This window comes from Eretmochelys imbricata, chromosome 1 (genome assembly GCF_965152235.1).
Source record: "Eretmochelys imbricata isolate rEreImb1 chromosome 1, rEreImb1.hap1, whole genome shotgun sequence".
Classification (NCBI taxonomy): domain Eukaryota; kingdom Metazoa; phylum Chordata; order Testudines; family Cheloniidae; genus Eretmochelys; species Eretmochelys imbricata.
In genome coordinates, this window is record NC_135572.1 from 269,848,859 (window position 1) to 269,904,464 (window position 55,606).

The following is a 55,606-nucleotide window of genomic DNA, read 5'->3' on the forward strand; positions in this document are numbered from 1 at the left end:
CTGCAGGTCAGCAGTGATGTACATGTGCAGAGTGGCAGTAGGAACCAATAATCTAGCTTTAGCTTATGTCTTTAGTCACATGCATTCATATATCAAATTAATATATAATTTCAGCATGGTCTCGTAAGTAAATATTCATTTATAAAAATACTTCTTATACAGCAGAAGTGTCGAACATCTGATATTTAGGTGGCCCGCATGGCATATTCAGATTCCACACAATCTAAGCTTTCATTTAAAAAAATACATTTCCAGCCCTCATGGTTTACAAACACTAACCAAGTGTAACTTATGCAATGCTGTTTGTTAAGTCTGCAAAGCTCCGGAAATAATGGTTGATAAAATGTGACCTCCTTAATTAATCCAACTGAGGTGATGATCTTGAAGTCTAATGATTACATTTAATATCTGCAATATCTATTTTATTGCTTACCAAGATGAGATGGGAATGGGTGAGAGAAAAGTTAGGATAGGGAGCGTCTGGTAGTGGGGGGAACTGGGAGTTACTGGTGGGAAAGAAATGCAGATAGAAGAAAGGCAGACACACACACAGAAAGAAAAATGGAAATGGAGAGAAACATAGGGCAGAAATAGTGGCATAAAGGTGCGAATATTTTCTGTGAGTAATATTGCAGCCACATTCAGTATCTATGAGATAACTAACATTTCAGTTACAAGCTATATTCTACCTTAGATCTTTGTGCAAATATCCCATTGACACCTGCAAGAAATTCACAGTGGATAAAGGATGGTACATACTCCTACATGTAGGCTCCAATCCATAATTTAGAAATAGAATTTGGCCCTCTCCAAAAATGGGTTTGACAACTCTGTTAAAGAAGCAGAGATATGTACATTTGGAGGCTTTCATAAGATCAACTTTTTTTTTTGGTGGGGAGAGAGGCGCGGTTGTTCTTTCATGTCTGCTTTTCAAGACACAAAGGTTCAATAATTGTGACATAGGCTCCTGTGCCTTGGGAGAAGGCTGCAGTTTATATATTGCTTTTAGTACAGCCTTAAATTACTCCCGGGAGAATTCTGCACTACTGCATGTGCACAGAATTTATGTCCCCCGCAGATTTCATTGCTTCCCAGTAGAAAAATGACTTTCTGACAGGGAAGCTGCAAGAGCACTCACAATCTACTCCCTAGAAGCATACGTACATCATTTCAGGCATCTGGAGCAGCCGGTGGAGAGGTAAATCACCATGGGGCTGGGGACAACCCAGCCAGTGGCTCCTACCCTGAGCTGGTCTCAGCTGCTAGTCCCAGCTGGGCTGGAGGCAGGAGAGGATGGGACTTCCTCTTCCCCTGCAAGGAATGGCTGGGGCTTTGTCAGAACCACCCCCAGAAACCTCCACCAGGAAGTTCAGCATCCTCCTGTGCTTCCTGCCCCCATCGCTCCTCAGCTGTGGGGTGAGGGGTCACTGTACAGGGAGCTGCTCCCTCATCCACCCAACTCCCGTGCATCCAGACCTCCCATACCCAGACACCCCCGCCAAGCCTCATCCCGTACACCCAGAAACCGCGTAACCCTCCACACCCAAACCCCACCCCACTGAACTTCAACCCCTGTATCTGGAGCCCCCCTGCACTCAGACCCCTACCCCTGCACCCAGACCACCCCACACTGAGCTCCCTGCACTCAAACCCCCACTCTGATGCCCCACCCCCTATACCCTGAATCCCCACATCCAGACCCCCACACCGCTGACCCCCAATTAGCTGCATCCAGACCCCAACCCCATCAAGTCCCATTCCCCCAGCACCCAACCCCCCCCCACTGACACCCCCATACCCAGACCCCTCAGCTGAGCCCCAACCACCTTCACCTGGAAGCCTCTGCAGAGTCCCATTGCCCTGCACCTGGAACCCCCCCAATGAGCCCCTGTGCATCCAGATCCGCCCACACCTACACCCCACACCGAGCTGCCTGCACTGAGATTCTCCCACACAAAATTCTCTCACCCCCCACACTTGGATCCTGCCTGATTGAGCCTGCCTGCCCCACACCTGGTGCACCTGCCTCTGAGCGGCAGGGCCCCAGGGTGTTTCTGGGGCAGGTCCAGGCCTTGTGCTGTGTCAGGGTCAGGTGCAGCCTCACTCCTGAGTCCGTGTCCGGGGCTGGGGGGGGGGGACTCAGGGTGATCTCCCACCTTCGTGCAGCCAGTGGCCTATGCTCCCCACTCCCATGCTGGAGGCTCTGCATTTATTTATTGACAAATAAAACTTGCAAATTTTAAAATATTGTGTGCAGAATTTTTAGGCACAGAATTTTTAATATTTTGGTGCAGAATGCCCTCAGGAGTATTAAATGAAAGACTTGCATACATAATCAACAATATTTAAGGTCAGTTATGGATGAGCCAGGTTATTTAATCATATCATTAGCATAGTGATGAGCAGCATAAAAATGAATCAGCACCTATTGATCTGGAGAAGACCAAAACCATACTTAAAAATCATTCCTGAAGCCAAATATCCAATTGCTGAAGACAACAAAAACAGAAATGCTTATAAACACAGTTTGGCTTCATCCACAATGGCTAGCCAAATCTTATTAGAACTTAGTTCAACCCAGACCAAGTTTATACTTTAATGTTTGCCCCACAAAACATTTAACACACATGCTTAAGTTTAAACATACGTATAGTCACTTTGACCTCAAAAAGATTGAACATGCTTAAAGCATGCATGCTAAGTGTTTGCAAGATCCAGGCTATAGCCATGATTGTTTTGGTAATGTAGACAGGACTGCGTCTTCTCTTCTGACGGACTGGCATTAGAGGGAAAATGTCAGAAAACTGTAGTTATATTTGATCTCACCTCATCTCAGGAGCTAAACAGGGTTGGACATGGTCAATATGTGATTGGATTTCACTTTAAATTCTCCAGAGTGCTGCAAGGAGTGAAGCTGGCAATGGAATAAATTACGCTGTACCCTTTAAATTGGTAATGAACTAATAATCCCAGAATGGTAGTGGGCTGAATTGGCAACCATAAAAAATTCAAAAATCACAAGTCAAACACCCTCCAAAAATCATGAGACTGGCTTTTAAATCATGAATTTTTATTTATTTAAAATAATGATAAAATGTTGGATTCTTTTCATTTGCCTTCAGGGTGCATCCAGGTCCTGTTTTCAAGCTTTTCTTTGAACCGGGGCTTATTTATTTATTTTTAGATGAAAACTGAGATTCTCAAGTTTGAGTTCTTGGAAGCATTTGATTAAGTAAAAAATAAATATAGTGAAATTCACAATAAAAGTGCAAGGAGGGTGACAACAGAGTAAGGAACCTGGTATTGCTTACAAGTGCCATTTTTCATATAAACAATAGAAACAAGATGTTGGTCATGACACCTTTTTGCAAGAGTAGGGATATCAGCAGCCCTGGTGTTCTAAGCAAATTCTAATTTAAAATTACAATCTGCCTTTATATAGGAAGAATTTCCAGTTTGCAAATTATTCAAGTGCTACAACATTGTGTACTGTTATATTACACTTACAATTCCAGAGGTGAATGCACCTCCGTGCCAACGAAAATGACTCTGCTATTTAAAGTCTGTAAAGTGGGTAAAATATTTTATATTCTTTGGGTGAAAGAAGCCAATTCTCAATATTTTATTTCTGAGTCTTCTGATATTTGATATTTTTCTTACAGTCACAGCTCCTGCATTTGAGTGATTACCTCAGTTTTCTTTTTTCTTAATTAAATTTCTAGCCCTTGTGGTTCTGGAGGAAAGCTCGAAAATGTGACCTGAGCGAGCCCAAAAGACTCAAAAAGCACAAAGCAAAAAAGAAGAACCCAAGATTTACAATTATCTCAGTATTTTTAGAGGTCTGACTCATGATTTTTTGAATGCTTGGTGTTGGCAATGCTGTTATAACAATTGTTCAGGTCCTCTACCAAACCCACACCAAAGAACACATATTAATTGAAGCATTTTCTAATTTTCAAATCTGGTTCCAATCCACAGATTCACACCAATTTTAAATATCTTTAGTTTAGAATAAAATCAACCACTACTTTTCTGAAAAACAAAAATAAACCAAACCAAAATCAGTAGCCCCCTACAGCAGCAGCAACGGTAGCAGCTCCTAGCACCTACCACCTGTGTTCTAGCCATGTGGCAACAAACTCTCTAAGCAAAGTAGCAAAACTGACAGCTAGAATTCGGGACAGAGCAAGTGGTGACATAAGATGATAACACAGCTTTTAAGAGGCTGCCTTTATCTTCCCCTTTCTTCATTTTTTAAAAGAAAATTCAGTGTTGGTTAAAGATTACGTTGATTTTTTGCGTCTCCACCAGAGCTGGTACCTTCAGACCAAGGCTGCAGCATCAGGATGGCTGTTGACTGGCTGTAGCTGGCATTGGCCGTGCCTGTGCTAACTTGCTCTCCAGGACTGTCCATCTAGCAACTAGCGCTAAATTCCGTTTCAGCAGAGAAGCTGGGGGGAAGCCCACTGCGTGGCATCCATCTTTTGCCAGGTTGGCGACCTCAGTGACTCAAGCCTGTTTGAGTCGGGAAGGGTAACAACAGAGAGCACATCTTTCCCTGGAGAGGGGGGGAGGGGGTGGCCGGGGGAACCCTTCCACTTTCCAGGTTGCCACAGTCCAGATGGACTCATAGGAGCGAACCTCTGATGACTAGCCCCGGATGCTGATCCTGCCGCGCAGGCTAGGACCTGCCAGCGATCTATGCCCTTTGTGGCTAGCTGCTTCGGACACCGTCCGCTGCAACGTGGGGCTCTGCTCCCAGATGGATTTGCAGGCTGGAGAAGGAGTTTTCTTTGTGGGGGTATCAGGGCAGGAAGCAGCTGCTAACTCGGTTTAACTTTAGGACAATCGGTGCAACTTTCCAGGCGGAGAAGCAGCACTAGACCCTGGAGTTCAGCCAAGAGTTTGTCTCTCCACCCCAAGTTGCCGGGTTTCATCCACAATCTCCCACTCCCCTCCCACTCCTCCCCCTCTCGAAGAGAAACCCCCTTCGAGCCACTTGAAAGTAACAAAGGAGGCTTTGCGTTACTTACTGGAGGCGGGGGCCAGCCCGTGCACTTGGGCCAGAGATGCACGCCAAATCCTCCTGCTGGCTCGCCCGTGCCGGGGGCTGGGAGGAGGGATGGGAGCTAGGGCACTTCGGGTTTGCAAGCAAGGGAAGAAGATGCTCTCTCCGGGACAAGAGGCGGAGGGGGGGGACGGGTGGGTGCGTCCGGCCCTCTCTCCCGCCCCCGTTTCCTAAGTCGGTCCCAGAGAGTTGCCCAGGTGCAAAAGTGCGGCTGGAAACCCGCCAAGGAGCATTTAGGAGCCGAGTCCCCTGGCAAAGTTGCTCTGAGCGCAGAGGAGAGAGAGCGAGGAACGCGGGGCTGAGTCACGGGAAGGCGGCGGCAGCTGCTTGGCGCGTCCCGCCTGCGGAGGGGTGTGCGCTGGGGGGCAGAGCGAGACGCCAGTCCCAACAGCTGCAGCAGCGTCCCTGGGCTGCCGGCTGGCGCGCGCCAGCCTCCCCCGCACGCGCGCCTGCCTCGGGTACCGACGGCGGGGTCGCGCGCCTGGCTGCGCACCGCTCGCAGCCCTTCGCTTTCGTTGGTTCCAAGGAGGCCGCGCGCACTAAGGGACCGCCGGCAAGTGCCAGCCCGGCTCACAAACGAAAAAGCCCCCCCTGCGCGGGGGAGAGGGAGCCCCTTCCCGCTCTGCTGCCCGCCCGCGCCGAGCAGCTCGGCCGCAGCCGGGGAAAGGCGGGAGCGAGGGGGAGGCTGCGGGGTGACTGACTCCGGCCCCTCCTGCTCAGTGGGGTGACCCAGGGCTTGCTGCACAGGCCAAGCCCTGGACAGACGCTGGCCCCGCTGCTCGGATCGCGGGCAGTAATTCCCCCTCCAGAGACCCCTAAGAGGTGGCCAAAAATAATGCCACCTGCGGTGGCCAGGGGCCCAGCACCATCCAGCCGTCCTCCTTCCCACAGCTATACTACAGCGTTCAGGGGGTCCCTTGTGGCTGCAGGCAGTGGGGGCTTGGGAGCACACAGACAGAGGGGAATGGTGACCCCTGACCATCTCATGCTTGGTAGCCCGGCATCGTGATCCCAGGCCTGCTCTACGACACCCAAAACTTGGGCTGACCTACGACATTGCTCAGGGCTGTGGAAAATGTCACACCCTCTGCACCTTAGTTCAGTCAACCCAACCCCCTTGTAGATGCAGCCAGGTAGATGGAAGAATTATTCCGTCAGCCCTGCTACGGCCTGTCGAGGGGGTGGATTTAATATAGCGATGAAACAAACGCATCTGTCGCTGTAGTAAGCATCTACACTGCAGCGCTACAGCTGTGTCACTATATTGCTTTTAGTGTAGACATACCCCAACTCCACAAAGGACACTCTCTGTCCTCTATCTCAACAGTGTCCATGCAAAGGATCCTGTGGTGTGATACAGATGTATGATTTTGAATATAACACTGTGGGGTAGTGTCAATAAACTTTGCCCTTGATTTTGCATAGTTATTTCAGTTAAATATTGGTGGCCCCCTACACACAGAGCTGCTGTGATATCAGCTCTACATACTTGTCACCTTTCCAGAAAGAAAATGAGGGCAAACTATAGCATGCAAAATGGTGGGTTTAGGGAGAGGCTGTCTCTTCATTTCTCTTTCATCATCACCATCCTGGCAAATCCCAGAGGGATGTGACCTCCTTTTGTGCCCTGTGCCATCCCCCTCCCCCCATTGGTCTCTAGCTATGTCCTTAAGGTGGTCTGGATGGCTATTCATTTTATGTCCATCACCGGCAATCTTGTTGCACCACTGAACATCTGGTGTCCACATGAGTCAGTCTCCTACATGCTGGTGGCAAATGTAGGATTGCAACCTGGAACATCTGAGTGTTGTCCAAAACAGCTAAAGCTGTTCTCATCAACGGATTGAAAAGCCTGACCATTGAGACCTTTGCTTTATCTGAAGTGCACTGACCAGGAAGCAGTGAAAAGACAATTGAGGCCTGTGCATTCCTGTTCTTGGGCTCCCCCAATGGATTGTTCCAGCAAGGGATGGCCATTGTACTTTCACCCAGTGCCCCATGGGCATTCTAAGGTTTGTGGGTGATTAATGAGCAACTTATCAATGCCCAATTCTGTACCAGCCATGGCTATCTTACCATGATCGCAGTGCATGGTACCACCAACACCAAGGGCAATGGTCAGTGATGCAGCTGCAGATAATTTTTACGAGCAACTGCAGTTAGTCCTTAACGAAACTCTGAGAGGATCATCCTGGGTGACTTTAATGCATGGGTAGGAAAGGATAATGATACCTGGGCATGGACACTCAGGAAGTTTGATATTGGGCAGAAGAACAGGAACAGACAGCAACTGCTCAAATTTGTAGCTGCCAGTTTAATGGTGATTGCTGATTTGCTCTTCTGTCACCCAAAGATTCACAAGCAGACCTTGTATAGCTCCTGTAATTTCACTCTTTCTTCTCTGGGTTTCTCCAAATTCAGCTATTCCTTTGGCCAGTCACTATGGTGTCCTATGATTGCACTGCACTAACAATTTGCTCTTGGTCTGAAGTGAGGTCATTGGCAGAGCTGTGTGGAATCTAAGACCATTATAAGAGTGGGTGCTGCAGGTAACAGTTACAGGGCACTGACAGAGCAAGCCCCCAAAAAAGTGTGGGTTTTTTTTCTCTGGGGAGAAACAAACACTAAAAAGAGTGGGGAAAAAACCCACATATTTTATAACATTAAACAAACAGCTCACCATGTGATTCATTTCATAAACGTTTCTTCCTCAAAAATAAAAAGGCACATGTTATTTCTGTCTCCGCAAGGTTGAAATAGTGTGCTGAACACCAGCTATCAGAAGTTTAAGATGACTGCACCTTAAGAAGTTTTCATCTTTTTCATGTGAATTTTATTTGTCTGGGCATTCGTGGATAGCATCTTCAGAAAGCTGGGCACAGTATTCCTGCTTTTCAAATGCAAAATTGAAGAGTGGTCAAGAGGAGAGATTTTCCTCTGTGGATAGTTTTAGCCATTACTGGGTGATTTCTCAGATTAAATTTTCCTCTATATCTTCCCTGGCAACCTCTAGCAGTGGATCTCACTTTCTTACCACTACTGCAGCTCACTTATTCTAGCGCTGAGCTCACCACCACATAAAAGCTGAATCTGGGACACCCTGCAGCAGCCTACCTCTTAAGCAATAAAGGCCCATCAGACATATTACATCTGTGTTCTGACTCCATTTGCTCCACACATTTAAAACACCTGGTCATAATGTACAAGGACCGTAATATGTTGGGGCCTAGGTACCTCAGAGATGACCTCATTATATGCTCTCCAGTGGGATGCTACAGCTGGAGGGACCCAAAATAAGACTCTCAGATGTAGGAGACAGAGTATTCTTAGCACTGGACCCACGGTTATGGAATCCCTTTCTTGTCACAGGAGAGTTGACTGAGACAAAGCCTGAACTTTCAGACTGAAATGTAAGATTAACTTTTAAAGTATTCCCCAAGTAATAATTTACTTAAAAAAAAAAAAAGAAAGAAAGAGGGACACTAACCAAACAACACTCCCTGAAACCAGAAGACTCGTGTGGGAGACTTGTGCTTTTTACAGAACTTCTTTTCAGTGCTTAGGTACCGAGGTGAAAGGCACCTTCGAAATAAAATAGATAAGCAGACAGGCCCTTGTCACCGCCATGTGTGACCCCTTTTAACTCCAGCCCAACACTGCACCTCTGGAGAAAGTGCATGCATCCTGAGAATAAGGTATTCTGGGATATTCAGGGTAGCGATGAAAAGCTGCTAATGCAAAAGGGTTAGTTCAACAAAAACTGGGCCTGCATCATCATTTATTTTCATAATAAAATAGCTTCTCCAAGACACCAGACCAAGAACATACCATTCCACTGCAGGCTGCAGGTTTGGGGGATTAATTCCCACTATCCCTGAAACATTCTAAAATACAATACAAGGAAAATATATCCTCCCCAGGAGAATCCTTAGGTCTTAGGTCCAAAGGGTTTTATCTTAAATCAGATTGCTGATTGCAATAGCTCTAAATACACTGTGTTTTTGGCTGAGCAAAGTGAGGCCCTACATTCAAGTTGCACAGAGACCTGGGAATGTGGGGGAAGGGTGGAATGGGGGTCACACAGAGCCCCTGACATGTGGAAAAGGGAGAAATGGGATGGAAGTGGGGAATGGGGAGGCACACAGAGGTGAATAAAGGGAACCTGGGGGTCATGGGAGAAGGAATGGGGAAACAATTGGGGAAATGGGAGGCACACAGAGCCCCAGCCATGGAGAAGGGGAAATGTGGGACAATAGAATGGGTGCAGGGCGGTGTGGGGAATACACTGAGCCTCTGACATGTGGCAGAAGGGGTATGGAGGAATAGGGGGGCACAGAGAACTGCTGCCATGGGGGAGGGGAATGAGGAGTTGCAGGGAGTCAGTGAAATAGACAGGGATGGGAGAGTGACACAGGCAGCTTGCAGGAGGTGAAATGGAGGGATACAAGGAGCCCCTGGTGAATGCAGTGAGCTCGTCCTATCCAAACTAGGAAATGTGTGACTGCCCCCCACAAGCCCCAGTGTGAAGACGACAGCTTAGGTCCTTTTTCCAGTAAGATACCCTCCCCTACAGGGTCCCCTCTCTGATGCTGCCTTGCAAAACCTCCTTTGAGGGATGCTCACAGTTCAAGGAATGAAGCCTTGGGAAAACAAAAGGACAAAACTTTGTGGCTGGAATCAAACTGAGGCTGAATTAGTTCTACTCTTGCAGGAAACGCTGGCACATTTCATTGGCCCCTTTCAGTGAAGCTGCAGCCCGGCCCCACCCCTCCCACTCCACGAGTAGGTCACTTCTCAGTAACAAAAAGAGACATGCTTTCCAGGAAAGTGAAGGCTGCTTGCACACCACCCACAGTGCAGTGACCCAGGAAAGGATGCCAGCACATGCTGTGCACTTCCATTCTCACGCTGCAAGCACTGGGCAAGAGGTAATTCTGTCTATGAATGTAAGGCAGTGCTGAACAGCATCATAGAGCATCCAGGATCACTTACAAGCTGGGTTAGGAAGAAGGAGAAACATTAAGGGGCTGTACAACAGGTAATGGGGGAGGCTGCTCTTCTAAAGTCTCCTACATGGCAAGCACTACCAATTCATCTCGTTTCTATCCTGCAATAACCCCTGCTAGCCCACTCTTCCCCCTAGTCCCAGCATACAGCTCTGCCAAGGCATCTCAACCCTTTCCTAGAGCACCCCCTGCTTTTCCAGTCTGGACCCCATGCATGCATATGGGGCTCCTTTAATGGACCTCAATCCTGATCTGCAGCACCCGCTTTCATATGGAATGGCAGAGAGTGAAGAATTGTCTTCAGTGAAGGGTGAGCTTGAAGTAGAACTCATATGTTGCCCCAACCTGACTCCTATCCACACACACATTCTCTAGGTCAAGTTAAATGGTGCTTTAAACTCAAACTAGCTGGCTTGCCAGGGGATATATTTTGAAGCTCAAGTGTTCCTTACATCCAAACTAGTGATGCAGTAGGACTCAGCCAATCTGTGCTCCTAATCCAATTGCTCTATGCTGCTGGATGTTATTTTTCACCATGGCCATTCTCAAGATAGGCTAACTTGAGTGTGGGTAACTCAAGATGACTCTGCAGTGAAGACATAGCCTGAGAGAGTTACCAAAGTGGGTACTGACTGGAACTGTGTACATCTTGTGGATTGCAGTTCACATGAATTTCAATTAATAGATTTTCTTGCGCGAACTGGATAATCTAAGCCTCACACCCCTTATCAGGCAGTCACCCAGGATGCCCCTTTTAGAGATATAGTTTTAAACAAGAAGGGATTAAAATCTGTGGGGAGGTTCTCAGTCCTGTGTTATACAGATCAGACTAAATGATCTGGTCCCTTCTGGCCTGGGAATCTATGTGGTCTTCCATTTAGGAACTTTTACATGACATACAGACACAGTCATTCAGAGGAGTGCTAAGCAAATCTAATTAGGGCCTTTTATAAAATGTGACATTTCCTCATTTTTAAAATGTAGCCACATGATATTTTTTTAAAATGAAAGTTTAGATTCTGGAACACAATTAAGTCTCTTGTCCTGTCAGTTGCAAAAAACTGAAGGTAAAATGATCTAGTGATATATGTCTGAGTGTGCAGACAGCCTGAAACACTAGCTCAGAAATGTTAACTGCTCCAATCCATGTAAACAAGCTGTTGATTCTAAAACCTAGTGATGACTATTTAAATGTCAATATTGTTAACTATTTCACTGCTGATCATTTCAGCAGAAATGTCAGGCTAATATGCTTAGTTGTTATTCCTGGATATAGCGACAGATATTTGGGGAGGGCACAGTGTGACACCCTGAGGTCTTTTTTTAAAATTATTATTATTTATCTTGGGGCCAGGCAGGCTCCCAGACAACCACAAAACAAAGGAGGCACAAAGCTGGCATAAAGCCACCTTTGCCTCCACCTCCATTCTTGTGCTGAGTGGAGCTTGGTTAGAATGGAAAATTGGGGCCTTTTTTTGCGTTATATTTCAGACTAATATAGACCCAAAGTGCTTTACACAAAGAGAAACATACAGCCCTAAGAATTCTCCCAGAAGAACCACAGAAGAAAACCCACCAAAAAACTCACAAGGTGCATTTTATATTTACTAATATGTCTAAACCCAAATTAATTAACAAAATATACTAAAGGAAAATGGTGTCACCAGAACGTTCTTACATGTTAAAAACAATATAAAACCAGGTAATTCCACTCTTCCCTAACTGCTTCTGTTCTAAAGCAACATTTCTGAAAACTGTCTCTGCACTTTGGTTTACACTAAAATAGCTGGTTGATAGAGGGAAACAAAATACGGGGACAGGCACTAGAGTTTCTTAAGTGGCAGACAAAGGAATTGTATGCAGGCTTCAAAAAAATATTCACAAGTTTTAAGTGGAATACAGAACAGATGAGTTTTCCATGTGAGTTGCATAGGCACTGTACTTTTATATTAATATTAAATAATCCCCCCTGCACTTGTGGGATTTTATTGACACTCACATTTGTACAGGTTATCATCAATTCTGTTACACTACCATGAGTATGTAGCAATAAAACTACCATCACAGTCAATCTTCGGCATGAAGCAAATAGATTGACTTCAGCACAAGCCAAATTTGCTCTTTTTAGACTCAAACATACTGGGAATCGGGGGAGGGAGCAGGGAAAATTCTTGCACACACATTAAAAGTGAGAGGTCAAAGGTCCCAAATAGTATCAATCAAATCAGAACAAGGGCAGGTTATTGCTAATCACAAAGAGATCAATGATAAATTTTTGAAATTCTACTGGGCTCTTTACAATAATGATTTACCACCTGACGCAGAAGAACTGAATAATTTTGTTAAAACTCTTAACCTCCCACAAATCTCAGAAGAGCAGCAGCCAGGCTGGCCTCTCCATTGCAATCAGAGGGAATAAACAAGGCCATGGAGAAAATTAGTCCAGGCAAGACCCTGAGCCCTGATGACTACTGATAGAAGTTGATCAAAGTCTCAAAGGAATTCTGGTCCCTAAGCTGTTCTACATTTACAAAGATGCCTTAAAGAAACGTATCTTACCTCCAGTTACGAGGGAAGCCCTAAATTACTATGCTACTTAAACTGGGTAAGGATGCACAAAAGTCTACTAGCTACAGACTCACCTCTTTTGTCAATACGGATATAAAAACATTTTAAAAAATACTGGCACAGAGGCTTGAAAAAGTAACAAGTGATACGGTTCACCCCAGTCAAGTGACATTTATTAAAAGAAAGGCATGGTTCAGATAACACGTCAGTTTATTAATGTTATGGCATTCCACCAACATTCTAGAAATTCCCATGCAATCATTTCACTCATGCAAAGAAAGCCTTATCTAGCAATATTTGTTCCTTACCCTGGATAAATTTGGGTTGGGGAAATCATGGACTCAGCTGTTAACATCCAACCGCACCTCCACTATCCTAAAGGATAGCACAATATCTCCCACCTTTGATCTGTTTTGCAGAACTAGACAGGAATGCCCTCTGCCCACTTCTGTTCAATCTAGCATTAGAACTACTTGCACTACTAAGCCCTGGTCTACACTAGGAGTTGAGGTTGAATCGATTTAACCCTGCACCCGTCCACACGACGAAGCCCTTTTTTTCGACTTAAAGGACTCTTAAAATCGATTTCCTTACTCCACCCCCGACAAGGGGATTAGCGCTGAAATCGGCCTTGCTGGGTCAAATTTGGGGTACTATGGACGCAATTAGACGGTATTGGCCTTCGGGAGCTATCCCAGAGTGCTCCATTCCTGCAGCTTTTGAAACAGACCAGAGTTTCTGAAGATGCAAGCTTCATATACCTTTCCCGGCCATCCCACGTTGATGTTGGTGAAACGTCCCTTGTGATCCACCAGTGCTGGCAGCACTATTGAAAACTATTGCGGTTTATGTACTCGCTGGCTTGGTGCTCCAGTGCCAAGATAGGGATATGGGTTCCATCTATGGCCCCACCAGAGTTAGGGAATCCCATTGCAGCAAAGCCATCCACTATGACCTGCACATTTCCCAGGGTCACTACCCTTGATATCAGTAGATCTTTGATTGCATTGGCTACTTGCATCACAGCAGCCCCCACAGTAGATTTGCCCACTCCAAATTGATTTCCCAACTGACCGGTAGCTGTCTGGCGTTGCAAGCTTCCACTGGGCTATTGCCACTCGCTTCTCAACTGTGAGGGCTGCTCTCATCTTGGCATTCATGCGCTTCAGGGCAGGGGAAAGCAAGTCAAAAAGTTCCATGAAAGTGCCCTTACGCATGCAAAAGTTTCACAGCCACTGGGAATCGTCCCAGACCTGCAACACTATGCGGTCCCACCAGTCTGTGCTTGTTTCCTGGGTCCAGAATCAGCGTTCCATGGCATGAACCTGCCCCATTAGCACCATGATGCCTGCATTGCCAGGGCCCATACTTTGAGAGAAGTCTGTGTCCATGTCCTCATCACTTTTGTCACTGCGCTGATGTCGCCTCCTTGCCCGGTTTCGCTTTGCCAGGTTCTGGTGCTGCATATACTGCTGGATAATGCGCGTGGTGTTTAATGTGTTCCTAATTGCCAAAGCGATCTGAGCGGGCTCCATGCTTGCCGTGGTATGGCGTCTGCACAGAAAAAAGGCGCGGAACGATTGTCTGCCGTTGCTCTGACGGAGGGAGGGGCGACTGACGACATGGCTTACAGGGTTGGCTTACAGGGAATTAAGATCAACAAAGGGGGAGGCTTTACAGCAAGGAGAAACAAAAACAATTGTCACACAGAATGGCCCCCTCAAGGATTAAACTCAAACCCCTGTGTTTAGCAGGCCAATGCTCAACCCACTAAGCTATCCCTCCCTCTGGTATTTCAGGCAGGACTTCATGGAGGGAGGGAGGGAGGGAGGGGGGAGCAAATGAATACAAAACAAATCTGGTCTATTTCTTGTTTTGATCCACTCCATCTATCTTTTACATCTTTGGCTGGCAGCAGACGGTGCAGAAGGACTGCAAGCCATCCACATCTCCTGGCTGCTCGGCAGAAGATGGTACAATAGGACTGCCTGCAGGACTAAAGAGAATGACCTGGTCGAGTCACTCCTAATTTAGTCCCTGCACCCATATCTGCTCAGGCGCTCCTGACCGACCTCACCGAGGCAGCCAGGAGCATCTCGGACATGATAAGGATGGTTTTCAGGCCCATTGTACTGTCTGCTGCCACAAGGCAATGGGTTGCTGCTGCTGTGTAGCAATGCCGTACCGCATCTGCCAGCACCTAGGAGACATACGGTGACGGTGAGCTGAGCAGGCTCCATGCTTGCCGTGGTATGGCGTCTGCACAGGTAACTCAGGAAAAAAGGCGCGAAACGATTGTCTGCCCTTGCTTTCACGGAGGGAGGAAGGGAACGGGGGCCTGACGATATGTACCCAGAACCACCCGCGACAATGTTTTAGCCCCATCAGGCACTGGGATTTCTACCCAGAATTCAAATGGGCAGCGGAGACTGCAGGAACTGTGGGATAGCTATCCACAGTGCAACGCTCCGGAAGTCGACAGTTGCCTTGGTACTGTGGACACACTCCGCCGACTACATGCACTTAGAGCATTTGTGTGGGGACACACACAATCGACTGTATAAAAACGCTTTCTACAAAACCGACTTCTATAAATTCAACCTAATTTTGTAGTGTAGACATTCCCTAATTAGGGAACACCAAGGTATTCAAGGGATCAAATCAGGCACTCAGGAAACAAAAATCCTTCTATATGCAGATGACATCCTCCTATATATTAAAAATCTAGATCAATCTATTCTGAATATCCTACCAACAGTAGATAACTTTGGTAAATTCTCTGGCTACAAGATAAATTGTGATATGTCAGAAGCAATGAAGATCTCAATGGATGTAGTTGGAAGTGGCTCTCCTATAGGGATATTTAGATGGCAACAGACAAACCTCAGATATCTTGGCATCTTGTTCCTTAAGGAAATTAAGAACATAGTCAAGGTCAGGGGTGGCCAACCTGTGGCTCCAGAGCCACATGCAGCTCTTCAGAAGTTAATATGCAGCTCCTTGTACACGCACTGACTCTGGAGCTGGAGCTACAGACGCCAACTTTCCAGTGTGCCGGGGGGTGCTCACTGCTCAACTGCCACAGGCCCTGCCCCCACTCCACCCCTTCCTGCCCCCTCCCCTGAGCCTGCTATGCCCTTGCTCTTCCCCCTCCTCCCCAGAGCCTCCTGCACACCATGAAACATGATTGGGAGGTGTGGGGAGGGAGGGGGAGGTGCTGATTGGCAGGGCTGCCGGTGGGTGGGAGGCACTGGGAGTGGGGGGGAGCTGATGGGGGGCTGCTGACATATTACTGTGGCTCTTTGGCAATGTACATTGGTAAATTCTGGCTACTTCTCTGGCTCAGGTTGGCCACCCCTGGTCAAGGTTAACTTAGCCCCATTAATCATGCACTCAGAAAATGATTTAAACAAATGGAAGGCACTACCCCTCTCCCTTTGGGGAAAAACAAAATGAATGCCCTTCCCAGGATCCTTTGTATTCTAAATTCACTTCCCATCCATGTTCCTTCCTTTTATTTTACTGAAATCGACATGTTCAGGTCTTTCTTGGGGGCTGCTGGTAACAAGCCCAGAACATCCTTACAAAGATTACAGCCCCGTCAATATAGGTGGGTTAAAATTTCCCAACTTCAAACTTTACCATTAGGCAATAATTTTTAACCAAACAGCACAATGGCTTGTTACCTCATGCTGGAGCCTTGGATTGAATCCAGCGGGAAGCAGAATTGGTTGCTCCTTAACCCCTCTCCATTGCGATGCACTCAGATTAATACAGATTCCCTAAAGAACAATTTCCAGTTATTGTGGCAGCCAAAAATATTTGGAGTACAGTGATTACTAAATTTAACAACCATCCCCTTCTACATATCAAGGCCTCTATCTAGCGGTAATTTGAAACTCTGTATAACAGGAAACCCCATAATTTGGCCAGATAGGATTAGGAAAGGGATTTTGACCATCAGTCAATTTATTGCTTACATTGTCCAACTCCTGATGGCACTTCCTAGGCTGGTCAGGGAAAATCATGTTCTCCCTCTCAGTCCCTCTTTGTCATCCTTACTCTGGCTCCCAGCCCCATTACTCCATTCCCAGTCTGCCCCAGACCCCTCACCCCCTGGTCTTGGGCTGGTGTCCTAGCCCCTCTTGCAGGAGGTCTGAGAAACCCACTCAGTCTCTCCCCAGAACTATGGGCCAAGGCAGGCCCTTGGCTACCCTGACATGCAGTTGAGCTCTCCAACCACATGCCTCCACATCAACTTCTGCAGTGGGATGGATGCGGTTCTCGACATAAATACAGGAGACAAGAACTGGGAGGTAGGTGTCAATCCAGACTATTCAACCTCCCCAGGTCTTCCTGAACCAGAGTACACTCGCAACCTGAGTCTATGAGTCCCTTAACTACAGTTCCTCTCACCCTAACTGCTACTACCCCCAGCAGAGCCCTCTGATTTTTGGAGCTGACCCCCACCGCTTGGGCCCATTGTAGTAACAATTGAGGTATCACATTCCATAATCAGGCAATTTTTTTTTTTAATATGCCCAGATTGACCGCACCCGAAGCAAACCACAGGGCCCCGTGGTCCACTTCCACCAGTATTTCCAGTAGACCGCAGGGCCCCCCGGGTCCTTTGTAGGTGCTGTGCGCCGCGCCCCCCCCCACACACAATGTTTAGGACGCTTGGGTCTTTCCCCTTGAGGACTTCCATGGGTCACTCCTGGTGAACTCCACTCGGTTTACCATACTGCCCTGGCCGCTTGTCTCCTTCAGCCTCAAAGAAGGCTTCAGCTCGCTTCATGGCTTCCCCCCATGAGGCCAGCTGGAAGTGCCCCACCCAGCTCTGCACCCCCAGGTAGAACCTTCAGGAACTGTTCCAGGACAACCTGATCCAGAACTTTCTCCACTGAACTGGTCTCTGGGTCACGAGGTCCCATGGTTTCTGGGCCACTACCCACAGTTGTGCCCCTTGCAGGAACGGTTCTACCTGGACCCTGTGCCCATAAGCCCCCGGAGTCGGCCCTAACCGGTCTAGGATGGCTGCCCTCACCACTGGATAGGAGTCTGCCTGTTCATCGCTCACTGCCTGGTTAGCCGCCTGTGCCTCACCTGTCAGGAGCGGTGCTATGCAAGCTGCCCAAGTCAAATCCTCCCAGTCCGCTGCCTTTACCACCCACTCAAGTGTCCAGAGAAAACCCTGGGGATCATCCTCTGGTCTGAGCTTCGCCAGGCCCAGAGCCAACTGGCCCCCAGTCCCATCACCAACTGCATTACCAGGCGTGGCACGGCCCAACCGCTTCTGTATCCACACCTGCTGTTTGGAGTGGACTTCTTGCCAATGGGCCTCCTGCTGTTTCTATTGATTCTCCTTCAACTGCATCAGCAGGGCCTGGGTCAGCTGCTGCAGTTGCCCTGCCACTAACAGGCACATCACCTCCTCCATCTCTCCCCTTAGTCTAGGGGTGGGCTGAGATCCCACTTCTGGTACCAGGGGTCACAGGCAGCCACCACTGCCCAACTCCAAGCATGCACTGCCAGGCCCAGTCTCACGGGGGTTTATTATTCCTTTATAACAAAGGTTAGCAAACAAGCAGAATGCCATCTTAATTCAATACCTGGCCCCCAGGCTTCAGGGCCATCCTTCCCAAGGGGCTCTGGTAGGGTTTCCAACTTTCTAATTGCACAAAACCGAACACCCTAGCCCCACCCCTTCCCCAAAGCCCTGCCCTCTGCTCACAACATTCCCCCTCCCTCGGTGGCTTGCTCTCCCCAACCCTCACTCACTTACACTGGGCTGGGGCAGGGGGTTGAGGTGCGGGAGAGGGTGCGGGCTCCAGGGTGGGGCCAGAAATGAGGGGTTGAGGGTGCAGGAGAGGGCTCCAGGCTGGGCAGGGGGTTGGGGGGCAGAGGGGTGAGGGCTCTGTCTGGGGGTGCAGGCTCTGGGGTGGGGCCAGGGATAAGGGGTTTGAGGCGTATGAGGGGGTTCTAGGCTGGGGGGTGGAGCAGAGGGGTTCACGGTGTGGGAGGGGGCTGTGGGCTGGGGCAGGAGGTTGGAGTGCCGGGGGGGGGTGAGGGCTCCATTTGGGGGTGCAGGCTCTGGGGTGGGGCCAGAGAGGAGGGGTTTAGGGTGCAGGAGGGTGCTCCAGGTTTGGGGGGGCTCAGGGCTGGGGCAGAGGGTTGGGTCAGGGGCTTACCTCGGGTGGCTCCCAGTCAGCAGCACAGCAGGGCTAAGGCAGGCCCCCTGCGCGTCTTGGCTCCATGCTGCACCCCAAAAGCAGCCAGCAGGTCTGGCTCCTAGGTGGAGGCGCGGCAGGTGGGTGTGCATGCTGCTCTCACCCAGAGGCACCACCCCTGCAATTCCCATTGGCCACGGTTCCCAGCCACTGGGAGTGCAGAGCCGGTGCTCAGGGCAGGGACACTGTGCGGAGTCCCATGCCCCCTCCTCCTAGGAGCCAGAGCTGCTGGCTGCTTCCAGGGTGCAGCACGGAGCCAGGACAGGTAGGGACTTGCCTGCCTTAGCACCACTGACTGGACTTTTAATGGCCCAGTTGGCAGTGCTGACCGGAGCCGCCAGGGTCCCTTTTTGACCGGGTGTTCTGGTCGAAAACCGGACACCTGGTCACCCTAAGGCAGCTTATGTCAACCTAACCATGTAGCGTAGACCAGGCCACAGTCTCCTGCTGTCAAAGTGCAGACATTTCTGAAAAAAGAAAAGGAGGACTTGTGGCACCTTGGAGACTAACCAATTTATTTGAGCATAAGCTTTCGTGAGCTACAGCTCACTTCATGGGATGCATAAAGTGGAAAATACAGTGAGGAGATTTATATACACACAGACCATGAAAAAATACACATTGTAAGGAGAGTGATCACTTAAGATGCGCTATTACCAGCAGGAGAGTGAGGTGGGGGGAGAGAAAACCTTTTGAAGCGATAATCAAGGTGGGCCATTTCCAGCACATTTCCAGGAGTTAACAAGAACGTCTGAGGAACAGTGGGGGGAGGGAGGAATAAACAAGGGGAAATAGTTTTACTTAGTATAATGACTCAACCATGTCTGAGCCGTGAAGCTGCAGGTCTCAGGTGTGTCCTAGAGGGGGTGCTGCAGGCCAGGCTGTCCTTTGGCTGCCATTGTGCTTCTAGTCACCAGGGGTGGCTGTTCCTGGGCGATGGGGCGCGCTCCTGGGAAGAGTTTAAAATCAGAACACAGCGATACACACGCCGCGCGGCTGATCCCTTGCAGTCACAAGCGGGCTAATTACGGAGCAAAGGGGGGGGTGAGGTAATCTCCTTTACTTCCCGGGCTAACTGCTGCTGGTGAGCGGGAAAGGCGTCCACGCTTACCCGGAGCTCTTCTTCACCCGCAGCAGCAGCTGGTCGCATGAAAGATATCCCCTCACCCGCCCGGTCTCGCGCGTGTCCTGGGGCTGGCCCAGCGCCAACCAAAGGGATCGTGTTACGTTGGCACGTGCCCGGGGGTCTTCTTCCTGCTGCCCGGGCTCAGTTCTTGTTCGGGCGGGGGCCGCCTCCCCTGAAGCGGGCGCGGGCTGCGGCAGGCTTCCCTCGCGCCCTGCCCGGCGCTCGCGGCGCGCTCCGCAAGGGCAGCGGCCGCAGCCCGGAGCCGCGGTGGCCGCGTTTCAGCAGCGGGAGAAACGCCCCCGTTCGACGCGGTGCACAGAGAAGCAGGCTCCCTTCAGCAAGGACGGGGCCACAGAAATGTAAGGCCCGGTTATCACCGCGCCTGCTGTACATCACTTTTACATCCTCGAGGAGCGCTGGGGAAGGGGCAGGGTTAGGTCCCTTTAAGCGTTGCATCCACAGGGGGAGGGGACCGTCTCTGTGGTTCCGGCTGCAACTACTAGGAAGCGGCTGTCTCAGTCCTCCCCTCTCTGCACCGAGCCGACTCAGGCCTCGGCCTGTGCAGCTGCTTGTGGCTTTGACGCAGCTGTGCGGACTCCTGGAGGTATGTGAGCAGCCGCTGCACAGGTGCCTTCTGATCTCCTTCCCCCTTGGTGTGGTTCTAACATAGCTTCCTCCTTTTAGAAATCTCCCCTTTGTACTGACAGAGTGAGGCTAGTGCTGGGGAGGGTGCCAGAGCGAAAGCCTGGCTTGTGGTTTCCAGGATAAATACGGGCTGGGTGGGTAGCAACGGAGTTTCCCACTGTGCCTCAGCCCAGAGGGACCACGGCTAAGGGGTCAGTTCATTCTCCCTGGCGCTCTCAGTCCTTGGCCTGTTTGCGGAGACTGCAAAGGCAGGGGACAGATGGGCAGGATGCTGGGGTTTGTTATTTGGACTCGTCCTGCTGGGAATCAGACCAGATCCTACCAGAGAGCTTTTGTGAAACAAGCTGGGAATGACTTTGGCCTAATCTGCATTAGAAAAGGTTTGCCGCTACTATAGTTATGCCAGCAAACCCTCCTCGCACAGACCTAGCTTATATTGGCCGGGAGCGTTTTTTGCCAGGCGAGTGTATGCCACTGGCACTAATGAAATCAGCTATCCTGGTAAAGTCACTTTTTGCTAATATAACTGATTCTACACTAGGGCTTTTGGTGGAATAGAAATGTTGCAAAAAAAAATCCCACCCCTAACTGACATTGCTATACTGACAAGTCTCTAGTACAGCTCTGGTCAAGGACGCATCCAACCAGAGGCTGGAACTGGACCAACACCCTAGTGCTGAGAGGCTGTGTGTCCCTTGTCTCAAGCGGTCTGGCTTCTTGAAGCTTAAGGGCCATGTCTGCAGTGAGGGTAAACTTGCATGTTTGCTTTATACCAGCAAATGTTCTGGCCTTAAGTGTCTTACTCTAGGGGCAGTTCTACACTAGGGACTTCTGCCAGCACAGCTGTTAGTCTGGAGTGTGAAGAGCTGTGATCTGACATAGCTGGGTTGGGAGAAGTCCCTAGGCTAGGTGCAGCTATGCCAGCAAAGATGTGCCTTGCCCAGTATAGCTTGTTTCGCTCATGGGGCGATTTTATTATGCCGGTAACAGCTTTGCCAGTAGAGCTATTGCCACACTAGGAGCGCTTTGCTGGTATGGTGTGCCGGTATCTCTATACCAGTAAGCTTTCCTTCTCCTCACAAGAATATTATAGAATATTTTGTTTGCTGGTAAGTGAGGCTGAACCACTCTCTGACTTCTCAGACTGAAGATATGTCTACACTGTGGAGACTATGCCAATGTAATGATGTCAGCATAGTCCACTAGCGCAGATGCAGCCTACACCGACAGAAGGAGTTTTTCCATCAGTGTAGGAACACCGCCGCCCTGAATGACATTAGCTCCATTGACAGAGGCCCTCTTCTGTCAACATAGCTGCATCTATACTGGGGGTGTTGTCGGTATAGCTATGTTGGTCAGGGTGTGGTTTTTCCAGACCCCCTGACCAGTGTAGCTATGCCAATATCACTTTTCTGCGTGGGGCCTGGGCTAAGCCTAAAAGGCCTGGGCTCCTCACGCAAGTGCAGCCTCTGCTCCGATATGCTCTTGAATGGGTGGAGAGAGCAGAAAGCCTCTTCCCAGCCCACGCATAGAGCCCAGATGAGGTGGCAGCAATGGGGGAGCAACAATGATCAGGGGATCCTGAGAGCAGAGGTAATAGAGCCTCTGAAATTAATGGAGATTACCATGCCGAGTCAGGTAGTCTGGTCCCATAGCCTCTCTCTGACTGGCCAATACCAGCCTTGGCTCTGTCAATACCCCTCAATCCTTACAGGCACTACTTCCTGCTATTCTAGTTGTGGGATTTCTTCATGCAGCAGCTCTGACATTTCTCATGATCTGCAGCATCTCCAGCCATTTCGCAGAAGCAGCTGATTGAATTCAATTAAATGAGACTTCATTGCCATGGCAAGCTATTCAAGTATCCTACATTGTGTCCAGAGGTGTGATGATTTTGCCATGGTGGATAGGGTCTATGGTAGAGGAGCCCATGGTGGATGATGAATAGGGAGCTGTTTCCTTGGAGATGCTAATAAGCACTGTGTCACAGGAGTGTCTTCTGTGACAAGGTCCATGAGGGAGGTGGAACAGACTCCAGCAATCTGGCATCAGGTTCTGGAGCAACTATAGTGCTGAAGGAGAAAGGTCTGGGTCTGCCTCCCCTTGCTCACTGTTTCTAGTAGGCTGTGTTCCCCTTTTCTTCTAAGGCTCCAGGAGACAGAGAAGACGAGATGCCCTCAGTGCTGAAATGGTCTTCTCTGCCAGTGGCAGGTAGGTCTCTGTGTTGCTAACCAAGGGGAATCTACTGCTGAGATCCAGGTTTGATTCCCACTCCAGATCTTCTGTGTCTGTGGCCAGCTGGGTTAGCAGGTGCTGCAGAGCCAGGAGAGGACTGGGAGAGGGGAATTCCTTCTGTTGCTTTATCGTGAACCCCTCCCCTTCCTGGCAGTTAAGGAGCATCACTGGCATGTTGCCCTGGAAGGTGCAGTTGTGCTGATGGTGCTAGCTATCAGACAGGGCAGCTGCTACTGACCTAGAGGAGGGGGAATCCCAAAGGAAAGGCCTCTGGGGGTCAGAACTTACCAGAAAGAAACCCCAAAATAGCTCAGGAAATAACCTCTGTGATTAAAAGGAGTAAGATCCTGGACAGCTGGTGGAACTGGGGGAGCTGGGATGTTGGAGGAAGAGGAGGGACATGAGTGCAAGGCGGTACATGCACTGGGTGGGGCAAGGACTAGTGAGAGGCCAAGAGCTCGTGGGGTGGGGGTGGCAAACAGTTTTAAAAATTGTATTAAGATGATGATTTTAAAAAGTGAACAGTACAGAGTTTAAGCATAGAAGTTTCTGGTTATCAAGGAATAACGTACAGATTATCAAGGGGTGCAAAGTTCCGTTTAAGATCGGATGGGGTAAGGAATACATAATCTGCAGTATCCCTGATTTAGGGTAAAAGGTTAATGGGTCAAAGTACAGACATTAAGATATGAGGGTATGTTGTTCATATAATGGCTATGTTCAGGTGTGGAGTATAAGCAAAGGCTGGAGTTTGCTAGGTGACTAACAGCTGGCACCTGTGTAACTCTTTACCTGTTCTGAGCGCTGAGTGATGACTCTCACAGCACCCAAACTGAGCAATGAGGCTGCAGCGTTCGGGTGATGTAATTTGCTGTTGTATGTTGTATTTCAGGCATGGTCTCGGAGATGAAGTTCCCAGTTCCTTGGGGCCACATTGCAGCCAAGGCCTGGGGATCCCCGCAAGGCCATCCCATGCTCTGCTTGCATGGCTGGCTGGACAATGCCAACACCTTCAACAGACTCATCCCATTGCTCCCTAAAGGTGGGGCAGATCAGCCTCTGGTTCGCTGTTGTGGGGAGGGAGGCTACTCTGTGACTTACTGTCTCGCCTGCCTCTCTTTCAGATTACTGTTACATGGCCATGGATTTTGGGGGCCATGGCCTGTCATCCCATCGGCCCGCAGGCTTTCCTTACCACTTCCTGGACTATGTGTGCGAGGTCCGCAGGGTGACAGCAGGTGAGCAGGCTGGGAGGACTCACAGGGCAGGGAGCTTCGTGTTCCTGGCTCCATATCCAAAAAGGACTCCCCTTCCCCTCCCCCTTCCTGTCCCCTCCTCCCCAGGCACCCTAGCAGTGACCAGTTATCCTCTGCTTCCTCCTGGCCTCACCATGATCCATCCTCCGGATAGTCCCCTAGGCCAGACTCCTTCTTGACTTTGGCTTTAGCCAGACTGAGCCCCAGGCTCCCTCAAAGAGCACTTCATCCAGAAAGTGCACTAGGTGCAGAGGGGGGATAATGCTGCTTATCTGGGCTCCAGGCACCATGGGACCCCAGTCAGGAGCTGAGTTTTGACTGCTGCAGGAGCCAGACCCCTCAGCAACCAAGGTGCAGGCACAAGAGGGTCCCTTCTCAAGAGCTGGAGATCCACCAGCACCCAAGAGTGGCGTTCTGCACCCGCAGCCTGGATGAAGAGCCCAGTTTCTGACACTTTCTCCAGAGTGAGAAACATGAAACCACGTGATAGAAATAAAACCCCATAAGAGCAGCAGTTACTGACCTGCTGATGTGTCCGATGGATCTGTGTACTTACTGCCAGGCTCACTCCCTCTTACCAACCCACCCCCAGGCTTCAACAGTTTGTGCTCTGCTCCCTGGCTCAGACCAGTGTTAGAAGAGTCTCTAAATTCTTCCTACCATACCTTTCCCTGTGGCTCATCAGTGGGTGCATGGAGTCCGTTTTTGTGTTTTACAACAGGGTCAGCCATAAACAAAAGCAGGCGTGACCAGGACTCTGCAAATCCTCCGCGCCACCTGGTCCAATTTCCTGCCTGGTAGTGGAACTGGAAAAGCAGCTGTCTGCTGCTCAGTGCCACCATCCATCTCCCCAGAGACGAAGGAGCACACACCACTTTCCTTTGAAGTGCTGCAGTGCAAACCGTGTCTTGAACATGCCAGGGCACATTTCTAGGAGCAGGATGGATGGGGCTGTAACTTCCAGGCTGATTTCCACAAACCTAAAGGGCTGTTATGAAAATGTATCATGTGATTTAGGATCCTGGCATGCTGAATTATGCCATGGAATTTCACTAAGAGTAATAGTCCTTCCCCTGTACCACGGCCCCATCTGCCCTGTTCCCTATGAATACTCCACAGGAGAGCATTCAGAGGCTCGTTTTTCCTACAGTGCAGAACTCAGCCAGGCTCCTTTGTCTGATTGATGGTCCCAAGGACTTGCCCCGAATGGGAACAGCTGTGGCAGCTGAGATCTGTGAGCCAAAGGGAACTGCCTGGTACCAGCTCACAGGCAGTGAGAAGCTGAGGCAGGAGGAGGTTGGTCCCTCTAAACCTGGCCTATTAATCCATCCTATTTCCTGACGAGGAAGCAAAACATCAGAAAGGCTCTCTTTAGGTCCCTGTGTGTAGGGAAGTGGTGAGTTGCAAAACATCACTGCTGTGTATTTAATCCAGCATCACTTGCCCCATAACCTCAGCTGTGCAGAACACAATGCCATCCACAGCCTCAGAAACAACTCTGACATCATAATCAAAAAGGCTGACAAAGGAGGTGCTGTCGTCATCATGAATAGGTCGGAATATGAACAAGAGGCTGTTAGGCAGCTCTCCAAGACCACTTTCTACAAGCCATTACCCTCTGATCCCACTGAGGGTTACCAAAAGAAACTACAGCATTTGCTCAAGAAACTCCCTGAAAAAGCACAAGAACAAACCCGCACAGACACCCCTGGAAACCCGACCCAGGGTATTGTATCTGCTACCCAAGATCCATAAACCTGGAAATCCTGGACGCCCCATCATCTCAGGCATTGGCACCCTGACAGCAGGATTGTCTCGCTATGTAGACTTCCTCCTCAGGCCCTACGCTACCAGCACTCCCAGCTATCTTTGAGACACCACTGACTTCCTGAGGAAACTACAATCCATCGGTGATCTTCCTGATAACACCATCCTGGCCACTATGGATGTAGAAGCCCTCTACACCAACATTCCACACAAAGATGGACTACAAGCCGTCAAGAACTGTGGCGGTTCAATGACAAGACAGAACACAGCTTTTAGCAAGCAAACGGCTCGTCTGCTAACAGGCTTCTGCCTGTCAGCTTTCCACCTTCCCCTTTATTCTTTCTCTCCCCCCGCGCATTACATTCTCCAACAGATAAAAGGAATACACTGGCTTTGTTTAACATTCTTATTTACCAGTTTCTATCTACCGCATTCCTTGCTCTCGGGCCTTGAGCCCAGTCCTGGGAGGCTTCCCACGGTTCATGTCATCTGGGCGAGATTCCAAGGTTGATGCCCTTGAAAGGAGCTGTGTGTGCACAGGTCCAGCACAACACTCCGGGTGTGCCCTGAATGTTGCCAAGCACGTGAACCTTGTATGAATCCTACAAAGAACACTATCCCCGATAATGTCACGGCTAACCTGGTGGCTAAACTTTATGATTTTGTCCTCACCCATAACTATTTCACATTTGGGGACAATGTATACCTTCAAATCAGCGGCACTGCTATGGGTACCCGCATGACCCCACAGTATACCAACATTTTTATGGCTGACTTAGAACAACGCTTCCTCAGCTCTCGTCCCCTAATGCCCCTACTCTACTTGCACTACATTGATGACATCTTCATCATCTGGACCCATGGAAAAGAAGCCCTTGAGGAATTCCACCATGATTTCAACAATTTCCATCCAACAATCAACCTCAGCCTGGACCAGTCCACACAAGAGATCCATTTCCTGGACACTACGGTGCTAATAAGCGATGGTCACATAAAGACCACCCTATGCCGGAAACCTACTGACCGCTATTCCTACCTACATGCCTCCAGCTTTCATCCAGACCACACCACACGATCCATTGTCTACAGCCAAGCTCTACGATACAACCGCATTTGCTCCAACCCCTCAGACAGAGACAGATACCTACAGGATCTCTATCAAGCATTCTTACAACTACAATACCCACCTGCTGAAGTGAAGAAACAGATTGACAGAGCCAGAAGAAAAGGAGTACTTGTGGCACCTTAGACTAACCAATTTGTTTGAGCATAAGCTTTCGTGAGCTACAGCTCACTTCATCAGATGCATACTGTGGAAAGTTTAGAAGATCTTATTATACACACAAAGCATGAAAAAATACCTCCCCCCACCCCACTCTCCTGCTGGTAATAGCTTATCTAAAGTGATCACTCTCCTTACAATGTGTATGATAATCAAGGTGGGCCATTTCCAGCACAAATCCAGGGTTTAACAAGAACGTCGGGCGGGGGGAGGAAAAAACAAGGGGAAATAGGTTACCTTGCATAATGACTTAGCCACTCTCAGTCTCTATTCAAGCCTAAGTTAATTGTATCCAGTTTGCAAATTAATTCCAATTCAGCAGTCTCTCGCTGGAGTCTGGATTTGAAGTTTTTTTTGTTGTAATATCGCAACTTTCATGTCTGTAAGTGCGTGACCAGAGAGATTGAAGTGTTCTCCGAGTGGTTTATGAATGTTATAATTCTTGACATCAGATTTGTGTCCATTTATTCTTTTACGTAGAGACTGTCCAGTTTGACCAATGTACATGGCAGAGGGGCATTGCTGGCACATGATGGCATATATCACATTGGTGGATGTGCAGGTGAACGAGCCTCTGATAGTGTGGCTGATGTGATTAGGCCCTGTGATGGTGTCCCCTGAATAGATATGTGGGCACAGTTGGCAACAGGCTTTGTTGCAAGGATAGGTTCCTGGGTTAGTGGTTCTGTTGTGTGGTATGTGGTTGCTGGTGAGTATTTGCTTCAGGTTGGTGGGGCTGTCTGTAGGCAAGGACTGGCCTGTCTCCCAAGATCGGTGAGAGTGATGGGTCATCCTTCAGGATAGGTTGTAGGTCCTTGATGATGCGTTGGAGGGGTTTTAGTTCAGGGCTGAAGGTGATGGCTAGTGGCGTTCTGTTATTTTCTTTGTTGGGCCTGTCCTGTAGTAGGTGACTTCTGGGAACTCTTCTGGCTCTATCAATCTGTTTCTTCACTTCCGCAGGTGGGTATTGTAGTTGTAAGAATGCTTGATAGAGATCTTGTAGGTGTTTGTCTCTGTCTGAGGGGTTGGAGCAAATGTGGTTGTATCGCAGAGCTTGGCTGTAGACAATGGATCGTGTGGTGTGGTCAGGGTGAAAGCTGGAGGCATGTAGGTAGGAATAGCGGTCAGTAGGTTTCCGGTATAGGGTGGTGTTTATGTGACCATCGTTTATTAGCACTGTAGTGTCCAGGAAGTGGATCTCTTGTGTGGACTGGACCAGGCTGAGGTTGATGGTGGGATGGAAATTGTTGAAATCATGGTGGAATTCCTCAAGGGCTTCTTTTCCATGGGTCCAGATGATGAAGATGTCATCAATATAGAGCAAGTAGAGTAGGGGCATTAGGGACGAGAGCTGAGGAAGCATTGTTCTAAGTCAGCCATAAAAATGTTGGCATACTGTGGGGCCATGCGGGTACCCATAGCAGTGCCGCTGATTTGAAGGTAGACATTGTCCGCAAATCTAAAATAGTTATGGTGAAGACAAAGTCACAAAGTTCAGCCACCAGGTTAGCCGTGACATTATCGGGGATAGTCTAGAGCCAGAAGAGTACCCAGAAGTCACCTACTACAGGACAGGCCTAACAAAGAAAATGTTTGTTTGTTCGCCCCTCTGCCATGTACATTGGTCGAACTGGACAGTCTCTACATAAAAGAATAAATGGACACAAATCAGACGTCAAGAATTATAACATTCAAAAACCAGTTGGAGAACACTTCAATCTCTCTGGTCACTCGATTACAGACCTAAAAGTGGCAATACTTCAACAAAAAAACTTCAAAAACAGACTCCAACGAGAGACTGCTGAATTGGAATTCATTTGCAAACTGGATACAATTAACTTAGGCTTGAATAGAGACTGGGAGTGGATGAGTCATTACATAAAGTAAAACTATTTCCCCATGTTTATCCACCCCCACCCCGCACTGTTCCTCAGAGGTTCTTGTCAACTGCTGGAAAGGCCCACCTTGATTATCACTACAAAAGGATTCCCCTTCCCCCACTCTCCTGCTGGTAATAGCTCACCTTAAGTGATCACTCTTGTTACAGTATGTATGTAACACCCATTGTTTCATGTTCTCTATGTATATAAATCTCCCCACTGTATTTTCCACTGAATGCAGCCGATGAAGTGAGCTGTAGCTCATGAAAGCTTATGCTCAAATAAATTTGTTAGTCTCTAAGGTGCCAAAAGTACTCCTTTTCTTTTTGCGAATACAGACTAACAGGGCTGCTACTCTGAAACCAATGTTTTATCTTTTTAGCCTTGAAGTGGAGTCGATTTACTCTGATGGGCCACAGTTTGGGTAAGTGACTCTTGCGCCAATGGCAGTTTGACACCAGCAAACATTGGTGAATGATTAACTTGCATCACTTTCTTTTGGGAGAGAATAGACTGCAGTATTTTCTCTTAAAATGCCGAGCACCCCCCCACTTGATGCAATTATGTGGCAAACACCCCATTCGAATTACACACAATCATCTAAGCACTCCTTTAAAAAGAACTAAATGTCTAGGCCTCTTGAGTACAAGGAAAAACAGTCAAAATGCAAAGTGGGTTTTGATCAACACAGTGCTGTCTTCCTGAGTTGGCAGAGAGCCTGAAACAACGGCTCTGTGAGGTGTAACCTCCTGGAACCCTCTTATTGATCTCATCAGAATGTTAACTTTAAATCCTATGGATGACACTTTACATATCACTAACTCTTTAGTTGCTCATCACTTTGGGCTTGTCTACACTGGCACTTTACTGTGCTGCAACTTTCTTGCTCAGGGCTGTGAAAAAACACCACCCTGAGCGCAGCAAGTTTCAGCACTGTACAGCGCCGGTGTAGACAGTGCCCCAGCGCTGGGAGCTGCGCCTTCCATGGAGGTTGTTTTTTTTTTTTTCGAGCTCTCTCCCAGCGCTCTGCTGCGACCATACAAGGCACGTTAAAGTGCTGCCGCGTTGCCAGTGTAGACTAGCCCTTTGTCAGATGGGATGGGAAATGGGGTGGGTATGAAGTTCATGGGGGAACTGAGACATGCTGCAGGAAAGGAACGGCTCCCTCTTCTCCCTCCTTCTCATTTTTGCTCTGGAGAAAGAAGGGGAGATACAAAGGGAAGGAGAACAGGAAAGGGAGGGAACACGGAGGAAGCATGGAGGCATAAAGGTGACAGTATTCTCCCCCTGAGTGATGCTGAACGTAACTAACAGGACTTCCTGATATCCTCACTGTTATGACATACAGTCCATATTCTATCCTTGATTGCCATCGGTGGGAGAAATGCTGTGAATTGAGGGGATCAAGTATCCCATAACTTATCCCTCAGGCCACGGACCATAATTAAAAATGTTCCTCTCCCCAGTGGGTTTGACACCCCAGATCTGATCTATCCCTTCTGTGACCACATCTCCCTGGTCCCAAAGCACTGTACCATTTTTGCTGGCAGCTCCCCACTAGCCCGGGCTTCCCGCTGGGGCAGACTGGGTGTGGTGTCTGAAGGGAACTCCCCCACAGCCAGTATCCCTACCCTATTTCCTACAGTGCCCCTTGCTGGGAGACTCACTGACCTGTGGCTTGGGATTCAAACCTCAGGTGAGATTGTTGCCTCCTTGTCAAGTGAGTGCTTCTAGGCCACCCCACCAAATCTCCCCGGCACCCTCCTGGTAGCTGTCACTCTGGGGAAGGGTGTTGCCCTGTATTGTCTTTACTGTATATAAGCCAAGTGTGGTCCTCTCTCTCACAGGTGGAAGTGTCGCAGGAATGGTGAGTACAGCAGCCTTTATTCATGGGGTTGACTCAGCTGGAAGGGTGATGGCTCCTATAGGCTGGGGGAATTAAGGGGCAGCCTGCATGGGACAGAAACAAATTTGTGTCAAAGATGAGAGGAAGCCCCTCCCGATACAAGACACTTAAGAGAATTGTGTACATTCTGGGCCAGCTAAGAACGTGACCCTTCTCTCTTCCTCCTTCTCACAATATTTCTGACTCTTTCCAGTTCTCCTGCATTTTCCCTGAGATGGTAGATAAGCTGATCCTGGTGGAATCTTATGGCTTCTTCCCAGCTTCTCAGGTTAGATTTTTCCCTTTGGCAGACACAGAAGAGAGAAACGACACGGTAAAGCAAACCCCCTCAGAAGGCTCATTCCTTGTACTGCCACTGGGGGAGCATGTTTCTCAGTGGTCTTCCCTTCAGGAGGTCATGGGCCCATTTCCGATTGCAGCGGGTAAAGGAACAAGAGGTTGAGAGATGTAAGACAACTAGAACAGTTCCCATCTTTTCCCCAGGCACAGTGCTGGTCAGAACAGATCTAAATGAACAATAAATGTCTGGAGCCACCTGGGGCTTCAGGAGTTCATAGTGAAAAAAACAATGCTCTTGTTTGTTATTCGTAATCATGTTCCTTAGGGTAGTACCTAAGGGCCAACCAGAAATGGGACCCCATTGTGCTAGGCCCTGGACAAACACAGTAGCAGACTGTCCCAGGGCTGGATGGCTCAGGGAACTGATGATGGGGCATGAAGACTTTCATTTCTAGTTCAGTGGTTCCAATCTGATCAGATTCAGTATTGCCAACCCCAAATGTTCAAAAATCACAAGTCACCAAAAACCATGAGGTTGGCTTTAGAATCATGGGATGATGTAAAATAATAGATTTGGTGTTTTTTATTTGCCTTTTGCTTTCTGAGTTTTTAGGCTGCACTGGGGTGTGTGTGTGTGTGTCACATTTTGAAGCTTTCTCCACAACCACAAGGGCTAGAAACTTTTCTTTAAGAACAAAGACTGAAATCCTCACATAGCCACTTGGCTCCAGGAGCTGGGGCTTTAAGGAAAACAAGAATTATCACAAGACTCTTGACAAAACCGTGAGAGTTGGCAACACTTTTGAAACATAGCCTCTCTCCGGGTATGTCTATAGTACAGAGCCTATGTCAGCACAGCCACTTAGTGTAGGCGTAGCATACGCCAATGGGAGTTTTTCTTTCAGAGTAGGAACACCAGCTCCCTGACAACATTAGCCATGTTGACAGAAGCCCTCTTCTATCGACATAGTTGTGTCCACACTGGGAGGTTTGTTGGCATAGCTATGCTAATCAGGGGTATGGTTTTTTTCACACCCCAACTGATGTAGCTTTGCCAACATCACTTTTAAGTGAAGACCAAGCCTCTGCGCACACAATCCCTTGCATGCTCAAATTTCACAGTCACTTGTGCCAGGGCAGAATTTACTTGTTCCAAACCCATCTGGACACAACAGTGAAGTGCAGGTTAATTGCAAATGGGCTCTGAAGGTATAAATTCTCCACTTGTCTATACATGCACGAAGTTGTACAGATGGGGACCATTCTGAGGCCCTTTGACAATGTCACCTTAGGGCCATTCCTTTCACATAGGTCACCAAAATAGTCATTGGAAAGGATTTGGTGGATCTCATTCCAGTTCCTAGTGGGACAGGCATTCACCCCACACCAATGACCATCACCACTAATTGGCTCTCTTGCTGGCAGGGTCAGGACAAAGGCCCAGGATTAGGTAGGGAAAGGACGTTGAACTCTCCTCTTCCCTCTAGAGATGAGCCATCCAAGTCAGAGGTGAGATACTAAAGAATTCATAGTATTTTGTTAGTAAGAGGAGTAGTGTCCTTGGCAATAATTTGTCCTTCCCTGATCACCACTTCCACTGCTATATAGTGCTGCCATTCACTCCACCCCAGCATCCATGGTTGTTGTTCAGATGATCTGTATGTAGTTGGTAAAGTGCTTTGAGATCTTTCAGGGTGAAAGGTGCTATAGAAACATAAAATCACTTCTGTTGCCCCCATCTCTGATTTCTAGGAAAGTGGCGCATGGTTGGACTCTAAGAGGAAGGTGATTGAAAGTCTCCTGAGTCTGGAGGAGAACAAGCCCCAGCCCCCTAAAGTACGCAGTCCCCAAGAAGCGCTGCAGAGGTAGGTGTTGCCCCCGCGCCCCATCTTTGGTCTCTGTTGGAGATGGTGCCACCTCTGCTCTCACAGAGCTCTTGCAGTAGGTGGGTGTTCTCCTGGACAGAATTCTTGGGGGCCAGAACCATGAGATGCAGCTGACCCCTTTGTACTTTCCCCTCCCTTCAAAATCCGTAATTCATTTTCTTCCAGAATCTGAGCAGGGGCTTGTACCCCACTGCCAGCCTCCTGCTTCCTGTGGGACTGGAATATGTTGGCTAATGTGCAAGAGCTGAACTACTGTCACTTGTCCTAGTTAGGTTTCAGAGTAGCAGCCGTGTTAGTCTGTATTCGCAAAAAGAAAAGGAGTACTTGTGGCACCTTAGAGACTAACCAGTTTATTTGAGCATAAGCTTTCGTGAGCTACAGCTCACTTCATCGGATGCTCACGAAAGCTTATGCTCAAATAAACTGGTTAGTCTTTAAGGTGCCACAAGTACTCCTTTTCTTCTTCCTAGTTAGGTTGTTTGCCTCCCACCTCATCTCTTTCTATCATCCTCTCTGTTGATGCCTTCCACCCCCTACTTCTCCAACAGCACATGCTGTGTCTTCCCCAGGCTATTACAAGCCAACAGTCACCTGACAGAGGAGAGTGGGAGGATCTTACTGCAGCGAGGAGCGACTGAGGTGCTGGGAGGTGAGATGCCTCAGCTGCTCAGGGAAGTGATGGCCAGCTGGCTACAGAGCCATGCTGCCTTTGGGCTTAAAGGCATGGGGAGTGCCATCTGCTCCCTGGCCTACGCCCAATGCCTGGGGTAGCCTGGGTGTGAAGAGCCCCTGAGGTTTGAAAGAGTGACTACATTTAGAGGGTGGAGCTTCCTGTACCTGACAACTGAGGTCCAAGCCCACCTTTCCCTTCAGGCCATGGGGCTTGATTCGTTTAACACTTGAGGAAAAAAGAAGAAACCTCCAATCCATCGTTCCTCCCCTTCCCCCTAGATATGATCCTGGGTAGCTAAAAAGCAGAGGGGGAGCTGGAACCCCGTGTGAATTCCTACCCTATGGGGTGTAAATAACACTCTCTCCTTTCTTCCCAGGCCTGGTGTATAACAGAGACATGAGAGTCCTTAAGGTGAGTGCTGACGTTCTCTCTTGCCCCTTACTCTGATGGGGCCCTTTGCTGAGAGGGAAAAGACCTTCCCGTTTTAGGTCACATTGCATCTGGGTTCCATTTACCACCACCCTAAACCCCAAGCCATAGGTGCTGGAACTAGGGGTATGGTTTCTATTATATCCAGGGTTTACAGTTTGATTCAATGGCTCTCAGCACCCCCACTATACAAATTGTTCCAGCACCCCTGCCCCAGGCTTGTTCAGTGCTTTCCCCCCAGTTTTAAGTTATATAAGTGGCAAAGTTTCCTTGGAGAGACTGTTTTACACTCCAATAGGTTGAATTTACTGTACAGCTTTGAAACCCCACTGCAGTTAATGGGATTTCCTAAGCAGAGCAAGTTAGACCCTTTCAGATCTGACTGAACAAGTCCTCTCCTTCCCTATCCTAAGTTCCGGGAGAGTGGGAGGGTGCTTAGGGGCAGCTTTTCAGCTTGTTTTCCCTTTTTGTGGGGTTGTCTTGGAAGAAGGGGGAGAGGGCAGGAGTTGGGTGATCAGATATCCTACACCTTGTTGGACAGTCTTGCCTTTCAACGAGTCAGGTCTGCCCTACAATACAGACCTATATCGGACTAACTACGTCACTCAGGGGTGTGAAAACTCCACATCCCTGAGCAATGTAGTTATACCAACCTAACCCCCAACATAGACAGCCACTGACGTAGCTCCTGCCTCTCAGGGAGTGGATTAACTAAACCGATGAGCGCTCTCTCCCATCATCTTAGAGCGTCTTCATCAAAGCGCTGACGCATTTTAAATGTAGACGTGCCCTCGGTCCTCATTCTGTCTGCCCTAAGGTAGGGAGCCAAGCAAGAGATTCAGCCAGCCTTTTTTAGGAAAGGCTTTCTCTGAAACCTTTCTTTACGAACAACTTTGTGTGAATGGGGTATAACTAGTCACGCAATCTCTCAGAATCACTCTGGGGCCTAGGTAGCCTCGTATGTGAGACATGCACTAGAAATGCTCAGAACTGAGACTGTTCTCATTCTTGAACATATTACAGCACTTGGCTTTGATGTACTGGTGTTAGTGCAATTTTGAAAAACTACTGGGTAGAAAGAAGTGCCTTGTTTCATAGCTCCAGACACCTTGTTGCCCTAACAAGATCACAAGGGTCTTTCACATATCATGGTGGGCCTGCAGCTTGGATGGAGAGATCTGGGCTAGCTTTAATCTAGCTAGCGCAGCAAAAAAACGGCAGTGAAGAGACGGCAGCACAGACCCCAGCATGGGCTAGGGTGCGAATACATACTTAGAGTCCAGACAGGCTTGTACAGCCTGCGCCACTGTCTGTGTCATAGAATCATAGAATATCAGGGTTGGAAGGGACCTCAGGAGGTCATCTAGTCCAACCCCGTGCTCAAAGCAGGACCGATTCCCAATTAAATCATCCTAGCCAGGGCTTTGTCAAGCCTGACCTTAAAAACTTCTAAGGAAGGAGATTCCACCACCTCCCTAGGTAACCCATTCCAGTGTTTCACCACCCTCCTAGTGAAAAAGTTTTTCCTAATATCCATCCTAAATCTCCCACACTGCAACTTGAGAATAGTCTAGATCCAGCCACATCTTCCCTGCATTTTTAGTCACACTAGCTAGATTAAAGTTAGTGTGCATGTCAGTATGTGCCCTGCAATCTAGACCCACACTGCAAAACCCTGTTGCACTGATGGTAAGCCCCACCCAGGCCCTAGCATAGCCAATAGGGTGTAGTGTCAAATGTCAGATTCCCTGCCAACCGGGGAGTGCATTGCCCCCCAACCCCGCCCCCCTGGAATTTACTGATGGCTGTGTCTCCATTTGTCTTTGCATCTGCAGCACAATCTAGACCCCCTGACTCTGGAGCAGTTTGTGAGCTTCTTGAGAAAAATCCAGGCCAGTGTCCTAATGATCATGTGAGTGAAGCACAAGCATAATCAATACCTACCATCGGCCCCTTTCCATGTGCCGACGCCCAGGGTGTGTGTGCACTGCAGGGAAGGTGTGAATAAAAACCCTTTCCATGTGTGGAAGGTAGAGTTAAGGATTTAATACTGATAGGAATTAAATAAGCTTGGTGTATAACAGCTCCATGACACCCTGCCAAACACAAACAAAGCTAGCCCCCTGCTCAGCTGCTTTTGACAGGGCGGTAGTCCCACTTCCTGGAGCAAGCCTCATTCCCCTTCCATGGGTTCCTTCACCTACTCCACGGCAGGTGTGTGTTCACCTACAGAAAAGTGCATGGACACCAGTTCTCTCTTGCTTGCTGATCCCTCATAATTAAGGCTACGTTTTAGTCATGGGTATTTTTAGTAAAAGTCATGGACAGTCACAGGGAGTAAACAAAAATTCACAGGCCGTGACCTGTCCATAACTTTTACTATATACCGCTAACTAAAACTTGGGCCAGGGGCCCGTGGGTGCTCTGGGGGGAGGGGGGTCCGGGGCACTGCTGGGGGTGGTGGCCCAGGACCCCCACTGGATGGGCTGGGGGTGGGGGGGCACGGCAGGCAGTGGCACACAGTCCAGGGCCCCTACTGGGGGAGGGTTGGCTGGGCTCACAGGTTCCCTACCTGGCTCCCCATGTCCCTGCAGTTTCTAGGAGGTGGAGGGGCCAGGGGGCTCTGTGCACTGCTCCCACCACAAGTGCCGGCTACGCAGCTCCCATTGGCTGGGAACAGCAGCCAATGGGAGTTGCGGGGGCAGGGTCTGCGGGCACGGGCAGAGCCCCCTGGCCCCTCTGGCTAGGAGCTGCAGGGCCATGCCAGCGGGAGCTGGGGAGCCTCCGACCCCGAGGTAAGCACCCCCCACACTTCCCAACCCCCTGCCCCTAGTCTGGAGCCCCCTCCCACACACCCAAACTGCTGCTGGCCCAGAGGCTGCCTGGCTCAGGCAGCCCCTGAACCAGCACCAGCTGCTGCAGAAATCACGAAAGTGATGGAATCCGTGACCTCCATGACAGACTTAAGCCTTACTCATTACTAACAGGAAGAAGCTGAGTCAAGGAGCCCTTCACAACTGGCTAGCACTGCTGGACACTCAGGGAGGGAGAGTTTCTAGACTGTCAGAGAGAACCCCCAGTGTAGTATTCATGCTTCTTCTGATCATCTACCCCATGGGAAGCCTGCACTTCCCAACCCATGCAAGGGGCTGCCACCATCACTCCTGTTAAAGGTGGATTTTCTTATCCTTTGTCCCAAGGCTCAGGCTTTCTTCCCCTTCTGCAGGATTCTCCCCACTTTCTTGGAGACTCCTGCTCACTGGGTCTTTCAAAGCTTGTATTGTGCACTTGTGTGCACAGGCTCCCAAGGGGTCACTAATGTGGGCCCTATGCTGTAACCTTTGTTACCCTGCTCAGAAATGGGAGCGAGAGAGAGAAATACTTGTGGAGCTCTCGTGGTGGAAAGACCCATTGTATAACATTGCTCAATTCCTGTGGTGTGTATGTTTCACTCCCACCTGCTGCTCTCTGCTGCCAGCTTGCTCCTCCTCTCAATCCAACCCAACCCAACTCCCAATTCACCCTGGCACCGCATGAGTGGGCTGGAATAACAGTGGGAGAAGCCTGATTTATAAAAGAGCAGGTGCATGTGTGTGTGAAATGACCAAAGATTCTAAAATGGCTGAGTAGGAGAGCTGCTTTCTGCAGTCTGCCTTTAACAAGAAAAATAAGCACACAGCTCTCATCCAGTCTGGATTGCATGCATCCTAGAGCATTATGGCAATGAACTATCAACTTTACTCTAGGCACTACCGTAATACAAATAATATTTTCAAAATAGTAGGGGAAAGTTTGTTTCTCTCTTTTCTTATCCTTCTACGGGGATCTCTTTCATAAGGGGAGGAGGCACTAAACACGGCAATGCAGACACAAAGTGCGGGTAATAAAGTTAAATAACACTATTGGGCCCTTCGCTAATAGCAATAAGCCACCCTCAGGTGTGTATGAAAGAAGGGTGTCAGTGCATTTCTCAGGTTTAGGTGACACACACAGACATCTGAGGCTGGTGCAATAACCTGCTAGGGTGCCCCCCGTGATGGCTTATTGCTGTGATCAATGGCAATGTCTCACAAGGGAAGCTTTCGGAGAGGAGCTGGTGTTAAACTCAGATGTAGAACAGGTGGCAGACAGCACACTGAAGACCTAGCACTGCTCCCCTTGAAGTGTATGACAGAGATATTCATGTCACTGGGAGCCCTAAGTGTATAGATTATACTGTACCAACTAATAGTGAGGGAGGATGAGGCAACCCAAGAAGGAGACACTAAGGAGTTAGCTCGGAAGTGGATCTCCTTATAATAATACCTACCTCTTTTATAAAGCACTCATCATCAGTTGATCTTAAATGCTTTACTAAGGAACTTAATATCATAATATCAAGAAACCTGAGAAGGTCTTTAAAACTCTGCCTTTAACTACTTCTCATTGCCTAATTCTCTCTCCACCAGTGAGGCTAGCCTGGCTTACCCGTATCTCCACTCCTCCCAGGGTTGGAAAACCCATCCCCAAAACTAATCTAAAACTATTACCACTGCCTCCCTCAAAGCTCTCAACTGCCCACTTTTATCACAGCTCCTCTAAGAAGAGGCAGCTGGGCATAAATTGATGATAATTTAAACAAGGCAAAACAAGTAAATTATAAACATTATATTCCCCTGCTCACTTCTGTATGTTGCTCCTCTTCTTAAAGGACAAGATCTGCAGGGCTGATGTCATGTCCACTTAACCTGTCTCTCATCCGATTGGGACCTCAGAGCACCTCTATAAAATATAAAATAAAACCCCACTAGAAGTTGAGGGGGGAAATGGAGGAGGAGAAACTAACTGCAGAGCTGGCTTAGCCTCCTTCTGTTACAGAAATAGAACCCTGGGCACTTTTACCTCAGGAGAACATGTTCTTAAGTGTCTAGCTGTTTCTTCTGGATCCAGTAGAAACCAAGAACATTCTGGAGACATCTTGAAAATGTGGGGCGGGAGAGGACTTGTAATCTCACATTGCACCACCTTGTGGAAGAAATGCAGTGTTACAGCCTCCCATAATCGTTAAAACTGGGAAACTGCGAAAAACTGGACTTGTTTGTGGGGTTTGTTTTGTTCTCTCTAATTTGTCTGTGTTTGCATTTCCTGAGTGGCTGCTCTTGTAGCCCCTTGTGCCCTACTGGCTAGAGGAGGCTAATGCCGGGGATTGTTTAATGGATAAAACCAAACATGCACATGCACAAAGGGGGAGGAGGGGAAGCCACCAGGGAGAGATGGAAGGGCTGCTTGGGTGAAAGCACCAATTAAGCTGGGTTTCAGACCCTAAGCAAAGCTGTCCTGGCCTTGGCTCTCCTAAGAACTTGACCTTCACATAACTGAGCCCTGGGAAGGGTAATTTCCTGAGCTTATGCACCATGATCAATCCACTCTTTCAGCAGGGGCTTTGATAGATAATGGACCCCTGAGTTTGGTCCTTCCTCTTCTCACTCAACTAAGTGAGTCTAACCCTTGGTGTCCACAACACAGTCATATAGGCCAGTCCCAGCCTACACATATGTGACTCTGGAAAGCAAGATGAGCTGGTTCAGTTTCTCTGACTGTGTCTGGTCTCTGTGATTCGCGTCTCAGGGAAGGAGAGCAGCTAAGATCTGTGGAGATGTGGCCCAAGACACACTGTGTGTTACATGGAACTTTGTGATTGTTTTCTAGAGCACAGGATGGAATATTTAATCCTGAAGCTGAAAACATGAGCCGGTACTTTGTGAAGCCCCTGCGGGAAGCATTCCAGTCCAACCTGAAGGTGAGAGCAAGCACCAGCCAGACATGCCCAGTCACTGCGGGTTTGTGCACACAGGGAAATAGCATTCTGGAGTCGGACACTCTTATTCCAAAATAAGCATCCACCTGGGGAGTTCTACTGGACTAGCTTTAGTGCCTTAAGCTCACACCCCTCATCGTTCTGGTTGTCTCCTTTATTTGAAGCATTAGGCTGCCCCACTTAGCAACTGTGAGGCCAAGTCCTTCTCCACTTCCAGTTATTCCCACCCTCACCAGCAGCCTGATGCCTCAAATGAAGGAGATCCCCTGCCCCCTCAGAGGGTGCATCGGACAATCTGCCACCCTAGGCACTACATCAGTGCTCCGCCTACCCCATGGTTACAGTTCCTTAACATAGGCAGAGCCAGGTTTGTACCATTTTTGATGAGGCTAAGCCCACAGCAGGGGACTTGTGAGGGGGGCAAGGGGGAAGCCCCCGTTTAGGCACAAAAATTGAAAATAAGGGCACAAGGTAAAGTCTCGTCTACATGCATTGGATAAACCTCTGGGGCTAAGCCTGGCTATAGCCCTGGCCTGGGTGGGTGGATGAGTAAGTGACCCCAGCCCAGGGTCTGATATAAAGATGTGTAGGACCTAAAGGACTCCTTTGGAACAGCACCCACATTTCAAAGGGGACACCCCATGCAGAGACAGGAGTGACTCCCTGCAACTTCCTGACTGACCCCCCCCTTTCAGGGCCACGGTGCAACACGTAAAGCAGTGTGCTCCTCCATAAATAGGCTGCCCTGGAAGGATCCAGCACTGGGATTCCCCCATCCTGAGGAACCAGCAGCCCTGCGTTAGGGATCTAGCTGAGAGCACCGTGTGCTGGGATTCATGGCGTAGGGATCCATCCATCCGCCCTCCCCCAAGCAAACCCTTCTGGGTGTCAATCCAAAGGGAACCCTACGTTTCAGGGGGAGTTGCACCAGGCCAGTGGGGACTCCCAACATGAAGGCACGGGGCATGGGGGTATGCAGTACATGGGTGGAACAATATATCATTGCTGTGTACTGTATTGTTTGTTTAAAACTTATACTGTGTGTATATAGATATATATATTTCCCTGGAACCTAGCCCCCCCCCCCCTTACATTAATTCTTATGGGGAAATTGGATTCACTTATCATTTCGCTTAAAGTAGCATTTTTCAGGAACATAACTATAACGTTAAGTGAGAAGTTACTGTAGGTTAGTATTTGTACGGGAGAGCTGCATAGACCAAACAATGGTGGGGGATAATAAAGGGAGACTGGAGTCTGGATGAGTGGGACTGGGAGGCCAGGACCTGGGCGTCTGTGAAGACCAGGATAGAGAGGAGACAAATGGGGTATGGAGGGTGGGGTAGGAAAACAGGGTCAGGGAGCAGCTCCTGAGGCAGGTGGGGAGAGTAGGAGGACATGGTGAGGTGGGGCAAACCTCAGCGGGTAAGGAGGACTGGGGAAAGGGACAGACCCCAGGGGATCAAGGGCTTGGAAATTGGAAGGAAGTTCGGGGAGCGAAGCCCTGACCATCCTGGACCCTTTGAGGGAGCCCCCCAGTCTGAAGCCCCTACTTCACCCTCCCAGCTGGCAATCCTGAGGCCCTTGAGTGGTGGATCCAACCTGCTTCCCAGATGAGCCACCGTGCCCTTTCAGCAGTCAGCAGGTGAGAGTTCAGCTGCTGGCATGAAGCAGAGTGGGACCCAGGGGCCAGCCAGGCCAGGCTGCAGCTTGCTCCAGCCCAGCCAGGTTTTAAAAGTGCCTCAGGGGAGGGGGCAAGCTCTTCGGCCTCTGTCTCCAGTGCTTATGGGGGCAGATGAGCTGGGATAGATAGGGGGCAGAATGCCAGGTGGAAGATGGGCTAGCTACATAGGACGGAGATCAGGGACAGGAAGGCTAGGATGGTGGGGGGGTTAGGATATGGGAAAATGGGGGCAGGATCCCAGGCGGGCAGGGGTATCTGGGGTTGGAGTAGACACCAAGGATAGAGAGGAACAGGAGACTAGGACAGGAGGGGCAGGCAGGGGGTGCCACATACCTGCCACTGGGGGCCCCCTCATTCTTTGGCTCATCCAGGGACAGGCCACCAGGGGCTAAGATGAGCCCTCCAGCTACATGGTCCGTGGCTCATGTGCTAATGTGCCCAGGGTGCTGCTGACATGCATTAACAGTTTGTTAATGTGCTTTGATCTTTGCTTTGAAACCAGACAAGATCAAAGTGCTTTAAGGAACCAGTAATGGATGCAGGATCCACAGACAGCCCACACCGCAGCAGTTAGTGTGGGGCAGATTACACCCCAGCATGCGGTGAATCTGCTGCCCTAAGCAGCTGCCTCAGTTGCCTGCCCCTACTGCAGCCTCTGTCCCCATGTTTAGTACTGCTCATTGCAGAAGCCATCTCCCTGTCCAACTCAGTTGATCATTTGACAATCTTGCAGAATGAGATGATTATGCTTATTTTAATTTGCATGTCCACAGCATCTGCTAATGAAGTTATCCCTTTCTTCAAGAAAAGCATTTAGCCTCAGCATTTAGCTTGATGACTTCCTGTTGCAGTGAGTTCTACAGACTGCGGGGAGAAGTATTTCCTCCAGTTCACGTCTCCGTGTTCTCTCTCTCTGCCTCTCTCTAGCACTTCCAGTTAGCCAAGGTGACTGGTAATCATTTTGTCCACCTGAATGACCCTGAAGTAGTGGCTGGGCTCATCAACATCTTCCTGAAGAGGGACCAGAGCTCCAAAGCCAGGCTGTAGCCTGGATTCCTGCATCAGGGCTTGGCTCCCAGCTTCTCAGGGCAGACAGCAGCAGTGACAAGAGGACAAGGAGCTTAATAGTCTTGCATGCAAGATGAGACAACACCACACCATTACCTGGCTGGACCCTAAAGTTTTCCTCATTATATGGTTTTCATCCTTTTGAGCCCAGTGGCTTGGAATGGCAAAAGAACCTGTCTAAGCAAACAGGCGCTGAGGACTCTTCTCAAAGAAGAGCGGCGCAAATTGTTTTGTGTTCAAAAGGAGATGGGGAGGAGTCCCTCCTCATGCCTCCACTTCACAGGTTACAGCAGCAGCTTCTGGATTTAAGGTCCCCTTTCCTGTTAAACCTGGTGCAGTCTGATCAGCAGGAAGCAAGCCCCCTTACTTTGTTCTGATGATGTGTTGCCTTGGAAAGGACTGGGAGGGGTAAACCAGGCACTTCAGGCACCACTACTGACAGCTTATGATATACATAAACACTATATCTATACACAAGAAGTGAGTTCTTTGATATTGTATAACATTCCACCTCTCTTCACCCTGTAACTGCCTCCTACAACAATTCTGCATCGCTCTTGTTTCATTGAGCATTTTAGCCAGGACTGACATGAATTTATTCTGGCCCCAGCTGCAGTCTCAGCTGCTGGGTGCACAATGCAGGTTCTGCTCCTTAGCAAGTTACAAGAGATACAGGGGGGGGGTTGGAGGAAAGAATACCAAGATTAATTGAGTTCCATGAATCAATGTTCATGCAGAGCCAAGACACCAGAGCACTTCTTGCACTGGGAAAGGCTGCTGCAGCTTGCCCTTTCCCAGAAGGCAGGTGTCAGGGGCATCTGAGGAGAGTACAGCATTTGAGCAAAAAGCCACAATCTGGTATTACGATGGGAGTAAAGGGTGGCATTGCTTGAGGGAGACAGACAACCCTGTAGGAATACACAGAGTTAAGCTATGAGCAGCAGCCATTGTGATGCATTTTCTAGCGTCTACTCAAAGCTGAGCTATCCATTAGCTTGTAAATGACCCCAGAGGTGATCAAGAGAGGTCACACTCTTCCCATGCACTAACCAAGCACTAGTCTAACTGTAATAAAGGGGGCCACTTACTCCAAAAGAGACCTGGACTGTTAAAACAGATTCACCCTTATTTGAAAGAAAGGGTCTGAGGGGCTTGTAGGGGGAGAATCATGAGCCTGCAGGGGTTCCCTCCCCCAGACAAAGCTCTACAGCGAGGCCTCCTTGAGCACCAGCCCTTTGGTCAGAAACATGAGATGCTTTGACACTGTCTTCTTGTGAATTTACTGAAACAGAGGATAAGCCAGAGTAGCTCAGTACCCTAAAGGCAACAAGCAGGAGGCCCATGGGGGACCCTAGTGCTCCACATCCCTGACAGCAGGGAGGGAAGCAGGAACACCTGCCCTGTGAGCCTGCAAGCACCAGCACAGTGCTCACACCCAGCTGTTTCTGAAAAACTGCCACAGGGCAAGGCCTAACGGGGACAGGAGCATTTCCCCCTGCAACCACCAGCCCTCACGTCCCCTCCCCCGACTTTCCAAACAAGAGCAGTTTCTGTGAAAGAGCAACTCTGCCCAAACCCTGAGTCACAAGTGCCCATTTCAGTGAGGGAGGGGGAGGAGCCTCACCATGGCAGGCAATACACTAGCTTGGCCTCCCGCCCTGTCATCCACTCAAGCAGGCATGTGGAGAGCTGCGAGCTGAGGGTTGACAAAGGCAATAGGGCGGCACATAGGAAAAGGGCAGTTTATTTACAATTCATGTACAGTGGACTTCTGTTGCCTTTGATTCAGCAGCAGTCCCCCTGCAGTCATCCAGGAGTGGGGGTGGGTCTCGTCCCTTACTGGGGGATCTGGTATAACGGGTGTCCACAGGAGACAGTGCACTAAGAGAAAACATGAAGGCTGGTTACAGGAGGGGCGGCAGCCTGTGAACTGCACATGAGTCATGCTAATTGGAGTCTCTGTGCTGGGCTTGCTGCCACTAGAGGCATGTTCAGCAGATGAAGAGCTCCACCCGACCCACCACTTGTAACCACCAGGGATTTCCCATTTAGGGCCCAGGTTACAGCAGAGGGAACAAATCGGTGTCACTGCACTTCCTAGAGGCCCCTCAACGTGCTCCGTCTGTAAACTTCTCAACGCGCCCTTCCGCGGAAACATCCAAGGACGTGGCAGCGCCCAGAGTGGCTCAGTATGGCCGGAACTTGCGCTGGGCCCGCATCAGTGCAATCCTCTGCTTGTCCTCCTCAAACTTCTTCCTCAGCTGGGCTATGTCTGAAAGGATGAAGAGGGGGGTTGGGTATGGCCACATTACCAAGAGCAACAAATTTACCTTTCTCAAGAGCTTTGTACCCTGGCAGCTCTCAAAAGCTCTTTACTGACTGGGAAGCAAGTTTAGTCCCAGCACAAGCAGGCTCAGCCACTCAAGTTAAGTGGATGCAATTCCCGTTGCATCAGTGCTGAATTTGGTGCTGCATATACAGGGACTCACTTGTCTACCGCTGCGCTGCAGTTCCATCTGGGGTGGACCATGACACTGTTTACTTTTATACAGTTGCCTGTACACAGCCAGTGAAAATTATATTCATTGGCAATTCAAGGGGGAACTGAGAACACAGCCACCTAAACAGAAATTTGGAAAGGAGACAGAGGCTATAGCAAACATGTTCTTACAAAGACTAGCATGGAATCACATCAAGAAGAACAAGACAGCAAGGATCTCATGATCATGTCCCATTCAGACAGCAACCTAAGCACCCCACAACACTCTGCTTGGTATTACTTCTGCACTAACTAGGAAGGGGAAAATGTGACCATCTGAATCAACACCACTTCTCTGGGTTTTCCTCATAGGTCTCCCATCCAAATACCGACCAGAGAACCAACCCCGTTTAGCTTCCAAGATCTGACAGGATCGCAGCCTGAAGTGGTGCTGCTGGCTGTCCTGCAGCTGTGCCTGGAATTCGGGAGAGCAGTGGTGGCCACTCTCACCCGTCACAGTGTTGGTGACAAAACAACCCAGACTGGGGGGTGTTCAGACTGTGACGCTTGGGAACAAGGAGATAGTCACCCCCTGCCTACACTACTCACTTTCTCTCTTGGTCTCACGATGCTGCCAGGCATAGAAGTTGAGTAGCTCCTTGCGCGCTCTTTTTCGCTTCTCCCTCTCCAGCACCCGCAAGCTGGCAGCCTCTGTCCGGGGGAGTCCAGGCCTTCGGCCTTTCCGTGTTACCTTCACCCAACCCTCCTCATCTGGAACACCCTCCTCCTCCTCTGCTTTGGCTTCTTCCTACGTGAGGAGGATGAGGGAGAAAATGCAGCTTAGTCCAAACCTGTCATGAGCCAACTGGTCCCATTCCACAACAGCTTCCTGAGGCTGTCACCCAGCAAACACCTCCCTCACACCCCAAGGGCGTGGAGAATCCCAGCACCTGCTGCTCTGCCATGCAAGAAGGCCCAGGGTGGTGTTCTGGGGAGCTACAGAATTGTGATGCAAAGTGGCTGAGGATGTGAGCACTACAATCCCAGCCAGTGGGTCATCCAAGAGCTGGTCTGTTTGTGGTAACTATACCACAGCTTGTGGGGAGGGTAATGGAACCTGGTCAGACCTAGTGCCTGGGCGCTGCCTGCCAGCAACTGGGAGACAGCAACGCTGGGCCCGAACAGGAGGCCTTGCCCAGCCAGCTACCCCGATAAAGAGCACGGACAAACTGACGGGGGAGGGATAGCTCAGTGGTTTGAGCATTGGCCTACTAAACACAGGGTTGTGAGTTCAATCCTTGAGGGGGCCATTTAGGGATCTGGGGCAAAAATTGGGGATTGGCCCTGCTTTGAGCAGGGAGTTTGACTAGATGACCTCCTGAGATCCCCTCCAACCCTGATATTCTTTGATTCTATGACAGCATGTGACATACTGGAAGACTGAGGCATTCCTGCTGCTGCACAAAGAGCTGCTTTGTCGAACAGGAACAGGCCAGTCAGCAATGACAATCCCCAAGGAGTTGCAAGGCACAGAGAATCCTTTAAGAAAGCACATGCCTGGTTTATCTCATCAGCCCTTCCTACCTCTGCTATTTTCTGATCATAGGCTTGCATGAAGGTGTCCACTTCAGCCTTCAGCTCCGCCGGATCCACCACTGCAGCTGCATAACTGGCGATCCACTCTGAGACAAGGAGGGAAGAGGTCAGCGGCTGCCTCTGCAGTGAGCCTACCCCCAACAAGATACCTCAATGCAGCCCTGGACAGAACAACTCTAGGGACCAGAGAGGGGGTCAGTCTCCACGTCATTACTCCAGGGCCTGCCTGCTGAGATAGCCAGCAAGGGAGCCAATGAGTGACAAACATGGCCACAGTGGTTTGTGGGACCTAGGCACCTTTCTCACCGTGATCTGGGCTGATGCCTGCCAGCTCTTTTCACGCAGGCCAACAAACAGCTGTGAGAGGAGAATAGCGGAGAGCCACTCACATCTAGGGCCAGGGAGAATCCCATGTCAGAGCAGAGTGGCTTCATGCCCCACTACACAAGCCAGCCAGGGCCCTAAACATTCAAAGGTCAAATTTAACATCCTCTGCTGTGAGGACCTAACATCTCCTTACAGTGCATCACATCATTCTAAATAAAGTGAGGATGTCAGCATCAGCAGGAGGAGCCACCAAAGCACAGGAAATCCTGGCTCTGCCATAGACTGTGCTCCCAGCTGGATAGTTCATTCATGTCAGTAAAGCACACTGGGATCTTTCAATGCATGGTGCCATAGGAATGGGGACTAGTCTCATTCTCAGTTGTAAGCAAGTCAAGGCCAACTCTCCCAAACCAGAGAAGATACTGAAAGACTATGGATAAGGGCCGCACAACCATTTGAGTGACCAAGGCACCATACAAGGGTGACAACTGCAACTCCCTTGTAGACCTCCCCACCCCTTCCAGAGTAGCTGGTTATGGAGCCTGTGATCAGGAACTAAGTCCTCCCACTAGCATGAGACGCTCCATGTGGGATGAGTGAGGAATACAGGGAATGCAGAACAAAAGGAGAAGGGATGGGAAATGCTAGACAACTCCCAGCTCAACCTGCGGCACGTGAGAATCACTGTTGAGGGGTGATTGACACACAACCTGGATGGCACTTTTATGGCACGGGGTATAGCCAAGATGAGACACCCCTCCAATACACCCTCCCCCCGACAAGTCTGGAGAGCACCAGATGACTTACTGCAGATACCGGTTTTCACAGGGTGACTCTCTGAAGATATCATCAGAGGGCCCTGCAGTGATAGGGACTTGGCTGCCTGTATCCCAGCTGGATTCTTAAACACCACGTAAGCCACTCGGAATCCCTAGGGAAAAGGCAGCAGATTGGTACAGTCAGTGACAATCAGCACCCTCAGAGCGAGCAGTTCCACAGAACGAGCAGCTTTATTAGAGAAATAAGGCTCCAGCCAGCACTGGGGTTGCCAGGAGACAGTTAAAAAAAATTGAAGAATCCCTCAGGAGGCCTCTTTCACCACCAACACCTCAGGTTTCTTCCCATCCTAGCTCCTACAGCATGCCCCCTTTCCCTCTGCTCCTCTCAGAGTCTCCCTTGAGCTTTACCGGAACTGTCTTGAGATTGAAGAATTTGGACTTGGACGCCTCTGGTTTCTCTCGTGGCCCCGGTTTCTCACACACGTTCACAGATTGGACAGATGAGCAGCAAGAAAACAGCCTGGACAGACATGCCTTAATACAAGGGAGAGAGAGAAAAGTGACCAGGGCTCACCTGTGTGCCCTCCTGTGGGGAGATGGAGGCTACCCACTCCACTGTACCCGTTTCCCTCCTACTTGCAAAGATTCCACACTGCAGCCATCACCATCCTCCCAGCTGAGGATGGTTTATAACTCTCTCCCTGTACTCATCTGCAGCTGTCAATGCTGAGTGACAAGGAAGCCCTCTGATATTCCCCTCACAGGCAGAGTTTGATGCCTCACAATGTTTCCTGCAACTGGTAGATCAAGGAGCAAGCCCCCCTCGCCTGGGTCTCCCATCTGGTAGCGCACCTACCACTAGGGAGCCAGACCTAGCCTCTGCAGCACCCCCAGCCCACAAGGGAGTGCACACACTCATGTTTTGTACCTGTTTTCAAATAGTGGTGCAACTGCTCTGGGATAAATTATAGTGAGCACAGGACTCACATGTTTTCATCACTGTTAGAAAAGATTTGCTCACAGCAGATTTTCAGAACACAGTGCCAAGAACTCCTGAGCTGTGTCTGTATCAGCTTATCCTTCTGTGTAGCTGCATCGTGGCCAAAAAACATGCACAAACTTTTGAAGCACAGACACATTTTAGGAGTGAGATTGGAATGAAGATCAAACCCAGCTCCTGTGAAGCCCCGCTAATCCTTTGGTCAGTGAGATGGCCTATCAGTTGGACCTTTAAATGCACTGATATCCTACACCTCTGTGCTGATTGAACAAGCTTACACCAGTTTCCTTGTGGAACTGGTGTAACAGAGTCCCTAGTAGAATCAATAAGCTCCAGAAGCACTGCAGCTCCCTTGGGATAGTTGCATGGGCAAATCTGTGGCAACTTCCCATGGTTACTGGATTTGTCACAAAATGGGAGGAGCACCAGGCAAATTTATCTTTCTTACAGGCAAGAAAGACAGACATGGGCTTCAGTGATCCCCCTGTAACTAGTAACGAGGACAAAGGGTGATTTTACAAAAACTCGTTAGCTAGTCAAGGTGAACTTTTGGCTCCACACTATGGTTGTCTTTGACTAGCTAACCTGGGTTTAAAAGGTATTAAACTGCATCTATACTAGATCCCAAGTGGCATTTCAAATGGGGTTATAGCTAACAAACAAAACACATTTTTCCTTATTCTAGACAAAGCCTCAGAGGGAAGCACGACCTTTACTATGTCATCGTCACCCTCTCCCTGCACCACCGTTTGCACCGTGCAGCTCTCCCATACAAGTACTAACATACAGTAACTCCTCACTTCATGTTGTAGTTATGTTCCTGAAAAATGGTACTTTAAGTGAAACAATGTTAAGTGAATCTAATTTCCCCATAAGAATTAATGTAAAGGGGGGGGAGGGGTTAGGTTCCAGAGAAATAAATAAATATATATACACACACAGAGTACAAGTTTTAAACAAACAATTTAATACTGTACATAGCAATGATTATTGTGAAGCTTGGTTGAGGTAGTGGAGTCAGAGGGTGGGATATTTCCCAGGGAATGCCTTACTGCTAAATGATGAACTAGCATATGGCTGAGCCCTCAAGGGTTAACACATTGCTGTTAATGTAGCCTCACACTCTACAAGGCAGCACAAACGGAGGGAGGAAACACAATAGATGCATGGCAGTGGCTGCAAACATTCCCTGCGGAAACTGAACCCATGCCAATGAACCCACACTATCCCACTGGAGTGCACCACTCCCTCCACTTTCCAAAGTGCTATGGTGTGCGTGCACGTGTGAGAGAGAGACAGAGACACACACCGTGTGCGTGCATGCACGTGTGAGAGAGACGCATTGCCCCTTTAAATATGCTGACCCCACTCTGAGTACACTGCCTTTTTAAGTAGATCAGCAAGTTCCCTCCGTCTTGAGCCCTATCGTGTGTCCCCGTGCTCTGTGGGGATGGGATAAAGGAGGGGAGGGAGCGGGACACCCTGGCATTAGCACCCCTCTTCCCCTCCCCTCCCCTCCCCTCTTGCAAGCAAGCAGGAGGCTCCCAGGAGAAGCTCCAAGGCAGAAGCAGCACATGGCAATGGGGGGGAGGGACAGCTGAACTGCCTGGCAATTAATAGCCTGCTGGGCGGCTGCCGCACTGGGCATTTAGGGGAGTGGGGTGCTGATAGGGGGGCTGCCAGTCCACCCTGGTTCCAAGCCCCCACCAGCTAGCTGCAATGGGCTACTCTTTCTGCAAGCAGTGGACAAAGCAGACAGCTGCTAAACATTATAAGGGAGCATTGCGCAACTTTAAATGAGCATGTTCTCTAATTGATCAGCAACATAACAACAAAACAACCTCAACCAGGACGACATTAAGTGAGGAGTTCCGGTATTTGTTACAGCATCCCTCTCTGCTCTTCTGGTTATGCTTCAGCCCCCAGTAAAAAGACCACATTCACATATTCCTTTCATAACTCTTCCAGCCGAACAACTAGGGTTGCCAATCCTCCAGGATTGTCCTGGAGTCTCCAGGAATTAAAGATTATGTCATGTGATGAAATCCCCAGGAATTTGTCCAACCAAAGTTGGCAACCCTACCAACAACTTACCTTTGTGCAATACGGGGGGATATTTAGGACAAAGAGAGTACGGTGTGGAGGGTAGGTATTATCGGTGCCTTCTCTGACTTTGTGCTCTTTCACATACAGGTAGTGAGGTGACTGTTGCTTCTCAGAAAGCTTAACTGGAACGGCTAAAAGGGACAATTTTTAAAGAGATGTAGCAATTTACAGCAACTGACTTCAGCAGAGCATCAAGTTCCAGAAAGCATTTTAGGAGGCAACACCATCAGTTGCTGACTTCATTGCCTAACTAGGTTCTACCTGGCTCCCACAAATAAATCTTTGGATCTCCCTCAACACCCACCAGTCCTGACCAGTCAGGAAAGTGTGTCAAGGTGCAAAGTGCTTTACTCATAACCAGCAATCCTAGAAATCCATTTGCCATGGAAAAAACACAGAATTTGCATTTTTACAGACTCTTTAAATTTTACATTTTGTGAAAAAATAAAAACATATATTAACTACATTTTACTGGAAGTACCAGTATCACATATTCCATAGGTTCTCAAACTGCGGGGTGGTGGTGGTGGTGGGGTGTGTGGGGGGTGCCTGGAATGTATTCTGGAGGGGAGGAGAGCATGAAAAGCTGCTGGCAGCAGTGCCACCTTCAGAGTTGGGTGCTTGGCCAGCAGCTGCCACCCTCCAGCCACCCAGCTCCGAAGGCAGAGCGGAAAGCAGCAGCTGCTGGTCTGGCACCCCGCTCTGAAGGCAGCATGGCCGCCAGCAGCAAAGAAATAAAGTTGGTTTGGTATGGTATTGCCTTCAGAGCTGGGCGGCCAGAGAGCAAGTCTGTTAATTTTATTGTAATAATTGACAGCAGCTTGTTTAAAAATTGTAAATAAATCAGTAAAACATTGTGTTCAGTTGATACCTGTACATAACGTGGCTAGGGAAACTTAAGCTCAGCGTTTCATTTTAATCATGGGGGGGGGGGGGACAGACTTATGGTTTTTTAATCCAAGAATTTTTTTGTGGCGGGAGGACCGGGGGGGGTCACAGAAAACGGGGATCCCTGCTCATGACATTGGGGCTTCTGGCTGTGCTGTGGCACCAGGCCAGGGAGGGGGCCACGGGACCGGTGCCCTGCGGGGCAGGCAGGCAGGCGCGGGGACGGCAGCCTGCGGAGCAACCCGCGCCCAAGCCAGGCGGCGGCGGCGGCGCGGGCCGGAGGGTGTAAGAAGCGGGGCCCAGAGGGCTCCCGCGCGTCCGGCGGCGCGTGAGGGGAAAGCTGGGCCTGACCAGCCCCTGGGGCTACGCTGGGGTGGGGGGACCCCTGGGTTTCGGGCTAGACGTTCCCCCCTTTAAACCCCTCCCACAGACAGCCCCAGCCCGTTACCCGTGTAGCCTGCCGGGGCCCCGGCCGCTGCGGCAGTCACAGGCTTCCCCTTGCCGGCCGCCATCTTATTCTCCCGGTTGGTGACGTCAGCTCAGCGGCTAGGATACTGGGGCGCGCAGGGGCCGCCGGGAGCTGTAGTCCCTTCGCGGGCCAGCGTTTGCGTCATCCCCCTTGCGCTGGGCGGGGAGGGGGGGGAGCCGGCGTCAAACAGTGATTGGGTAGGGGGCGGGGCTTCAGAAGAACGGCGCCGTTCGGAGCGGAGCGAGCCAGTCCGTGCGCTCCCCCGCCTGGGTGCGAGGGTGTGTGCGCGGGAGCGCGCGGCCAGGGTGCTGCTAAGGCAGGCGCGGCCCTCTCGCCGTGATGGCTTCTGCCAGCGCGGGGCTGGGTGCAGTCAGAGCGTGCACGGGGGGTTCGGGTAAATACAGGGCCCTCACCCCCCCCCCCCACTTCCTAAAGGCCTGGCTACAGCGCTTCTGACTGCGCCCCGAGGTGCGAAAGAAGGAACACAGCTGCAGACCAGCTCCTGCCCCACAAGGCCTCATCCACCCTGTTCAGCGAATGGATTGGCATGGCCCTGTCCATAATTACAGCAATTTCCATGCTAGGGCAATTTCATCAGGGGATTTTGCTGCTTCAGAGGACTCCGCTGAGCCCCACAACAATCCTGCCGTAGCCAAGTATTATCACTGCTTTACAGATGGGGAAATTAAGGCAGAAGATTAAGTACTGTGGCCAAAGTTGCATAGAAAAGCTGCGACAATTTGGAAGACACTAGAGCTCTAGGTGTAGGCAGCACAGCATGCTCCCTCCCTTCTGTTTCCAACATGTTAGTTTTACTTAAAAAAAAAATTCTGATTGGTGAAAGAAGGTAAATGTAAAGCCCTGGAGTCTAAAAGCACCTCTCTGTCTCCCTAAGAGGTGCAGCACAGCCCCAGGGAACACAACTTCTTTCCAAATCACTCTTCCTCTGTCTTCCCCACTATTGTCCACGTCTCAATTCCCAGTGGAGTGCAACCCTAGGGATGAGAGGAATTTTCTGTTACCTATCTTTGCAGACAGTTGTGATGTGAAGATTTGGGCCACTGGAAACTGGACTTGAACCACCACCTCATTTCACACAAACCATTGCTTTAAAAGTCTCTAACAACCCAATCTAACCTGTCATTGGAAGATACTAAATCACTGAGGTGGCAGAATGCTTAAAGACAATCAATAAAAAAGATGGAATCCTATGAAATGAGCAGCTGCATCTAAGGTTCTGCCCCATTCCCTCACTCTCTTTAACGCGAGAATCCCAGCTCCCATGGGACAAATTGTTTTCTTTAAAAAGAGAGATTTTTTTCAACTGACCGAGTCAAAGCGCTCTCTCAGCCATTTTAACTTCTGCTTGCCACAGATATGAGAGCCATTTGGAGAGGTAGGGATGAGCTGTGATAGGAAGCCTAAAGCAGTTGGGTAGATTCTCTAAATCACCAAGATTAACAGAATAGGCTGATCCAGTAAGGATGGCAAGATGTGGTTTATTTAAATTATGAATAAAAATTGGATACGGATAAATGATTGAACACCTTGTAGACATCATGGGAAAGGTGACCTTCATTAGACTTATAGTCTGAGAAATGACCAAGGTCAAGATCCCCCACTGCTATGCCTTTACAGGTAACACATGATAAATGCTTTTTTTTTTTTTGGTAACTTTCTAATTATATTAGAGTTCTACAAATAAGGTCTGTTAGTAGAACTCACCTTTGACCCAGGCTTTCCATTACAGTATATGTATAACCCGAACATTCTGAATGGTCAGCCTTGAACTCCTGGGCTGTAGGGAAATAGAAGTGTGCCAGGGCCTTCTAAATAAATTTCCATGTCAGTTAAATTATCCCAGGTTTGACCTATGATCACAATGTCAATAATGTGACCATTCTTAATATAAACCTCTTCCTTAAACAAGTACTATTAAAGCATGTGTCTATATTCACAGCATAACAGTAAAGGAACTTCCTATTCCAAAAATATGGAGATTAGTGATCCACCTAGTCCTGTAACCTTTCTCCAGCTATGGCTGAGGCTTAGTGTATAAAACCAGAAAGCTCCTGGTTAACTGCATAATAATTCACTATGGGGAACATTTTTAGACAGAGACAGACCAGAACATACCATGCCTTGCTGCCTTTGGAACTAACTAGATCAACAGGGCAACAGTCCTCTAAAAGGATTAGTGTTACTGCAGGTTTGTGTCCATGAAGCAGTACTCACAGTCATGACAAACCCTTTTGGAGCCATGAGGCTGCATTTTTATCAGGAAGATAGACCTTTAAAGCCTGTCACCATGTAGGTTCTGTTTACATGCTTGTGAAGTGGTCAGTGACAGTTCTAGGGCTTGTTGCTCCACACAGTCCTGATAGCCTTAGCCAGGCTAAAGACCACAATGTTTCTTGTCAAATGGGAAAAGGAAGGTAAGCATCCACATAAAGAGGCTTTGCAATGCAGTGGCAATGCAGACAACTGAAGTCTCCTGTCCTAAAGAGGCCATGATGGGCTGGGTAAATATACCACCACAGAGCATATGGATGTTTAAAAGTAAGGATGCAGCACAGGAATTCTTGTGGTTATCATCAAACACACACACTCCACCACTTGGAAGATCAGTGGCCTTACAGACATTTCATCTGTCCTGAAAAAAAATGATTATTATTGGGGGAAAAGGACAGACAAAAGTTTACCGAGCCAGGCAGGAGAGTTGTGCTACTGTTTAAGGTTCCCAAAAACTCTTGTAGCCTTATTTATATTGCAGTAGCACTGAAAGACCTTAGTCAGGTTCTGCGCCCATTGGGCTCCGTGCTGTCCCTGCTCCAAAAAGATTACCGTGTAAATGAACACTGGAACATATTTTCCCCTCCACTGTTACAACTGGTGTAGACCTTCATGAAGTGAGAATTGCCAAAAGGGCCTGACAGTGCATAGTTAGGATCTACTCTTTTAATTAAATGTTTGTTGTGAGCTTAGAGCTCTTGAGAGATGCCTAAAAGACCTGTAAACTGAAGGCCTCTCTCACAACAGGTACGGAGGAGACAGCAGCAACACAAGCTTCTCCACATAGTCTCACTAGTATATTTCAACCCTGAGGGTTGTTCAGTCTCAAAGCTCCATTCATTCATTTGCCTCTAAGCTGCCAATAATGTGGACTGACCGTGTCCA

At 49.2% G+C, this 55,606-nt stretch overlaps 2 protein-coding genes across 2 annotated transcripts; one reads left to right on the plus strand and one right to left on the minus strand.

Annotated features, from left to right (window-relative positions):
• The first annotated feature begins 20,503 nt into the window (after positions 1-20,503).
• SERHL2 (serine hydrolase like 2) lies at positions 20,504-43,219 on the plus strand. The gene is made up of 13 exons (XM_077831085.1): positions 20,504-20,602; positions 22,791-22,854; positions 23,771-23,920; positions 24,003-24,116; positions 29,446-29,487; positions 30,911-30,930; positions 31,163-31,237; positions 33,001-33,113; positions 33,704-33,783; positions 34,184-34,218; positions 36,072-36,148; positions 39,925-40,015; positions 42,645-43,219. Exons 2-13 carry the CDS (start codon positions 22,815-22,817, stop codon positions 42,762-42,764), a joined length of 957 nt encoding a protein of 318 aa, XP_077687211.1. The 5' UTR covers positions 20,504-20,602; positions 22,791-22,814; the 3' UTR covers positions 42,765-43,219.
• A 1,294-nt stretch (positions 43,220-44,513) lies between these two features.
• On the minus strand, positions 44,514-52,520 carry RRP7A (ribosomal RNA processing 7 homolog A). Its single transcript, XM_077831097.1, has 7 exons — positions 52,409-52,520; positions 51,061-51,203; positions 48,375-48,500; positions 47,995-48,118; positions 46,849-46,946; positions 45,874-46,072; positions 44,514-45,057 (listed from the first exon to the last, which is right to left on the minus strand). Exons 1-7 carry the CDS (start codon positions 52,470-52,472, stop codon positions 44,972-44,974), a joined length of 840 nt encoding a protein of 279 aa, XP_077687223.1. The 5' UTR covers positions 52,473-52,520; the 3' UTR covers positions 44,514-44,971.
• Positions 52,521-55,606: the final 3,086 nt, after the last annotated feature.

Excerpts from the sequence above, each read along its gene's own strand:
- SERHL2 (XM_077831085.1), top strand. The coding sequence starts at position 22,815 with ATGCCCTCAGTGCTGAAATGGTCTTCTCTGCCAGTGGCAG. Across the intron at positions 23,921-24,002 it reads CATCCCATTGCTCCCTAAAG|ATTACTGTTACATGGCCATG; the intron begins GTGGGGCAGATC and ends CCTCTCTTTCAG. Across the intron at positions 34,219-36,071 it reads GAGACATGAGAGTCCTTAAG|CACAATCTAGACCCCCTGAC; the intron begins GTGAGTGCTGAC and ends TTGCATCTGCAG.
- RRP7A (XM_077831097.1), bottom strand. The coding sequence starts at position 52,472 with ATGGCGGCCGGCAAGGGGAAGCCTGTGACTGCCGCAGCGGCCGGGGCC. Across the intron at positions 48,501-51,060 it reads TCCCCCCGTATTGCACAAAG|GCATGTCTGTCCAGGCTGTT; the intron begins GTAAGTTGTTGG and ends CCTTGTATTAAG. Across the intron at positions 45,058-45,873 it reads TCGTGAGACCAAGAGAGAAA|ACATAGCCCAGCTGAGGAAG; the intron begins GTGAGTAGTGTA and ends TCATCCTTTCAG.